This window comes from Dipodomys merriami, unplaced genomic scaffold (assembly GCF_024711535.1).
Source record: "Dipodomys merriami isolate MVZ:Mamm:240054 unplaced genomic scaffold, mDipMer1.0.p SCAF_2, whole genome shotgun sequence".
Lineage (NCBI taxonomy): Eukaryota > Metazoa > Chordata > Mammalia > Rodentia > Heteromyidae > Dipodomys > Dipodomys merriami.
Genome location: NW_027203381.1, coordinates 94,244,512 through 94,316,600, shown reverse-complemented (window position 1 = coordinate 94,316,600; position 72,089 = coordinate 94,244,512). Strand labels below are relative to the sequence as shown.

Here is a 72,089-nt window from a genome sequence, read left to right as displayed (position 1 = left end):
TTTCTGAACATTGTGTTTTAAATGTCCAATTTATGCTTTTCCTTTTAAATATCCCTCTTATCCTCAAAAATCTCTGGTGTTAGTATTAGTAGGAAAAATAGGAAAGGGGATCAGTTACATGCATTAATCAAAAACAGAAGAATTCTGCTTAGAGAGTTTGACAAATAAATTTGGCTCTTTTCTTTTTACCCTGGTGGATATTTAGGAAGGTGTATCTAAAGGTACGGACTGCTTTTAGATCTTGAGCGATATTGTTAATCCACATGTGGACTAAGGAGGAATCCATCTTTTCATATGAGTTTAAATGCTAGTCCACTACTTGGTGGAAGCAGAGACTGAGTTATTCACATGTGAATTCTTCTTGGTATGGTTGAAGTTACTGTTTGTCCCATAGACTGATAGTACTGGAGTTTACAAGGTTTTAGTCCTTTCAGCTCACATGTAAAGATGTAGCAAATGTTTTAGGCACAAATCTTATTTTGTATTTCTGGAAGAATTTCTAAGCCACTTGAAATCAATAGTTCCAAGTTGAATATTCTTATGAAACTTGTTTTCTTTTAGGTGGTTTGACATTTCAAATCAGTAATCATATTCCTGTAATGTTTGAAACAACTATGCTAAACTTGTGATGGAAACTGTATTTTCTTGCTTTTCAGAATATAATCCATATATATGTAATTGGTTGAGTATTGTTTGAGATCACTGACATGCTAGGTCAAGTCCCACTAGTTGAGATGGTCCAATATAATCTCATTTGGGAGGCTTGAATTGGTAGGATCTAAGCATTATTGGTTAGATTTTAACTCTTCAATGTTATTCTTTAACAAAAGCAACAACTGGCACAACTTCCTAAGCTGGGGTTTCAGCCTCTGTAGTTCATATTGCAGGTTTATTTTAGACAGTCATTGGTAAAGCATTACACTTGTAAGGATTTACATAAAATATTAACATGAAAAACACAGAAAAGGATAAGTGCCAAATTAGCATTTTCAAACAAACATTGCTATTTGCTGCCCCTTACTGGTAAGATAGTAAAGTTGCTAAATTAAAAATGTAGTTCCTTCCTTGACACTGAATCCTTGTGTGTGTATTTGTTTGTGTGTGTGTGCGTGCAAGTGTGCGTGTGTGGGCAAGTTCTGTGGCCTAAATTCAGGGCCTGGGCACTGTCCCTGAGATTTTTGCCCAAGGCTAGCTATTTTTCACTTAAGCCACTTAAGCTCCATGGGGATTAATTGAAGATGGGTCTCTAGGACTTTTCAGGCTAGCTTCTTTAAATTGTGATACTCAGGTCTCAGCCTCCTGAGTAGCTGAGTTAAGGCATGAGCCACTAGCACCTGGCCTGATACCCTATTTTAAAGGAAATAGCTCATTTACCAAATATAAGAATTGGGAAAGTTGATCATATGATAACTGAAAATCATATGAGAAGTATCACTTAATGAAGGAAATTTTCTAGTCTTTGACTGGGTAACTATAAAAGAAAAGTTACATAAAGAGGAAATACGAAAACAACCCCCTATGTATATGGTAGTCTGTGGCTTGGATGTTTAAAATTTATCATTGGTAATCAATATTGTAGTTACTTCCCTTGAAATGACAAGTTCATTTTATTCATCTGTGAAAAAGTATCTATCTGCCAAATGCCCTCATCTAAATGGCTTGTCTGCCATTTACTCTCAAAAACAATATTCCACAGCAATTCAAACCAGAGCCCAAGTGATTATTTCTCAAGACAGTCATTATGATTCCTCTTATTTTTTTTTTTTAAGTGTTTGGTGCACACTCTCCCCACCCCTCCAACACACAGAGAACATTAGGCCGAGGGGAACAAGTCTGAACTGGTGGAAAATGCTTCCGTGGGTGCATTAGTCTAAACCACACTGTTCTGACAGTTTCCAGAGCTGCAGGGCTGGGCCTCAGAATGCAGAAACAGCAGTTCTGTCTTGGCCTCTGTTAGTTAATGAGCCCAGAAAATCTGGTTAACAGGTAATTGTCATCTACCTTTCCTGCCATGTTAACTATCCATGGAAAATTTTATTGGGGCATAAATGGTCCAAATAACCAGGAACTCTAGATAACAATGTAACGTGGTTCCACTGGTATGATTTCCGTAAATAACATACGTCCTCAGACTGACTTCACATGACTCTCTCCCAGTAGGATACAGAAAGGAAATGATTTTTGGTTAAAAAGTAAACAAGATTACAGATAAGCAAACAATGCAGGAAATCCAGTCTTGTAGGCAAGAAAAGAATGAATTAGAAGGTAAGAAATAAAATGAAAAATCAAGAGAGAAATATGCAGAAAATGATTACTAGAATCAATGTGTGCAAAAGCTAACAAATCAAAAGCATCTGGCAGCAACAGTTCTAGCATTCCTCTCTCTATGGCACTTAGTATAGAACAGGGGATTTGAAGATAGCACCCTAACGGAATCTTGTAAGGCTGAAAAACCAAACAAAACAAACAGCAACGAAAACAAAACAAACCCAAAACAGCAAGAAAAAACTGCCTAAAACCAACAAAATCAGAAAACATTTTGGTCTTAGCAAGAAAGTAAATCAAGTGACAGTGCCAGATAGACATAAAGTAAATTACGTTCTGCTTTAGACAGGGGTAGGATTCTGTATTCTCTGAGATGCTAGAGAAAGTAATTCCTCTACTCTTTCCTTAATAATAAGCTACTGAAAATATAATTGTGTCCACTTTTTCTCAATTTGGCCAGCTTATTCAAATTTTATCCACTATATACTACTGAAAAATATAAAAGTCATCAATGATGCCCTGATTGATAAAACACAATACATTTATTTATTTTCATTCTGTTTTGCTATTTCATTTTCATAAAACCTCTTTTCAAAAGTCTTATCCTCAGCTGGGTGCTGGCAGCTGATGCCTGTAATCCTAGCTCCTCAAGAGGCTGAGAACTGAGGATCGCAGTTCAAAGCTAACCCTGGCAAGAAAGTCTTTAAGGCTGTTATCTCCATAAACCACTCGAAAACCTGAAGTGGCACTGTGGGCTCAAGTGGTAGAGTGCTAGCCTTGAGCTGAACAGCTGAGGGACAGCGCCCAGGCCCAGAGTTCAGGCCCCACAACCAGACCCCCCAAAAATAAAAATAATAATTAAAAATAAAAATAAAATAAAAATAGCATAGTTAATGACAGGTTAACATTTCAAGGCAAGAAATTGGGTGAATAGAAAGTTTTAAAATACAGAAGTGTTTATAAAGAAGAATAAACATAAGAGAGATGATAGATCCCCAACAACACTTAATATTTCCATCCAATGTCTTATTGGGCCTCAGAAAGAATGATGCCCTGAATCAACATCCTTCATCCTTGCTATTACTTCCCCTAAAATGCTCCTCTGTGACTGATAATACCTTTGAATTCTTACCTTTCTCATCTCTCCACCCACCCCACTCCACCCCCACCCCCATCCCATAGAGTTAGGAAGAGAAGGCTGAAGAGAGTTTTTTATACAAGCTAAAGTTACAGATGTCATCATATTTGAGTAAGTTCACCAAGGTCAAACAAATCCCACTAGGACTACAAATGATCATTGTGGAAATAGTAGAATATGCAGATTCATGCAATGATAATTTTTAGATTAAAAAAGGATCACTTCATTCACAATTGTATTCATTGTTTAAAAACTAACACCAAGTGTATTTCTGGAGGTAGTTGAGGAAGATAAAGTAGCAAAATTTAGACAGAAGTTATAGTGAAAATGATTTAGAAAATTCCAAGAGACGTAATCCTTAATAAAAAGTTAATAACAATTAAGTGACTTGAAAGATAATTAGATTTTGTACTCTATTTTCAACATCTAACATCTTTTATCTTTAACCATATACTATTTAATTTCTAAGTGTAATTCAGGAGTTAATGGTCAAATTTTTATCAATCCAAAATTTATAGATAAAAGCATAAACATTCAATATGGTTCAGTGTGAGCAATGACAATAGCTTCACTGTCAGTCCTTCAATTTCTGCACCCACATTGCTATCAAAATGCTGCAACATCAGCAGTTAGGTCAATATTGGTAGAGGAAGCTATGCTTGTTGCCTTAGGAGGCCTCTATCTCTAAATTTTCAATATTTACTTACATAAAACATTAAGAATTTTTTTAACCAAATAAAAATTTAAAAATACTTAGCAGAATAATTTTTAAATTAAATCATAATTAATGTTATCATTACAAAATTTTAAATTTCATATTCAGATAGAAAAGTTGGTAATCATGGAAAAAGCACAACCAACCAAATATTGAAATATTCTAAAAATAATTAATCATCTTATCTGATCCTAATCCTAGATGTACATCAATACTTTTAGTATTTCAATTCTCTTTCTTTTTTACTTTAAAATATTCTACTAACCTTTAAAAGTACAGTATTTTAGGTCAGTATCCAAATATTTTCTACATTTCAGGAATAAAGATCAGTAACAAAGATATTACTTATCTCTATTTTAGAACTATTAGCAAATTTATTATTCATAGTTTTTTCAAGGATTGGTAATAGAAAGAGGGAAACAAATTGGTACTTTCTAATCTAATTTTAAGCCAGCTTCAGTCTGGTATAAAAGTGGACCTTTTAAAGATGTTGGTGGTTAATTTTTGCATATGAATAGAATAAATTTTTTCTTTAGATAAAAATAATTGCCATAAAGCAATCTTGGTTCCAGGATCACAAGTTATTTGGGTTGTATGTGGTCTTATAACCGTTCCTGAAAAAAAAAAAATCATTTGATAAAAGGATTTGATTTGTACTGAAAATATAATTCACATAATCTCATATACTGGGATTATAGCTATTACTTTATTCATACTTTGGTATGAATGAAGTGCCAATACCAATGATGACAGTATATTGCTTTAGAAGACCCTTCATTGAAGTTTAGGACACAGGAGATAGGGGCTGGAAAGTATTGCTGATGGGGTTCTGTGAGAGGTTGGGCTTCTTTGATTTTCATGTTCCCTTGTAATGCTCCTTATTTTCCTGATAACAGGCCTCTGGCCAAATATATGTCCAGCGTTGGGAGTCCTTGAAGGCAGAGTCTGGCTGCGAGCTGTAGACCAGACATGAATGCACAGATGTATGCATTCGTGTTGATTGCATTCGTGTTAATAGCTGGGCGGCCGAGTTGACTGGGACTGAATTAGTTTCACTTTCAGTTGCTCACGTTCTAATGGTCCTCTGGCCTCAAATGCTCAATTTCACCTTCTTTAAAAATCTCTAACAAAAGACCAAGAATTCTACACCAAGCCGTTTATAACATGTGCCTGTCAAAGGTTTATGCTATTTCTGCATGTTTAATTCTCTGGGGCTTTTGTTGCCTGAGTTGTAATTAACAATATTTTCCTGGTCTTAACATCCCCTCTCCCTGTGATATTTTTCAGAACATGATTTGTCTCTTGTCACGCTTCATGCATATGTGGGAACCTTTCCTGCTAATTTTCCACATCGAACATTCTGCGGTTTAGTAATATTCCTGTACTTCGTATTCATTTGTTATGTTTCCATCATGTGTAAAGGGGCACTTTAACGCCTCAGATGTGAAGCTGAGGATAGTTTTACCTATCTATCTTGAGGACTTCAGGAGATCCTTAAAGCCAGAAACTGCCACCTACACTGCGTTTTTATATTGCTAGTGCCAAAGTTGAATGAAATATGACAGGTATTCAAAAATTGTTCATGTAAACAGAAGGCTTGAACCCAGGAGAAATTTATTCCAATGGTCAATTTTTTCCTAGACTAAAATGTCCTATTTATTGCTAGGTTATTGCATGGCAAATGCTTTTTATGTATGTACTTGTTATTCATCTTCTAACAACCTAGAAAACATCTTCATTTTACTATAATGGCCAAAAGAAATTCAGCACTCAAAGAATTTGGGTAACTTGCCCCATGGGAAAGTGTCATTGTAAGTGGTAACAATTAATTACATTTCAAAAATCTTATCCCAGCCATGTGTGGGTGGCTCATGCCTGTAATCCTAGCTATTCAGGAAAGTCTGTGAGACTCCAATTAACCACCAGAAAACTGGAAATGGCGCTCTGGCTTAAGTGGTAGAGCTATCGCCTTGAGCTGAGGAGCACAGGGACAGTGCCCAGGCCCAGAGTTCAAGCCCCATGACTGGGAAAAAAAATCTTACCTCGTGTAAATAAATTCAAGGGGTAAAAATTGAATTTCTCTCCATCCCAGCATGGTATTAGTTATGGAAGCAGGGATATTGAGATCAAATTGCCTGTTTATAATAAAAGGTTGTGAGTCTCATCAAAACACTCAGGAAGCTGAAGCAGGAGGATCTTGAGTTTTAAATTAGACTGGGTACATTAGTGACCTCCTTCTCTAATGATAATAATAATAAGAAAATAATAATGATAATAATATACTGATAAGTTTTATTCCTACATATAAGTCATCCAAGAAGTTAGTAAACAAAGAAGTCAGTAAATGAGACCCAAGATGACAACATCTGTTTTCATAATCCATTTCCCCAGAATGCCATAAACAAAGTAAAACTTCAGATGAAATAACACCCTCTTTTAGAAGTCTTTTATCATCTTGATGTGGTTATCTTTTACTGCATAACAAATCCCTCTAATAATTAGCCTTGTCAAACAACAATCCCCCTACATATGAATTCATCTGAATCCTAAGGCTCTTCTGTTTTTTTTTCTTGTAGGATTGGTTGAGATTAAGTGAGTTATATACATCTGTTGGGTAGGATGGTTTGGAAGTTGTCCAAGATTTTATACTCATGAATGGTACTTTCATGGGAAAGCTTAGAAGATAGAGGCCAACTGGAACTGTTAGCATTAGCTCCAACTTGTGACCTTCCTATCATAACAGTTGTAAGAAAGTCAAAATTCTTTTAAGACAAGACCCAAGAACCAGAAAATAGGAACTGCCAAATCTTTAGGCCTGATCTTGTGATTTGGCACAGTATGGCACCACATTACTATTTCTGCTAAATCAGTTGGTCAAAGCAGCCATAGAGTTCAGTATGTTTTAAAGCGAAGGGACCTAACACTCACCATTGGTTGAGAGGAATGTGAATGAGTCTTAGGTCATTATTAATCTACTACAAAACCAAATGATTAATTTTTCTCTTGAAGATGATATTCTTTTCTTACTCCATATATAGATATATATATTCTATCTACATATAATTTTATTAAGTGGTTGTACAAAAGGGGGTGCCATTTAACAGAGCAGTTTATGAATACATCTTGATCAATGTCATCCCTTTAAATATTCACATCCCCCTTAGCCCAACTCCTTCTCTTACTTGTCTTCAATTTGTGGTATACAATGATTTCTTGACTGCATTCTCCTCCTCTTCCTCTTTTGTCTATCCTCCTCCTCTTGTCCCCATCCCCTCCTCTTACATGTACTCATTTCCTAGTGTTGATTTTTTTGTCCTGTTTTACTTAGTCTTTCTAAAAAATTGTAGTATTTGAGCTCTGCATAGTGTCTATTATACTTCAGTTAATTCATTTGGAATCATTCTCTTAACACCCAGCATGTTTACTTATATCTTTAGAGGTACATTCTTTCTACTACAAATGAGGAAAACCATGCAACTTTTATTTCTCTGTGTCTGGCTAACTTTACTTACTATAATTTTTTCCAAGTCTTTCCATTTCCTTATGAATGGTAGGATATCATTCTTTCAATTATATAATATACAATGGAATTTTACTATATATGCATATATACAATTACATATACACTACATATACACGTATATATACATACACACACACATATACACACACATATATATAGTTAATCCCCAAATGAAGACACTTCTTTCATTCTTCCCTGTTTCAGATTATTAGACCTATAGTAATCTCATACTGTCTTACCTATGACTACTGCAGTGTATTATGTTTTGTTACCAATTTTAACATGTACATTAAGATAATTTTACATTTATGCCCAAATTCTTTATATACCAGTATGCATTAAATAATTCTGGCAAAATTTCATAATGCTTAAAGTTGTTCTACTCCTTCCTTCTTGGTCTCCAGTTGCTCAAGTACTTCTGGATGGCTCCTCTCTGAATAGATAGTATGTACCGTCATTACCAACTTATCTCCATGCACCAGAGTTTTTCTTCTCATTGAGCTAAAAAATATTTTGAAAGCCATATTTAATTTTTTATTTTACAGAAGTGAAAGCTATGATTCAGAATTTATATGAAACTCATTCAAATCATGTAAATTATAGTCAAGTAAGAATTAACATCCAGAGTTTACTGAGCTTCCATTTTATGACAGCCTGTGTATTTTGTGTTGGTAATTTTTTTTCAATAGGAATTTTATAAGGAAGCTGAAAAGGAGAAACTATTAAATTTACAATAGCAAACTGGAAAGTATTCAATTTCCTGAAGTTTAAAAGAAACAACAACAAACCTATTATGAATCAATGCTTATTTTTTGGCCAAATACAAATTTTATACATGTGTATCTTTTCTTTTTTCTTAAACTGAGTTTTCTTTTTTCTTCAAACTAACTTTATTACTCAGCCCTGTCTCTCTTTCCCCTTTATTTATTTTTTCTCACACTTTTTTTTATTGTGAAAATACTGTACAGAGGGGTTACAATTACTCGAGCAAGGTAATGAGTACATTTCTTATCAAGCCTTGTTTTCTCCTCGTTTGTTTTCCATTATCATCCCTTCCCATCTCCCCCTCCCCCTCCCCTCCAGCCACACGCCAAAGTTGTAAAGTTTGTTTTTCAACATAACGTCTTGTACATCTCATTGTTGCAATAGATCCACCTGTCTCCCTATTTAAACAATTTGTTTTTTCCCTTCCCCTCTCCAAATTATACCAACATCAAATACAGTGAAAACAGGGGCTAATACCGTGGGGGAGGGATATACAAAGCAACAAAGAAATCACCTTATAAATATGTTAGAAACAACAGCAAGAAAGAAAAAAACATTTGAGTCCTTATCTTGGGGTTCATTTCACCTAACACCAACTAATTGATCGTTTCTGCTTTTGCCATAATTATTTTACAATTTAAGAACAATAAAACAAAAATTAACAACCATCAATGAAGGAAGAAGTTGTTACTTTGCAAATTCAACAAAATCCATAAGCTTGCAGCAAGAACACCTATATAAATTACTTTTGTGGGACTGGGAAGGTGGCTCAGTGGCAGAGCGTTTGCCTTGCATGCATGAGGCCCTGGGTTCGATTCCTCAGCACCACATAAGCAAAAAGAAAAAAGCTGGAAGTGGAGCTGTGGCTCAAGTGGTAGAGTGCTAGCCTTGAGCTGAAGAGCTGAGGGACAGCGCCCAGGCCCACTGATTCCTGGCCAGTGTGGAGGCAGAAGATCATGTTGGGTGCATTTGGTGATGTAACTTCTTTATTTTACTAGAAGGACAAGGTACCTTCAAGAACCCAATCCTAGAGACCAACTTTCTCTAACCAGGCTCAACATCCTAACGTTCTCTAAATCTTTCAGTATAGGATCTCATGAATCTGTGAGTTTTTCATATTAAACCATAAATCTACCAAGAAAAAAACAAAAAGACACAAATTCCTAAAATCAGTAAGCAAATGAGGATACCACTCAGGTTCTACAAAAATTAACATGATTTTAAGGGAATATACTGAACAACTTTATGCTAACAAAGTAAAACATAATGAAATTTAACAATAAGTGCACTAAAATCAAAACAATGTTATAAAATTCTAAGAGAACATGAATGCCTGAATTATGAATTGTTTCCATTTGTTCTTGATTTGCTACACTCAAAATGTCTCAATTTCAAAACAAAACTTTTTATTTTATATTAGACTAACAGAATTTTTAAATACTTTGTTGGATGCTAAGTGCAGTTTTCTTTTTCTGCCTCCTATGGGTGGTTTTTGTTGGTAGACAATATTTATGCTAAAATATTATTTCTTTTCTTTAACCTTTTTTCCTAGTGGCAGCCATAATCTTTACTACTTGTTTTACTGTTAAGGATAGTTTTATTACTTTACCATTCAAATGTATTACTTAACATTGAGTGCCTCTTAAATTTTATTTTAATTTTTAAAAACTTTTTTTTTCTAATTGCTATCTTATCTTTGTCCTTTGTTATCGTCTTATATGATATATTCTCAGAGGATATTCAAATTATTATTTATTTATTTTTGGGTCCGTTCATGGGGCCTGAACTCTGGGCCTGGGCGCTGTCCCTCAGCTCTTCAGCTCAAGGCTAGCGCTCTACCACTTGAATTACAGCACTACTTCCAGCTTTTTTTTCTGCTGAGGAATCAAACCCAGGGCCTCATGCATGCACGGAAAGCGCTCTACCACTGAGCCACCTTCCCTGCCCTCAAATTTTATTTTTTAAATGTTCTTTTTGGCTTCTTTAGATCATTTGATTGGTCATCTCAATCAATTTTTTGTGTCTTTTGTTTTGTCAAATATCTAGGCTTTTTTTTTAACTAATTCACTGAGGTGATGGGAAAAGTTATTACAGATTGATCTGTGTTCTCCAAAAGATAAATTGATGGAAGTACTGCCCCCAGTATCAGTGAGTATGACACTATTTGCAAGTGCAGACGGTCCCAAATTTATGGTTATTCAACTTAATGATATTTTAGCATATTTTTTAGTTTTTGATGGTGTAGATTCATTAGGAGCTGTATTTGAAATTTTGAGGATTAATCTTTTCCTGGGTTAGCAATATGTACTATGATATTACTATCTTGTCATGCTGAGTAGTGTCATGTCCTTAATCAGCCCCTAGTATCCATACAACAAGTTACATGTACTTCTTGGCTTCTGGTATCTTTGAATTGATATAGGTTTCTCCCTATGTGCTGTGTATGTCCAGCACTCCCAATGTTTCCAAATGAGATCACATTTTCAGGAACTGGAGGTTTGAATTTCGACATATGAATCCATAACAGCTCCTTCATCCATCCTACTTTCAGAATGTCAGTACCTATTTTCTCTGTGTGATTGCCACTCCTAGGGCTTGCACTCAGTGCCTATGCACTGTTCCTCAGCAGTTTTGTTCAAGGCTAGTGCTTTTGAGCCACACCTCTACTTCTGGCTTTTTGGTGTTAATTGGAGATAAGAGTCTCATGTACTTTTCTGCTCAGACTGGCACAATCCTTATATATCAGCCTTCCGAGTAGCTAAGATTATAGGCATCAGCCACCAGCACTCAGTTAATATTTAGACTATTATTTACATTGTTATCATATTATTCCCTTCTAAACTTAAAAAAATACTCTTAAAGTATTTTTTAAAATGGACTTTGGCATTCATCCAAGATTGTCCTTTGCTTTAGATTGCCTGTTGCCGAGTCTCACTTACACAAGGTTTTCATTCAGGTATTTACTTCTTCAATATGAACAAGCATGCAAAGCATCACTACACACATAAATAAGGTTTCAACAGGAAAAAAGACAGACTAAATAAGCAGTAAGAAATGGAGGGTCTAGGAGGAAACAGAGACAATGTAGGAGCAAAAGAAACATTTTTTTAAGTATTGTAATAGTTACAGACAAATAAAATACTGCAATCATAAACCTAAAATGGGGATGCTTAAAATTATAATTTCCAAAACCAGTAAAACTGCCTTAGAAATGAAAAGCAAAATAAGATTAATAGAAGGGTAGAATATCAATGCAACAGTATAAGTATAAAAGAATGAATATTCTATTTATTTTGTTCAAGGTCTCTCTTCTTTAGCCTTTTTGCTTTTATTATAATCAAGAGTTGCTTTTTTCTAGGTTTAAACAAAAGTTGCTTTTTCCTCTACATTGTCTCTTTGCTTTATGTTATGTTTATTAAGAAGATTGAGAAAAGCACTACACTTCTTAACCTAACACATGAAATATGGAAAGACCAAGTAGTCCTATTTTTATTTATAAAGTGATGCCTTCAAGAGAAAGTGATTTTCAATACCGATTTCCAATTTATTGTGAGAGATTTTTGAGGTTGCTTTTAGTTATGCAAGATCTAAAAAAAATGCTGTTCAGGTATTTTTTTTCCTTGAGAAGAATTTTGAGTTATCTATAAGCTGAAGCTAAACAATGGCTTAAGCAAGGTATGGGATGTAGAATATAGCAAAGTTAGGACCTAGCCAGAAAAGTGGCACTACAGACATTCCAGGACAGCCAATATTTTGGACCTGCAGAGAAATAAGTTCAGATTTGAGCCAGAGAACAGAAAGTTAAAAGGATTATACTCAGAAAAAAAATATATTTTGACAAATATAAGCACTTGACAAGATTTATAAGCCTTTGCTATGTGTCTTGAAAAAATGAAACATAAATCTTAAAAGATAGAAATTTTAACTTTAAGAAAAGTTGAAAAATTGAATGAGAAGGTAAGTAATCATAGTATGCTATTTGGTTCAGAGGTAAACAGGAATTTATATATGATCATAAAAATGGAAACTTCTACTGATTTTAACTACATAAAAAATCATTTGGTGAAGGAAAGTCTGAGATGGTAATTGCAAAAACTAAACAATCATTTTAAGCATGTCTAAAATTGATCAATCAAAACTGGTAATCTAAACATTTTATTAGACATATGAAATTAATTATCAAGAGATATAGCTAAAACCCAGGTAATTCTGTTGGAGTGTTGAAGAATAAGGAGGGTATAGTAGGAATTATTGCCTTATGACTAATAATGACCATTTAATACCTTCATATGATTTCTTACACTATGTGCATATATTGTTTTGAGAGAAGTAACAAAATGAAAAACTACAAAAAAGAACACAAAAAGAAATGAAATTGAAATATGCTGGATATAATTTAAGAACATTTCTATGCATATTTTTCCTTAAATGTAGATAATTGATACTCCATATATCATTATAGAGAAAACAAGTCTATAAGGTATTTTAGCATTATCTTATTAATGCCAACTGACAGAAAGCCAATGTGACAGACACATTAATAATATTCACCTAAAGAGCTTAGGCTAAATGCCTAATAACCATGGCAAAGGATTTTAATGTTGTACTTATTTCCATGGCAATGTAGCCTAAGAACCACGTGTGTACATATGACTCAGTGAGGACACTAGATATTGTACTATATTTGAAGATTGGATTGTAAAAATCAACTTCATTTTGTGGTCCACACAAAAAAAAGACTAGTAACTATGAAGATCCTAGACATGAATATGATACTTACAATTTTTGTTATCTCACAGTGAACTGACAATGTTTTGTTGGCCAAAGCTGCAGCATGAAGAACCTACAAAAGAAGAGGTGAGCAAGTATTAAGGGCAAAATAAGGAAATTACATACATAGGAAAAGAAATTAAGAACAATCTATTCCCAATAGATTGTTACTTTGTTCTCTATTACCATTTCAGAGTGGAAAAGAACTACTCTTGTTTCAGTAAGTAATGAGATGGTAGGGGTTTCTCAGTAGGAAAAAGAATGTTTAAAAATCAGTTCTGAAATAATAAGCTTTTGTAAAAATAACTAGACGTCAAACAACTACCAGATGTGGAGTTTCAGTTCTCAACTGATACTGGTTTTCTGAAGTAAGACATTAAAGAATATATAGAAGTTATATTATAAAAATATTACTTGATACTGCATGGCACATGTCTTATTTTTCTTGACTAATAGATTTTGACACATTCTATAGGGTTTTAGCAATGAATTTCTGTTGGTTAGAAACATTAATAGGACACAATGGACAAATTTTACAACTACTGTAGACAACAGGTTATTTATAGATTAAAAGCATAAAGATTCTAATATAAAAAGTTTAAATTGACTTACCATTTTAAAAAGTGACTTTATAAATGTGGAACAAAATTTGTAAAAGTATTTAGAAGTAAATTTAAAGTATTTTTTTTTTTTTACCAATTACAATTCTTTAGTAGAAATTAAAGATTAAATATTTTAGCTGGGCACTGATGGCTCACACATGTAATCCTAGCTACTTTGGAGGCTGAAAATGGGACTATCATATTTCCAGGTCAGCCTGGGAGGAAAAGTTCACAAGATTCCTCCTTAACCAATAGCTAGAGATTGGAAGGATCATAGTTCCAGGCCAGTCTAGGTAAAAAAGTCCTTGACATTCCATTTCAGTGGAATGATGTTGGGTGTGGTTGTGCTGGCTTGTCATCACAGCTTAAACAGGAATAGTAAAGGAGTGGATTATGGTACAAATACACGCCAAAGCCAGGAATCACCCAGCTATTTGAAAGCTGATCTAGAACCCAAGCCTTGAGTTCAAGCCACAGTATGGGTACACACACACAAACATTTCCCAATACGCATGTGATTCTTCTTATGCTCAAAAAAATTGTAAGTCTATTATCATATTGTTATATTGATACCTATAGTGATTTCTTATTTTTTGCATCACAATTGACAAATCCTATTGTTTAATAAATTAAATCTCAAATTAGTATTTTATATTTTATATAGACAGATACGCAAAAGACATCTTTAAACTCTGGATATTGTCATTTTATTGCCTTTTTTTTTTTAACACAGAAGTCTAAAAATCCAGATGAAATTAGTGACAAATCTCAGTAGGAATCTAAAAGAATTGCTTAGATAAGACAAAGACACTGTATTACAAGGAGTCTAGATTAGAATGTATGCTCACTGAGGGCAGTGAATTTTGTTATGTGTCTCCATGGCTACAGTAACATAAAGCATATGTGAAACTACGTAATTGCACTTGATTGGATATTGCTCAAATTTATCCAAGGACTTAAAGACATGAGACTTTAAATTATCTGATGTCAGCATTTTACTAAGAGCTAGGAAAAACTATGGAATGTAAGTCATTTATTGAAGTAGATGGGAGTTATTTCACACACTTCATATGTGTCACATATCACCTTTCATTTCATTTTAGGTTTTCAGCTTTCATATTACTAGGTTAGCTATTCTGATATTGGGAGTATACTTGCATGGCATACTGTCCCTACAAGTAAAACATGTAACTTGGTTTACAGAGGAATGAGACCCAAACACTTAATTGGTTTACATCGTAATGAGACTCCTTAAGTTTGGTGATATTGCTGTTTAAGTAGAAATACTTACTTTTTTAGGACAACATATACACATTAATATATGATACACATGAACATATATTTGAATATATTGTATTCCTATGTATACATATTTCTTTCCTTTCTTCCTCTTTCTTTTCTGCAATTTTGATTATAGGAAAAGTAAAATTACTAAATACACTATCTTGCAAAACAGAAGTATTGCATATTTTCCCTCAAAACCGTATGCCATAAACTTTTCGTTATTCATTTTTTTGTTCTAAGTGGTCAGTATAAATAGATTTTCCAGTGGCAAAATGTGATCCAAACTAAACCGTTCTTTCATATTTATAAAAGTGGATATTTAAAATGTTTCCAATTATAGGTAGACTAAATATTATCTAAATATAGCTAATAGTTTATATGACCTATATTTAAATAACTAAAGTATTTCCTATATTTTTTGAGGGGCAGGCTATTCGTAGCATATTAGACATAAGGATTAAGAAGATATAAATTCAACTTTACATCTGTGTTAATTTTTTATGAAATGTATTTATCATTGGCTCACAAAAGAGTAAAATGTGCCTTCAAAAAGTTCTAAAACTTCAAAATTTATTTGTAAAAGTCAGAGACAAACTCTTAATAGCAACACATTTGTACTAAAGATACATGCGTGAACAAAAAAAAGCACAGGAATACAAAAATGAACATAATAATGTTTTAATTAATACAGTATTCTGGATACAAGTTGAATACCACTAGATAAGAACCATATTTGCCTCAGAAATCTATGATAGTATGGGTTGAGATAAACCAAGGTTTAGGATAGCCACTTCACTATTCACATTCTAATCAATGCCAACCAGAAGCTGAAGCAATTTATTTTAGCCTAAGATTTTCAGTAAGTTATAGAACTTATCTTCTTGTGAATAAATCAAATTAACATACCTTCAGGTGATCTGTTGTCATTTAATGGCAGTTGGGGCAAGTCAAACACAGAGCCCTTACAAAGACTAAGAACCAAGTAATTGTGCCTTTTGAGGTCACCTTAACTTTTATTTTGCTTATATGTATTTCCATTAACATTCACATACAAATTATTTCAGGCAAAGGTTTGAACATGGAACTCAGCCTGGAAATACTGCCAACTATACTTACTTTATAAGCAGCTAACACTTCAGAGCAATCCCAAGCTGAACTGGTTACAATAGTAAATGCAAAACTTTTTCTACAAAATTTTATGGTCCCTGAAAATTCTGGAGGGCCAAAGGCATTAACTGGAAATAGCATTTGTTTAGAAAAAGAAAAAAAAGAGTCTTAATCAAAGATAATGGATAAAGTAACTATATTGGTTCTCATACACAATCTTCCTAAATTTTCACCCTGTAAAAAATGATTACAATGTCCTTCAGCCTTGCTATATGCCCAGTATAGTACAAAAAAAAAAAAAGAAATTAAAAAAGTCAACAAAATTCAACATTTCAACAAGCTATGAACTATTTACTGTAAGCACATATTGAAATTCTGGAAGACATACTATTGTATCTTGAGAAAACACTATTAACAGGTAAGCTTGTGTCAAAGGCAGTTTATAAATGAAACAGTACAAATCTTATGTTTATGTATACAACTTATAAATCAGAAAAAGAAGTTGCTATTCTTCCAATAGTATAGCATCACACTAACACTATATAGTTAAGATTGAGAGTGTCTGTACACATATTCACTATACCTCTTTCTTGGTCATTCTCATTTGTTACCTAACATTGCCAATCAAGGTTCTATGTATTTGTTTCAGTTTGAGCAGGCTAAACCAATCACTTTCTTACTTAGCCTATAAGGCAAAGTTAATCCGTTCCAGGAAATGAGTTTCATAATCAGCAAAGAAACATTAACCCCACCACAAGATGGAAAGCTCATCCTAAGGACATGATATAAACCCTAACAAGACTATGCCCCTAGATATGGCCAATGTGGGAATAGTTAGAAGTCTGGAAAAATATGCTAGATATATAGAGATTAAATGATCATCAGAACAGTAAGAACTACTAGAAAGTCAAATGTGAATTACTGAAGGTTTCCTAGTGCAATATCAACCAACTTAATGGGTTACTGAACATTCTTCCACTACACATACTTACTGGTAGTGCAAATTAAAAAAATACAGTAACGATCAGTCTAAATCTTAGGGAATTTTGAAAAACTAGAATGATTACCTATCTAATCATATTTTTTATTCTGAAAATAGTGCTATAAACTCAATTATTTTCTTACTTCTTAGATATTCTATTATCTTAGATAATTTAAACATGGTTGCCTGCACAATAATTTTGGTTGTTTTGCTGCTGGGCTCCTCATGCATATGCTTAAAAATAACAGCACAACTCTAGGCATATACTGTGCTACTTTAACAAAAGTACGAGAAAAAATGTGAAACTTCAAATTTTGACAAGTGATTTTTTTTTTTGGTAGCAGGCTTCTTAAAAGCAACATCTAAAATCAGATGGCCTCATTAACAACTTGTTAGGAACTTATGTCTATAAAGACACTTAAGACAGGAAAATTGCTTTCAAAGAATTTTTCTTATCCACTTTGGTTTTTTAAAAAAAGATTGTGACAGAATAACCTCAAAAATAACTCCAAGTCATATAGGACATCACTATTACTGCTTTATCAAAGAAATATACCTTACAAGTATTTTAAACTTGGATGTTGTCAAATATTGTTTTTCAGCTAATATTCTAGTTTTAAGTTTTCAGATGTCACAATTCTGAACAATATAGCTTGGATCTCTAATGGAGAGGACATAACTGGGCGAAACTACGACCATAGTAACCTTAGTGAGCAGTGAGGCTCAGAGATCATTTGCTGAACATGGTTGACTGTTAACAGAACTGATTATTTGTTCACTCAAACAGGTGGTTCTAGACACTGCTACATTATCAATACAATAATCTTGCCAGATTTTTCAAGACACCTATTTACCATTTATGTTCAAAACCTGTACCATCAGAGGCAAAGCAGAGAAAAGTGAAAGCATAACTTGTTTCTATTTATCTAAATAAACTCATGGAAAAACAAATGTATAGGATATTTTTCTTATTTGATCTGTCAGCTAAAAAGTAACTATGAGGAAACTCAACCAAAAAATACCTGTTTCTAAATAGTAATCCTACAGTCCTTTTTCAATACCAAGACAAAAAAGTTTGCATATTCAAGATGATGCTTAAAATGAAAGTGATGGCTCAAAAATTTGTGTTTAAAATAAGAAACTAAAATCTCATCACTGTTAATTCCCCATGGCTTTTGGCACTGACATTATGATTTTAGTCTTTTGGTCACTAGAAGCTGCTAGTAAATACAGTAAGTCTTTAAAAGGGGGATGGGAGATGGAAGAGACAAGTAAGGAACTGAAGAATATTTATATGCACATACCAGAGTTTGGAATAAACAGTCATTTCTGCTAGGGTTTTGAGAGAGTAGAACAGTTTTCTCACCTTTTTCTGTTTAAAAGATCATCTGATTAGAAATAATGCCATTAGGCTACTGTGAATGGTGTTGCCTGGCAGCAGCTTCAGTTTTATAGGCTAGTCTTCAATACAGATAAGTAATCTCACAAGAAATAATCATACATGGTAATAGAGTTAAAAGTGGGCAGTTCTTCCATGCATAAACATTTCAGGAGAAAAACCATCAATTTTAAAGATAACTGTCAGGTTTCACGTGTCCTAGTACACTCTATACCTAAGTTTTGCTTTATACCATTGGTGACTAAAATTAACAGTAAGTTTTGCAATGAGATCTTTTCGTTTTCCTGCAACTATATACACAATGCAAAACTATTCTGCATCACATGATTTTAAATGAAATAAATATAAAAATGAACCACACAATCAACACATAACTTTAATACTCAACATTATTTATCTTGATCACAAAGGTGATAACCTCCTTGTCAACAATCTTGTGAGTTGAGAAGCTGATTTTCATTCTCATATCCATCAGGCAGATATGCTCTCCTCAGCTGGTCTGACTTAGGTATGGAGCCTCCATTCTTCACATGGCGAGACAGGAAAGCACGAACTGCTGGATGATCAGCTTTCTCAAGGGGGATGTTGGCTTCCAGGCACATTTTCACAAAGTCCTGGATAACACTGACTTTCTCTGTTTGTGCAGTACTGTTGCACTGAAGAGATGCAGTTAGGGGCCTCTGCTTCTTTCTCACATTCTGCTCTTCAAATTCTGCCTTTCTCTTGGTGTGAGTCTTTGACTTGAGGTGGTCACTAATGGCAGACTTGCGAACATGATTCAGAACCACATTGCAAGAAGTGCAGAAGAGTTTTCCTCCATCTTCATGAAGCTCACCTCCAAACTCAGTGACTCGATCCAGGGGTGTCACATACAAAGCAGTCTTAGATCTATTTCGAGCTGGTGGTGCTGTTACTACAAACCGTTCCATTTCTGACTCTTAGTAAAGTTCTTTAAAAAAAAAGATACATACATATATATTTATATTTCATTCTAGAAGTAGTTAAAATAATATTAAAGATTAAAGACTTCAGCCAGAAGCCTGTAACTCATGCCTATAGTCCTAAACTACTCAGGAAGCTGAGATCTCAGACTCAGGGTTAGAAGCCAGACAAAGCAGGAAAGTCCCTGATATTCTTATTTCCAATTAACTACCAAAAAAGCCAAAAGTGGAGCTGTGGCTCAAGTGGTAAGAGTGCTAGCTTTGACCAAAAAGAAGCTAGGGACAGTGCCTGTGCTCTCAGTTCAAGTCCTAACCTTGGCAAAAAAGAAAAGAAAGAAAAAGAGGACTAAATATTTTAAATAAATGCACTCAATTCTCTGTACCACAAAAAGAAAACAAAACACAAAAAAACCTTTAATTCAAATTGGTAAGATATTTGTCTATCAAATCTTATCTAAAACATTTAAGGGAAGACAAACCTAGAGTAAATTAGTAATAACTCGGTCCATTCTTTGACTTTTATGACATTCAAATAAATTAAAACAATCTTTCAGAAAAATATTACCACAGGTCGAGTATTAATTACATTAATATTATCCAATTTAGATGTGTTCTTGTTTAAAAGAGCTTCTTTCAGAGACAAGTTATAGACTAAGTCAATTTTGTAATATTACATGCACAAAAAAACAATCTTCTTTGTTAGTGACAAATGATTAGTTAAGTCTTAACTTTTTCTTGGGGTGATGTCTTTCTGCTAAACTAAACCAAGATTTAAGCTAATTCAAAGTAGAAAGTCTAATATGTTAGCAAAAGATTCTTAAGTATATTATGAAGAAGTGAATAAGTGCAATTACAAGCAATGTGAATATTCTATTTCATTGCATTAATCAATGGTAGAGGGTATCTGGGTAACATTTTAATATGTTTAAATTGTTCCTATCACTTTTTCTTTTCATGCACAGCTCTCATTTTGTCAGATTTGTAATGGCAGAAAAGTTATGATCCTTGCCTAATACTTAGTGAACTATCATTACATGTCTGTCTGTAAGTTAATAGTATGTTGGTAATACTTAAATTTCACTTTCTATTTGAAAGCATTCTGTGTTCAAATATTTGGATTTCAAATCTTGAACCAAGTATGTTTCTTTGAAACTCAAACACTTCTGCTAATGGGAAAGCATTGTAATTTGCAAAACTTTTTTTTTTTTGTCAGTCATGAGCCTGAACTCTGGGCCTGGGAGCTATGCCTCAGCTCTTCAGCTCAAGGCAAACACTCTACCACTTGCCACAGCGCCACTTCCGATTTTTTCTGCTTATGTGGTGCTGAGGAATCGAACCCAGGGCCTCACACTTGCAAGTCAAGCACTCTACCATTGAGCCACCTTCCCAGCCCCTGAAAAACTTTTTTTAAAAAGTCTGTTCGTGTAACTGCGAAGGGCAAGTAGCTATCCGGTTAAGGATGCTCCAGTTTACAGAGCCACATACCCCAAGAACAAAGGTGTTTTCACAAAGATATTTTAAACAAATGAGGAAGTTCAAAAGTTAAGACCCGGAACTTGCCAACAAAAGAGAAGCAGTAATTTACTACAGCAAATGGAATTCATCAGAAGTTTTGAAGCTTACATGTTTACCGGATTAGTTTCCAGTTTATGTTTTGTTTTTTTTTCTTCTTGATAACTTAAGTAGTCAAGATTCTTCAGTTTAAAAACAAGACGCACCAAATCAGGGCACTTCGACGCTAGTTCAAACCCGCAGATGCCTTCCAATCAATTTTTCAACAAGTGGTGGTGGGAAAGTAGTTTCTGGGCTTGCACCCTGTTCTCCCTGCGGTGCCGGGAAATCATGCCTTTACTGTAAAATAGGAAAAAACAAACGGAGAAGAAAATGGGGGAGGGGAGGGAGAGGGTGGTTGAAAATACCAACAGCCTCCACACAGGTGTCCACACCCCAAACCCCGTCGGCGCCTTCCTCCCGCCCCCCCCCCATCCCGTTTCTCCCCGACGGTCGGCGCGCCGAAGTGCCCTCGCGCGGGCCCCAGGCCCGGGGGAGGGGGCGGGTGGGGGAGAGGCGGGGCGCCGGGCGCCCGTGGCGTCTCGCCGCCTTCCTCCCGCGCCGGGATCGGCAAGGTGGCGCCCCACCGCTCCGACCCCGGCAGCTGGGCAGGGCCGCGTCTGGGTCTCCGGCTCTGGGCCCGAGAACTCGCCGAGTTGGCGGCGGTCTCTCGGGAGTCGGCGGCAGGCGGCTGGCGGCAGGCGCCAGGCGGAGGCGGCCACTGTCAGGCGCCCCGTCCCGTCCCCTCCCTCTTCCTCCCGCCGACAACGGCGTCCCGGCCCCGCCCCCGGCTCCCGCTCCGGGACTGAAGGCCCGGGGCCCACAACCCACACCAACGGCCAGGCCCACCCACGGCTACCCTAGCTCCTCGGTACCGTAGGATCGGGGCCGCTGTGAGGGAGACTAGACGAGGCCTGGCTGGAAAGGAAAGGGAGGGGAAGGAAAGGAGGAGCAAGGGGTTGAGGGAGGAGGACCAGACGCCGCCGCCGCCGTCGCCCGAACGAGCCCCACGGCGGCTGCCGTGTCCCCCGCCGCGCCCCGTCCTCCCGCACCGCCTATGGCAGAGCTCGTAGGCGGTCCTCAGCAACCGCCGAGCTACAGCGACCAACAGACGCGGGGTCTCACAAGCCGACGTCCGATTTGGCCAATAGCGTGAGGAGGGCGGGCGTGATTGTGATTGACAGCCAAACTTCTCCAACAAGAACAGGGGGCGTGGGTGGGCGGAGCCGGAAGTAGCGCCCAGCCGAGCTGCCCCTGTCCGGCTGGGGCGGGGGAAGGGGGAGGGAACTGAAGGAGGAGGAGGAGGAGGTTAGCCGAGGCAGCGACGGCGGCGGCGGCGGCGCAGGGGCTGGTACGCGCTGGGCGGCGAGAGCCTCATGGCGGAGGAAGAGAGCGACCAAGAGGCCGAGCGCCTCGGAGAAGAGCTCGTGGCCATTGTGGAGTCCCCGCCGGGCCCGGTCGGGCTCCGAGCTGTGGGCGACGGCAGGGGCTGCTCCGGCCGCGGCAGCTGCGGCGGCGGCGTCGGGATCAGCAGTCGGGATTACTGCCGACGCTTCTGTCAGGTGAGGCGCCCGTCGGCCGCCCCGACTTGTCACTGGGTCCTGGGCCTCTCGGCGTCTCCCGGCCTGGCGGTTCACGGTCCGGGCTGCGTCCGGCGCTCGACGCCCCGGCGGGGCGCGGGGCGTGCGGGGGAGCCCCCTGCCCCCTCGGGCTGCACCGATCTGCGGTGGGGAGGGAGGCGCGGAGCGGGACCCGGTGACTTGTGGACTTGGGGCTGCTGAGAAAAAGTGAGTTTGTGGAGGTTGGGGAGCTGGGGAGAGGAGTCAGCCGGCCGGCCAGCTGTGTCCGGAGGTGCCTCCCCTGCCCCGGCAGACACCCCCCGTTCTGCCCGGGGGTCCCGCCTTTCTCACTTCATTGGGAAGCGCCGGCAGCATTTTCTGCCACTCCTTCCCGCCCCCCGCCCCCCCTCTTTTTCGGGGATGGGAGGTGTGCCCTGTGGCTGCCGCCTCCTCTCCTGTCAGCGGCACCCCTCCCCCGCGGCCAGGGGCTCCTGTCATCCCCTCGCCGAATTCCGAGGTGCCGGTCCCTCCTTTGGCTTTGGCGCTGAACCGCAGTTAGTTCGTTCGTTATTTTTAAATCGGAGGTGGGGTGGTAGCAGCGAGTTTGATAGTCGTCTTTCCAGCCCCCTGGCTCGCAGTGTTTCCGAACTGCACCTCGGAAAGTCCTTTTCCTCAAACTATCGCCCCGGTTACATCACCCCGCCCATTCTTTAAAGTACCCTGTCGTCTTCCCAGGTAAATTTCAGTGTTGAGTGACGGTGAGTTACTTCCTGTATGCACCGCCTTTACTTTCAGGTGTCCTTCTAGCGTGGCCAAATGGAATACCGAGCTACCTGTTCAGGAGTCAAGTTTGTGTAAAGCTCTACACACATTTACAATTTCCGTTTCTTCATTCCCCACACTTGTTTTGAAAACCTTTTTGAACAAAAAGAAACTTTTTCATCCCACCCCTCTTAAAATTAATATCTTGGATATATAGGTTTTAAATCCTGGCTTCGCCTCTTTTTAGCAGCTTACAACGTTACTTAGCTAATCTTTGTGAGTTTTCTCCTGTCAACTAGGATAGCTTTTTTTTTTTCCCCTCACTTGGATAAATATATAAAGAGTTTATGTAACTTAGCTATTAATTTCATTCTGGTCACAAGTATGAAGCAAAGCTAACAACAAATGGGCACCGTGTTTGCTGACAGTTCGTTTTAAGCCTTTCAAACATGGAAGGAAAAATGATGAAGTTGATATTTTCAAGGCTGAAACTGCCTTGGTATAAACAGTGGATCAGGTTCTCTTAATGCTCTTCATTTACTTTCTCATATTAGTTTTTAATTTGATAATTGACATTTATTGAAGCCCTGTGTTATCAGAACTTTTAAGTTGTAGATTTAGAAACAGTTTTATTGGTATAGACTTGTATCTACAGGAATTTTAAGCTTCTGAAAATTAGTATACAATTAGTATTTTGAACATATTCAGGGGCAAAAATATTTTTGCATTTTTCTCTTTTGCCTTTTATTATCACTAACTTGACTTTGTATTACTTTTTTTTTTAAATACTGGAGTTGAACCTAGGATCTAGATTCTGTCACAAGCTTACACCTCCAGCCCATTTTTTATAAGATTTAAAAATTTACCTGATCTACTATTCCTTCATTACTGAATTTGAAATTTATTTGCATACTAGAACATTTCTGAGAGCTTTTAGCTATTATTTTGCTTCTTAAAATCAATTTTAAGAACAAATTTAGCCTGTGAAAACCTATGTTTGCACTCTGTGAGGCCTAAGCACACGGATGGTCAGTCAACAAAAAACCAAAACCAATGTGTGATTATTGGTAGTAAAATATTTTATGAACAAGTGAACTTGACTATTTTATAAAATTATACCTCCAGAATATCTAAGGAAATAAAACTGAACAAGAAGACCTATAGACTTTTGTACTATTAAGTTATGAGTGAGGGGCTCAGACTGTAAAGTGTCTGCCTAGCAAGTGCAAAACCAGAGTTTAAACTTAGGTACTGCAAAAAAGCACAACAAAAAAACCAAAATTGTAAATTGATTAGAGGTGTGGCTGAAGTGGTAGAATGCCAGTTGTGAATAGAAAAAGTTGAGAATTCAGAGCTTAGACTTAAAATCCTGGTCCCAACCTCTCCTTACCCCTCCCCCCCCACCAAAAAAAGTTATGAGTGAGTTGAATTATACAGCATACTTTTATAGAGCCAGCTTTTACCTCAATACATATTTTGCAATTATCAGTTGATCTGGTCTTTGGGTTCCTATTCTACTTCATCCTTCCAGGTAAGCTTTGCGATTTTTTTTTAAACATTTAAACTTTTAGATGGGTTCAAAGAATTATTTTTATTAGTTGGATTTTGTTTTCTACTTGTTAGAATACTAATACAGTAATTCTCTTTTGAGTAAGGGGAACAGTGAATTATATAACCTAATTCCAAATAATTGTTCCCTTTTTAAAGATTTGATTTCTTAATACTTATGAAGGGTTATATTATGTGATTCTCTTTCATTAGTAAATTGCTTAATCATGAGTATATAAAATGTATAATTTATACTTGGCTAGGAACTAAACAAATTACATATCTAGCCTAGTGGGATTGAGGAGAACCCAATTTATGCCTTCCTTGGAGGGAAGTAAGAATATTTCTTGTATAAGTGAATGAAAAGAGGAACACTTCTTTTGAGGAAAAGTTTTTGTATCTTTATTATTAAGGAAAAATAAAACTGAAGACATTATAAAGATGGGCCTTTCCTTGTTCCCTGCTATTAGACTCAAAAATTGCTCAAGTATAACTGGCCCCTGATGTGCACTGTATTTGCTTTACTAAGGTAAGCAGTGTAAAAGTAGCTTTTACTGAGAACCTATTAACTCCTAATCTGAAGGATGAAGTTACAAAGTTGAAAACAGGCCATGAATTTTATTTGAGGTAGATAAGCTGGGATTTGAATTTAGTCTTCAGTATCTACTCACTTCTAATAATTATAAATTTTGGAGGAGGGAGGCAAGTGGGTGCAAAGAAAAAGCTAATACATGTTAGGAATCAGGGATAAAGCATTTAAAAAGTACTCTTTCATTATGTTGTAGTGGTGAAAAGTAGGAAACAGATCATTACTGTCTTTCTGACTTGTTAGGTGCTGTGCACATTTCCCTAATTCCTGGAGTTACAATAAATTGAAAACTAAACAACTTAAGGTACTCTCTATTCTTTAGTGCCAGAGAGAACATCGTAAGTAATAAATATATCTAGAAATACTGTGATGGATTAATGAAAGTAGACTTTAAAATTATTTTGAACCACAGTAGACTTAACATCATTTCCATGAAGATGTCATGGATATAAAATGGGAGAGTGAACATAAAGTTCTTTGAATTGTACCTAGCCCATAGATAGGCTTAAACAGAAGCTATTAATACTCTGTCCTGCTCAATCCTCTTGAGGGTTTAAGAGGGGCATTAAAGATAATATGATCTGTTAATAGTTTATACTTTGTTTCCCACAGTAACTTAAAAGAAAGTTTAGAGGGTCTGGGAAGTGGCTCAGTGGTAGAGTGCGTGCCTCGCATGCATGAGGCCCTCGGTTTGATTCCTCAGTATCACATAAGCAGAAAAAGTTGGAAGTGACCCTGTGTCTTAAGTGGTAGAGTGCTAGCCTTGAGCCGAAGAGCTGAAAGACAGCGCCCAGGCCCAGAGTTCACAACCAACCCCCCCCCCCCAAAAAAAAAAAAAAAGTTTAGAAATGTAACCATTCTTAAATTGTTTGTAAACATATTGTTTATAATCAAATAGTCCTGATGAAACAATGATTTGGAAAACATTTTCTCTATAACAATATCAGGCAGTCCCAGGTTTTCCTGCAGAGGACACTTGGCAATACTAAAATATTTTTAATTGTTAAGATCAGCAGCCACTGGGGAAGAGGCCTGAAATATTGTTGAATCTCCTATAGGGCACTGATAGGTCTAATAATGAAGGATTGCCTGAGCTACAATAAAAATAGTACCTAGGTTGAGAAACCTTGGTGTACACTTTACTTTGGGATTCTTAGTATTTTATATGTGTAATGGCATTTGTGGCCAAAAACGGTTTTAATCATTCTCAAGTGATTTTTAAGCAACTATTATTAAAAGGTTTGCTTCACTGTTTTTTTTGTTTTTTAATAAGATATAGTCCATGTATCTTTTAGAGAAATTCCAACTTAATTGTTTAAGAAGAAACAATTCTTAGCCAGGTGCCGGTGTCTCATGCCTGTAATCCTAGCTACTCAGGAGGCTGAGATCTGAGGATTGTGGTTCAAAGCCAGCCTGGGCCGGAAAGTTCTTGAGACTCTTACCTTGAGACCACTAGAAAACCTGAAGTGGCGCTGTGGCAGAGTGGGAAAGCGCTTGCCTTGAGCTGAAAAGCACAGGGACAGCGCCCACTCCCAGAGTTCAAGTCTCACAACTAACCAAAAAAAAAAAAAAAGAATAAACAGTCCTTGGTCTTGACATATAAAATAATACATCAAGCTTTGTAAATAGTTTCTGACACTATGTAATATATTTTTATGGTTTTCTGTGGGGGCAGTACTAGGGTTTGAACTCTAGGTCCCAGGCTTGGTAGGCTCATGCTCTACTGCCTGGGCTATACTCCAGCCCCCCATTTGCTTTTCTTTTTAAATATAATTTTATTGTTACTACCTTGATATAAGGGTTACCATTTAGGAAGTCAGGTAATGAGTGCATTTCTTTTTTGGACAATGTCATCCTTTCCTTCACTTTCCCCCAGTCCTCCCCCCCAACCCCCCGCCACACGTACACCCCTAGCCTCCTTCTCTGTCCACAAGTTGCACAGTTCATATTCTACATAGTGTATTAAAAACAATTCTTGAAGCTGGGTTCCTGTTGTGCATGCTAGCTGCTCAGGACGCTAAGATCTGAGGATGGAGGTTTGAAGACAATGTTGTCAGGAAAGCCCATTACACTTTTTTTTGGGGGGGGGTATCCAGTCATGGGGCTTGAACTCTGGGCCTGGGCCCTGTCCCTCAGCTCTTTAGCTCGAGGCTAGCGCTCTACCACTTGAGCCACAGCGCCACTTCCAGCTTTTTTCTTTTTTGCTTATGTAGTGCTGAGGAATCGAACCCACGGCCTCAGGCATGCAAGGCAAGCACTCTACCACTGAGCCACTTTCACAGCCCTCTCTCTGTTTTTTTTTTTTTGGTCAGTTGTGGGGCCTGAACTTTGGGCCTGAGCGCTGTCCCTCAGCTCTTCAGCTCAAGACGCACTCTACCACTTGAGCCACAGAGCCACTTCCAGCTTTTTCTGCTTATGTGGTACTGGGGAACAAACCCAGGGCCTCATGCATGCAAGGCAAGCCACCTTCCCAGCCCCTACACTCTTATCTCTAATCACCAAAAATCCAGAAGTGGAGCTTTGTCTCAAGCAATAGAACACTAGCAATTAGCAAAGCAGCTCAAGTCCCAGGACCTGTACAAGAATACATAATACGGTTGTGTAGGCACATGCTCTCCTTTACCCCCTTTCTCCTTTACCCCCCCTATGCATGCATGAGGCCCTGGGTTCGATTCCTCAGTACCTGATAAGCAGAAAAAGCCAGAAATGGTGCTATGGCTCAAGTGGTAGAGCACTAGCCTTGAGCTGAAGAGCTGAGGGACAGCGCTCAGGCCCAAAGTTCAGGCCCTACAACCGACCAAAAAAAAAAAAAAAAGATAAGAGTGTAATGGGCTTTCCTGCCCACTTCCACTTAGGCACTTTTGCTGATTTACGGGCGATACAAATTTCTTGGATTTGTTTGCCTGGGCTGGCTTTGAACCTTGATTTCTCAGATCTCAGCCTCCTGAGCAACTAGAATTATACAGGTATGAACCCACTGGCTCCAGCACATTTTCCATGTTTTTGTGTACAGTTACAACTTTGATAATTGCAGGGAAGAAAAGGCATAGGATACATTATAGTTATTTTTAACATTCTCAACTTAGAAACAGTAGTGCATATGTTTATTATGTTTTTAAAATAAGATGGTATGGGTATTTGTTTAAAATACTTATACATGATAAAGCAAGTTTTCAGACACCATATTATTTATATTTAGTCTTGGGAAACTAAATGGATGCACATTTGGATTTTATTATTTGTCTACTTATCATTCTTTGATGGTAAGGTCCTTTGCAGAGGTCTCCCAGATAGAAGAATCTTAGTGATACTCAGATATGTGTATTCATTCTCATTAGAGTGTATGGAGGGGTAAAAACTAACAGCATTTGACCACAATTTATCAGTTTTTAGATACGTAAAAATAATGTGTACCTTTTGACTTAATCATTATTCTTACAGAATTTATTTCTTGGGAAATGTAAATTCGGACATAAAAGTGTTCATGACAGCACTAGTTATAATTAATAGCAGAAATAAAAAAATTCAATAGTAACCAGACCTTTTAAAATAGTGGGGTATTTTTAATCTTAATAAACTAAAATATTTTAGTCACAAAAATGATATTTTCAGTGACTATGTAATAACCTAGAAAGCTAAAATTCAACATCAAGCGAAAAAAATCATGCAATTTGACTATAGGAAAGTTCATTCTCACTGTAGTGACATTTGAGGTTTAGAAGGAGGAAGTGCTTTAAAGGATGATCATATGAGCTATATCAATAAAGAGGATTTTTTTGATAATCCATAAGAACTTTGCATTTCAAGTCTTTTAGTACTTGGTAGAAGTTATATTTGCATTTTCTTTGTGAGCAAGTCCACAGTAAGATTCTCTTAAGGATTTCAAAAACCGGAAGTGGCGCTGTAGCTCAAGTGGTAGAGCGCTCGCCTTGAGCTGAAGAGCTGAGGGACAGCGCCCAGGCCCAGAGTTCAAGCCCCACGACCGACAAAAAAAAATAAAAAATAAAAAATAAAAAAAAATAAAAAAGAATTTCAAAAACCTTGATGTAACAACAAATACAACTCAGTAATAACTCAAACACACTAAACTAATGAACCTTTCATATAAACCATTGTGGTATAAACAGCAGTACCTTATTTTGCTAATAATCATAGTTTGCCCATTTATTTCTATATTTTCTGTAGCTCTTTTCATAATACAGCAGCACTGAGTAGTTGAGATGGAAGAAACATAGTCCATGAGGTATTTCCTTGCACTTTAAGAAAAAAATATGTCAGTACCTGTCCTAGATTTTCATTTATTTGCAATAACCTTATAAGCACTATTTTTACCTTCATTTTCTAAATGATGCAGCTGAGATGCAGAGAGGTTAAACACTTACTCCCAAGACATATAATAAGAGAATGGAAATATATCAAGATGTTAATGGTTATATGTGGGCAATTCATGAGATGAATTTTTTTCTCAAATATTATAGATTTTACTACAGGAGTATGAATAGTTTATAATTATAACATATACAAATTAGGTAGAACAGAACTGTGAGGTTAGAGCTCATTTATCTTTTCTTAAATTTACCGCTTTGATTTCCTGTGTGTTAACCTATGTTTATAAACTTGGACTAGAAATGTAAATTACTTCTTTTTCTACTGACATCTAATCTGAAACAGTTGGGATAGGTCCAGCAAACTAGGTTTTTCAAAAGCCTTCTGATGTTTACTAGACTGTGGAAAACATTAGACTAACCAGCGATTTGGAAATTATTGATAAGTATTGAGATCTGAAAAATGTATTCTTCTAGATCTTGGCTTAGGAGTTTGAAATTTGTAGCTCAACATAGAACTGTGCCATTGTTAACATTCAATGCTGTTGTATGATTAAAATACTTAGCATTTTTTTGAATGTGGAGACAAGACCCCAAAGAATGTTATAATATCACATCCGGTTCTAATCTGCATATCTGGAATAAGTGGTAGTGTTGGTTGTTTTTGGGGTGCTGTGTTAAATTCAGGCTCTTTCAGCTTACACTCTATTACCGAGCTACATCCTCCCCTGCCCCAAGGAGGTTTTTTTTTCTTTCTTTTTTTAACTGTACTGTGGTTGAACTTGGTCTTGTACTTACTAGACAAGTGCACATAAGTGCCCTCCACTTCAGCCTTGCTCTTTCTTTTTTTTTTTTCTGGGGAGGGTCTCTGTTTTGGGCTGGGTGCCATGATCTTCCTACCCTAAGACTCACATGTAGCTGAGATCAGACATGTGTACCACCACTGTCAGGCATATGGATTTCACTAACTTGGTCCAAGCTGTTTTTGACCTGAGATCTTTCCAATAGTATACCTCCCAAGTATTGGGATTACAGTTGTTAGCCCACCATACCCATCATGATAGTTTTTAAGTTTAAACTAACAGGTTTTAATTTGGTATGTCAGCAGTTAAGGTACAGGGGAATAAATGTATCACATTTAATCAGTCTAATTTGATCAATTGAGCTGAGTGATACTCTGTAATTGATGAGATCACCTGAGCATGAAAGCTAAGGTGAGTGTGCCTTAGTTCAAGCCCCTTCAGAATCACATAGAGCTCCCCTGTGACCCAGCAATACTACTTTTAGGTGTTGACCCGAATGATCACAAACAAGAACATACTAAAGCTCCCAGCACAACTATGTTTATTGCAGCATTATTTACCATACTAAGATATGGAACCAACCCAGATGCCCCTCAGTAGATGAATGGATCAAGAAAATGTGGTATGTGTACACAATGGAATTCTATGCCTCCATCGGAAAGAATGACATTCCCCATTTGTTAGGAAATGGAAAGACTTGGAAAAAATTATATTAAGTGAAGTAAGCCAGACCCAAAGAAACATAGGTCTCATGGTTTCCCTTATTTGCAATAACTAGTATATGTCTGAGACAAGCAGAAAAGGTCAGATAAGATGATGTTAGGTGAAATGAATCCCAAGATAAGCACACAAGAGGTTTTTTCTTTCTTGCTATTGTTTCTAATATATTTATAAGGGCTTTTTGTTGTTGTTGTTGTTGTTTTGTCCCTCCCCCATGGTATAACCCCTGTTTTTACTGTATTTGATGTTGTTATAATTTGTGGAGGGGAAGGGAAAAAACAAACTGCTTTAATAGGGATACAGGAACCCATTGCAACAATGAGATATACAAGATGCTATGTCAAAAAATGAACTTTACAACTTTGGCGGGGGTTGGGGTTTGAGGAGTGTAGTTGTGGAGATGGGAGGGAAGGGATGGTGGGGAAAAACAAAGGAGGAGGCAACAATACTTGATAAGAAATGTACTCATTACCTTGCTCACATAATTGTAACCCCTCTGTATGGTATTTTCACAATAAAAAAACTTATTAAAAAAAAGAACTAGCACAGACAGAAAAATATTTCCACTTTTGAATCATCTCTCATTTTCAAGTTTATAAAGAGATTAAAGTCTACAAACCAGAGTTTAAAGATCCCAAATAACTTCCTTCTTAGAATAAACCTTCCATCAGAGCCAAAGGGCCTCTCTTGATATTCCCCTGACAGCTTGGGTCATCGTTCTGACTATAAAGGTCCTCTTTCACCACTGTTAAGGAAAATTTTTTATCCTTCACATTTTTATTTTCTTACTTTTCTAAAATTCAGGTTAGTAGGAGAAACATTACTAAATCCTGCCCAGTACTCAATAAATTTTGTATTTCCCTGAAATTAATGACAGGTGGGATAGGGACTAGTGTTGACTTACTACTTTTGCAGTAAAATTTTGTGTTATCAGATGGAGAATATATAACTAATTCTGTCTAGTAGTAAGCCCTTCTTCTTTTCTTGCCTGTATGGGTTTGAACTCTGGGCCTGGTGCTCTCTCGCCTTTCTTTCTCATGGTTTGTGCCCTACCACTTGAGCCATACCTCTACTATAGAGTTAACTGGTGATAAGGGTCTCAAAAATTTGTCTGTCCTGACTGTCTCAGAACCTCAAGTGTCAGATGTTAGTCTCTGAGTAGTAAGAATTAGAGACATGAGCCACAGGTGCTTGTTTTACTTAGCTTATTCATTGTGATGATAAATACCCCAGAAAACAACATAAAGGGAATAAAGACAACACTTGGCTCAGGATAACAGATTGTAGTCTATGATTGCCTGGCTCTATTGCTTTGGGTCTGAGATGAGGCAGAGCATTATAGTGTTTAAGGGAATGTACATATACAGTACAGTAGGAAAGGAGTGGACTTAGATATCACTAGGAGTGATATCTTCTAGTGGTCTTCATTTTACGAAGTCTCACCCCTGAAAATTTTTATCACTTCCCAGTAATGTCATCAAATTATGAATCTATCAATTGATTAATACATTAGTTTGATCAGATCCAGAAACTTAGACAACTAGGAACCAAGCTTTCAAAATACTTCTTGTAAACTATAGCATACAGAAAAGACTGGGCCCAGACAATTTTATTTACACCAGCCAAGATGTCAGTCAGTTGTGCCAACTGCTAGGATCCGTAACTAGTTATTAAATTTGGGTGGACAATCTCATCAAGTGGTCATTTGTGCCACTGTGTTGTCTGATTTTTGGGGAGAGTTAGTGTTTCTTCCTTTTGGGTAGTACATGAATTTACAAATTTCCATGGAGAGCAGCCCAAGGCACCAGGTCTTAATTGATGTTCCCTATTTCATTTTATTTTTTGACATTTAAAAAAATTAACAATTTTATTTTCCAATTCAAGGATATTGATTCATGATGGCCCAAGATCAAGACATTTTAAATAATGAATCAAGCGACTATATTTTTTAACATAATAGTATAAAACTTGTACATACTATAGAGTGATGTTTGGCTACATTTATAAATTATACAGTATTGAAACCAGGGCAAAAGTTTTATCTCTTCAAAGCAAACTTCCTTTCTGGCCTTCCCTCCGTCCCTCTGTCCCTTCCCTCTTCTCTCTCTCTCTCTCTCTCTCTCTCTCTCTCCCTCCTTCCATCCCCCTCCCCTCCTAATTTGTGATAATAGGGTTTGAACTCGGATTCTGGTCTGATTTGCTGACTCAGCTGGGGCTCTACTTATTTATGTTTATTTTTGTTAACTAGTTGAATAAAGGGGTTTTGGCCTGGGAAGGTGGCTCAGTGGTATAGCCCTTGCCTTGCATGCATGAGGCCCTGGGTTCAATTCCTCAGAACCACATAAGCAGAAAAAAGCTAGCTGGAAGTGGAGCTGACACTCAAGTGGTAGCGTGCTAGCCTTGAGCTGAAAAGCTGAGGGACAGCGCCCAGGCCGAGAGTTCAGGCCCCACAACCGACCAAAAAAAAAGGGGGAGGGTTCAATTCCAGAAGTCAGGTGATGAGTACAGAGCATTTTGGTTAATGTCATCCCATCCATCATTTTCTCCCATCTTTCCCTATCCCATCCTTACCCTTGTTACATACTTTGATATTCCCTACTTTATATTTCATCATTTAAAGATTTTTTAATTTTTATTTTGTGTTACCTTAGTACTCTTGTGCTGAAAATAAATGTGTAATCATAGCTGCTTCTGCTTCTTGTAAAGTGTCACCTGCAGTGTTAAAACTACAGGCAATGTCCTTAGCCTCTACTGTTCTGCCCTTGTTTTTGTGGTTTTTCTCTCTCCAACTTTGTATACTAAGAAATATTTAATCTTGTTACCTAGGCTGTTGTCAGGCTCCCCATTCTTAGGCCTATTGGAATACTGATAAAAGTACTTTTATTGTGCCCCATATTTATGTCACTTATTCACAGGTACCTGAGATGAAGTTGCCTTCTGTGTGTGTGTGTGTGTGCGTGCGCGTGAGCTCACACGGGTGTGCACGCGCATGTGAGTGCACGCAATGCTAGTATTCTACACTTGAGCCACAGTCCACTTCTGCCTTTTTTGAGTAGTTTATTGGAGATGAATCTCACTGACTTTACTGTTCAGGCTGGCTTTGAACTATGATTCTCAGATCTCCAGATTCTCAAATTACATGTGTGACCCATCAGTGCCCAGCTTGAAGTTGCTTTTAATATATCTGATGTTTATTCTTTAGTATCTAGTAAAAATAGTATCTCTTTGATCGTTGTTTCTTACCCTTACCTATCATTTACTGCACTTTTAATTGTTCTTGACTCTTTAGACTAATCTTAAGTTAGCCACTCCTTTCTTCCTTTCTCTCTGCTTTTTTCTTCCTTCAGTTCTCTTATAGTAGCTCCTGTAATGCTAGAATTAAAGCCAGTGAGTTCTGAGTTCATTAAAAAGAAAAAGAAAAAGTTCAAGCCAAGTGATGGTGGCTTCAGTTTAAAGCCATACTAGACGGCAGAATCCGTGAAACTTACTTGTGGCTTAAGTGGTAGAGCACTAGCCTTGAGTAGAAAAGCCAAGGAGTTTATATAAATAAATGGTTGTCAGTAGTGAAAAAGGTATCTTTATCTTTAACCATAATTATAAATTCATTAAATCAGATTATTTTAAATACTAATTCTACTCAAGATTATTGTTAGTAGATAAGAGAGATGTAACGGACTCACTGTATCTAGATTTCATCTTTTTTCCCCCCTTACAAATTGTCTCATGCCATTCTGTGGACATATGGAAAAGTGGGAAAGAATTAATATTAGTAATTGACTACATGCCTTTGCTAAAGAATATTGATTCATGGTCCTTAATATATAACTGAAGGTTCTGAACTTGGTCCAATTATGTCTGTATGTATGAATTATTTTTTGTTTGCAACTTGATGGTAACTTGAAAAATTTCCCTTTCAGATTTATAAGGTGATGTAAAATAAGTAAATTTTGATGTGTTTGCTAAGGTATACTAAAGATTCTATACTTCTATACTAAACTTCTATACTAAAGATTCCTAAATACTTTTGATTTTTACCCTACAGGTGGTTGAAGATTATGCTGGAAGATGGCAGGTCCCTTTGCCCCAGCTTCAAGTTCTTCAGACTGCACTTTGTTGTTTCACATCAGCCAGTGCATCATTCCCAGATGAATGTGAGCACGTACAATATGTCTTGAGTAGTCTTGCTGTGTAAGTATTCTTTACTTCTAAACACATCTGTTGATGTATCTTAATAGATTTTTAGGGGCTGGGAAGGTGGTTCAGTGGTAGAGCGCTTGCCTTGCATGCATGAGGCCCTGGGTTCAATTCCTCAGCATCACATAAGAAAAAAGAAAAAAGCTGGAAGTGGCGCAGTGGCTCAAGTGGTTGAGTGCTAGCCTTGAGCTGAAGAGATGAGGGACAGCGCCCAGGCCCAGATTTCAGGCCCCACAACCGGACCCTCCCCCCTCTCCACCCCCCCCAAAAAAAGAATAGATTTTTTATAAGTCAAGCAGAAAAGGTCAGTTAAGGTGATGATAGGGAAATGAACCCTAAGGTAGGTATTCAAATGTTTTTTTCTTTCATGCAGTTGTTTCTAACACATTTATAAGATTATTTCTTTGTTGCTTTGTATGTCCCTCCCCCACGGTATAATCCCTGCTTTCACTGTATTTGATGTTGTTATAATTTGTGGAGGGGAAGGGAAAAAACAAATCGTTTAAATAGGGATACAGGTGGACCCATTGCAACAATGAGATGTACAAGTCGTTATGTCAAAAATGAACTTTACAACTTTGGTTGGGAGGGTGGGGGGAGGATGGGATGGGAAGGAGAAACAAAGGAGGAGGCTACATTGCTTGATAAGAAATGTACTCATTATCTTGCCCATGTAATTGTAACCCCTCTGTACAGTATTTCACAATAAAAAAAAAATAATAGATTTTTAGCCAGGATACTAGTGGCTCACATCTATAATCCTAGCTACTCAGAAAGCTGAGATGTGAAGATTGTGATTTGAAACCAGTTTGGTCAGGGAAGTTTGTGAGACTATCTCTAATTAACCACCAAAAAAGCCAGAAGTGGAGCTGTGGCTCAAGTGGTAGAGTGCTAACTTTGAGCACTCTACTGGCAAAAAAGAGAAAAAAAAAGACATTTATTCTGTGGAAGAAATCATTCATAAAATCTTAAAATGAAAATTTCATTTATTCACCTGAGTTTCTAGTTTTAATTTTAAACGTTTAATAACAATTATAGTTAAAATAGAATTGTAGCAAGCAGATGCTCAGATCTCTGCAAGCACTTTGCTTTTTAATTCTGTAGAATATCCTGTCAAGCTTAATGCTATCCCAGTATTGAACGATTGAGGTCATGCTGGTTGGCAGAGAACTATGATGGTCTCTTAAAACAGGCCTATTTCTTTAAAAAAAATACTTGTAGAGAACTTCGAATTAAAATTACCTTTCTTGGCCTGGTGCTGTTGGCTCACTCATGTAATCCTTGCTATTCAGGAGGCAGAGGTCTAAGGATTGTGTCTCGAAGCCAGCTTGGGCAGGAAAGTCCATGAGACTTTCAGTTAACTACTTCAATTAACCCCCAGTGAACCAAAAGTAGTGCTGTGGCTGAAAGTGGTAGAGCACTAGCCTTGAGCAAAAAAGTATAAGAACAGCTGTCAGGCCCTGAGGTCAAGTTTCCTTGTACAATGTATAAGGAACCATGTTGGAAGTACAGAATAACCTCTCCAGGCATCAGACCTGCTGGTGTATTGCTTAGCCTCCAGAATTTATTTGTGAGTCAAGCAAAATTGTACTAATTATAAATTATCCAGTCTCAGTAACTGTGTTATAGTGATACTTGGGGTTATATTCTTTTGTGAGCTACCTACTTATATTTTAATCATTTTATAAGCATATTAATTGGAACTTTTCTTAATTTTCATGAGCTCTTTATATATTCGTGGTATTAAGCTCTTTTGTGATATAAGTTGCAGTATATATTTTACATTCATCTTTGCTTTGGGCCATAGTGGTTATACCTTCAATAAATTTCTGAAAATCAAGGATTTTTTTGAGAGGGTTGGTTGTGGGGCTTGAACTCTGGGCCTGGGCGCTATCCCTGAGCTCTTCAGCTCAAAGTGAGTGCTCACCCACTTCAGCCACAGTGCCATTTTCTGGTGGTTAATTGGAGATAAGATTCTCATGGACTTTCCTGCTTGGGCTGGCTTTGAACCGTGATCCTCAGATCTCAGCGTCCTAAGTAGTTAGGATTACAGGCATGAGCCATTGGTGCATGGCAAGGATTTTTAATTGCAGTTTAATATTTATGAATTTCCTTTATTGCTCCTAATTTTGAATCATAGTTCAAATTTGTTTTTCTATAACCAGGTTATATTGGAATTCTGTTAGATCTTTATGTTTTACTTTCTGGGATCTCTTTTAGATCATTATTTTGTGCTCTAGGGATATTATTAATTAAAATAAGGCTTATTTGAACACAAACACTGCAATATCTTGACAGCTGATCTGATAACTGGGACAACTACTGACTATGTGGCAGGTAGCATATATACTGTGGATACCTTGCATAAAAGGATGATCCATGTCTCCTTTGGACAGTGTACGATTAAACCACATTACTTAGAACAGCATATGATTTTGAACTTACAAACGGTCTAGTTCAAAAATTTCCCATGCAATATTTTTTTATTTAAGTTGACCAAAGAAAACAAAATCAGTCATGGGTGAGTAGTTTAATGAATATGCCTACATCCTTGCTGAACACTTTTTTAGGTTTTTTTCTTTATTGATATAGATACAAAGATTGTCATTAATATTCTCATTTATATTTGTATTATATTCCATTATATGGGTGTACTTGAAATTAATATACTTTTTCCTTGATGGCCAACACTTGGATTTCTAGATTTTGCTTTAAAAAATCTGATATTAAGGCTTGTATTCAAGTTTTTGAACTTACGTGTGTTTAGCTAGAGGATGGAATTCTTGTAATTGGAACTGCTAGGTCAAATGACATGTGTACAATCTTAAATTATTGTATTGCTCTTAAAAGAGGTAGTTCCATTTACAATCCCTTCAACAAGTCATAATGGCTTGTTTTGTACACTAAAAAGACATCAAAGAATACATAAACTATTGTTTTAAAAAGAAGGGGCTTTTCATCTTTATGGTTTTTACTTAAGTATGTGTGAGGTAGAGCAGTTTTCCATGCTTGAAAAAGATTCACTTCACTTTTCTGTGCAGTATTATATTATCATTTTTAATAGAAGTGACTTTTTTAGACTAAATAGTTAATGCCTACCTTTTAAAATTTCAGTCTTAACTAACAGTTTTTATTTTATTTTATTTTATTTATTTACTTTTTGGGTCTGGTTGTGGGGCCTGAACTCTGAGCCTGGGCGCTGTCCCTCAGCTCTTCAGCTCAAGGCTAGCGCTCTACCATTTGAGCTACAGCGCCACTTCCAGCTTTTTTCTTTTTGCTTATGTAGTGCTGAGGAATCGAACCCAGGGCCTCAAGCATGCAAGGCAAGTGCTCTACCACTGAGACAACTTCCCAGCCCTAACAATTTATTTTAAAGGTAAACCATTTATAAAAACACAATTTAAAGCCGGGCGCTGGTGGCTCATGCCTGTAATCCTAGCTACTCAGGAGGCTGAGATCTGAGGATCACGGTTCAAAGCCAGCCCGGGCAGGAGAGACCATGAGACTCCTATCTCCAATAAACCACCAGAAAACCGGAAGTGGCGCTGTAGCTCAAGTGGTAGAGCGCTTGCCTTGAGCTGAAGAGCTGAGGGACAGCGCCCAAGCCCAGAGTTCAAGCCCCACGACCGACCAAAAAAAAACAAAACAAAACAAAAAAAAAAACAAAAAAAAACAATTTAAGCCAGGCACCAGTGGCTCAGGTCTATAATCCTAGCTACTCAGCAGGATGAGATTTGAGAATTGTGGTTTAAAGCCAGCCCAGACAGACAAATCAAGAGACTTGTTTTTTTTTTTTTTTAGTTGGAGAATTAAACAGAAAGCAATGGTGGGAGTAGAGGCATGGCTTATGTGGTAGAGTGCCAGTCTGGATCTAAAAAGACCAGTCATAAGCCATGTATTCAAGTCCTAACACTACCAAAGGGAAAAGAAAAGAGGAGTGTGTTTATGGTGGTAACATATAAATTATTAAAAGCACAAGTATTTAAAGTATTTTCCAAATAATTTATTTAAAAAGGAGGTACCAGAAAATGAGTACTACTATGAAAGGGCTAATCAGGGTAAGTTTGGAGTTTGAAGAATTTTGTCCTTTATTAGATACATGCTTTCATAGTGATCCTCCTTCTGGTTTAGTGTAAATTTTATCCATCCTTTAACATTCTTGGGTTAAACTAGACTTTGTGACTAGCTTAGACAATCCTTCCATAATCATTCTATTATTCATCTGTTCATTGTAGGAGTTTCTTTGAGTTGCTGCTGTTCTTTGGAAGAGACGAGTTTTATGAAGAGCCTTTAAAGGATATTCTTGGATCGTTCCAGGTAAAATAGTTTAGAACTTCACATTTTTTTCTATGTCTAAAACTCTCCCCTGAAAAAGTTTACTGGGTATGTAAAAGTTTTGCTTATAAGTTTTTATGGCTGCTAAGGTTACAGTGTTTAAGGTCCTGTTTTTTCCAGCAGATAGTTAAATATCTTAAGGTTAATTTTTAACTGTATTTCCAAGCGGTTCATAGCCAAGATTTCAATTTCACATGTGCTAGACCAGAGCTGCTACCAGGCCTGTAGATACCTGAGTACATTCTGGCATATACAGTAGCTGCTGTAATTTAGAACTATCCAGGTAAGAAAGTATTTTTCTTGCATAGACTACAAGTAGACTGTGTACCATGTTAATTTTTTTCTGTGGTGATATCCAGATTTTCTCATCTCATAGTAACCTTCTAAAGCTAAGAGGCCTAGTTTTCATTTTGTATCTGGGTAAGAGAAAGGAGAATAAAACTAGTAGGTAAGAAGGACAAATTGTGCGTATGTAATGAACATTAGATCTTTTACCATTTACTTGGGGATCAACCCTGGCACTCTCTTGTTAACTTATTTTTCTTCAACAGATTCCTATAAAACTCCATTTTGATCAAAAAGTTATTAATAGTGTATCTGCTTTGACACACTTCTAGCTGTTTGCAAAGCTTTTACCTACATAGTAAAGTCTTTACTAGACATGTAACATAATGTAGACCCTCAAATAATGAACATTAGAGTAGACTAGTATAATTTTTATTTCTATAGAATAGTAATTAAATTATTATGGATTGAAAAAACCAGTGGAGGATGATCTGGGCAAGTGAGACAGTGGAAAAGATAGGAATTAGCCAGGTGTGGTGTGTTGACAAGGCTATAATCTTAGTACTTGGGATCCTAAGGCAAAAGGATACAAGTTTAATGCCATTCTGTGCTAGCTAATTTCCCCTTCCCCCCAAAAAAAGAAGCATTAAGGGAAACAAAAATACAGGATTTAGGTATATTTTTGTAGGAGAAAGTGACATGAGAAAAAGTCATAGGCAAGAAAATGCAAGATGAATTTGGGACATGTGGCCGAGACCAGCTGAAGATAAGGATTTTCTGATGTGTAATAGGTAAATGAATAAATGTGAGGTTAAGAAATGAGAATTTTGTGCTTTGGTAACTGCTGAAATGTTCCCGTTAATATATAGGGTCAGACAGCTTTACAGACACATAATCACTTCTTTAAAATGGCATCAGGGACTTGGGGTTTGGCTCAACTAGTTAATTGGCCCTGAATTCAAGCTAGAGAACAGTCATTAAACAAGCAAAAATTCAAAATCTTCCTTTTGGAGTAAAACAATAAGCCTGTCCCATAATTTATTCTGAAAGAGAAGCAAGGTATAAAGAGTCTAAAAGATAGTATGCATATATGCTCTAGATTATGTTGTGACTTTTATAGCGATCTAAATGCTTATTCACTTTAGTGGTATTGAATTGAATATCGTTCCAGAAAGTTGTCAGAGTATTCAAAAAAAGACTGAAAATATTTCTGGGCTTTTTTGTCCTCTTTCATTATGATTTTTTAAATAGACCACAGAGGTTTTTGTTTGTTTGTTTCTTTTGTCTTTTACTGGGACTAGAATTCAGGACCTCAAGATTTCACTTGGCTTTTTTACTCAAGGCTGGTGGTCTACCACCTGATCCATACCTCCACTTCCATCTTTTTTGGTGGTTAATTGGAGATAAGAGTCTCACAAACTTTTCATCCCAGGCTGGCTTTGGACCTGGATCCTCAGATCTCAGCCACCAAGTAGTTAGGATTACATAAGTGAACCTGTAATGAGATATTACTACTTTCATCTAGAGCTATCTCCCATAGGAGTGTTTCCATAATATCCACCCAAGAAATACACTCATGTTTGTGTGCACACACAAAAACGAAACTCTTCTTTAGAACTTATAAAGTTATTTTGTGAGACAAGGTCACTGGGTGACCTAGTTACTAGGTCACTAGGTGAAACTGGCTAACTAGAATGTACTTGCTAGTGCCCTTGCTCTCTGCTCTCTAAAATTTACTCATACAATTTTTTTTTCATATCCTGGTTCTTTTCCCAAAAATAGTTTTTCCATTAGGTAATACTTCATCCCTGCTTCAATGGGAACTTTTTCCTTAGGTTATACTTCATCCCTGCTTCAGTGGATTTTCTGAATCCTGTTATCTATATACTGTATAACCTTTGGCATTAAAACCTATTTGCATACGAATAGAGTTTTGTTCTCCCCTCAACTTAGGTTATAGTAATAATACTTTCTCCTTTATATCTTCCTATCTGTCTTATTATTTGGCTATCAGTTATTTTATTGACAATGATGATCAAGTTTAGTTTTTAATCCCTTTAAATTCCAAATCAAAAATGATTTTTCTCTCTTAGGAATGCCAGAATCACCTCAGCAGATATGGAAATGTGAATCTGGAACTAGTGACTCGAATCATTAGAGATGGTGGCCCGTGGGAAGATCCAGTGTTGCAAGCTGTTCTTAAAGCTCAGCCAGCTTCTCAGGAGATAGGTATATCAAAGACTGAATATCAAAACCGGGGTTTGTGAGAAGCAAACATAATTTTATTATCTAAGTAGAATAATAATTTTTAGTATTTATGATAATGAATAATGTATTTCAAGTAAAGAATGTTTAATTAGTTTTTCCAAGTTGGCCCAAAGTAATTTTTAATGCCAACTCAGGTACATACATTTATAATCATGGGATTTAAAGTATTAACATATTTATTGGATGTTGTTTACAGGGACTTTTATTTCAGTTGCTTTAAATAGGAAAGCCTTTAAAAAAAAACAAATCAGAAATGAATTTTCACAAAAGCACATGGAATCTAACTTATATAGGAGAAACCTTTCTGGGGTCATATGTGCTATCATTATGCAACAAAGCTCTTAGAAGCGATTTTGTGAGAGCTAACACTGAATTTTTTTGTCACCACTTCTATGGTATATACACTACCAAATATACATTCTGTAGTTAATTCAGTGCTTCTGTGAAGAGTACTTATATTTATTAAGTATATATTAAGAATATATTTATTATTTTTCACTTGAATGGCTACAGGATGACTGATGAGTGAGCTAATTATTTCAATTCTAGATCTTATGGAGCAGTATTTATCACTTTTGTCTCAGGTCCTTATTGCCTATTTTTTACAACATAACTCTTAAAACACAGATCATAGTGGACCATGTCACCAAAAATTTCTTTTTGAGATAGGAGGTGTTGGTGGTTGTTTCTATATAGTTAACCCTTTTGTTTTTCAAACTATAATATTTGATATCATATTGGATCACTAAAATTTAGAATGTAAGCTTAGCAGAAGTGAATTAGCAAGAAGTTTAGTCAGATCTTAATCTGGTGAAACATTCATATTCCAGAATAACTAGATTACCATTTGGCTTAGGTTAATAGATGGAGTGGGTTAGTGTGGAGATTGATTGGACAAGTTGTTGATTCTCAGACTTAAGAGCAAACAAGCCCTACTGTGGGTATAGGGCTATGATGCTGAGAAGAGGAGACTACATGGAAAGTGAGACAACACTATAAGAAAAGGATCAGGATATAAGTAATAGTGGTATGGAGAACCGAAAGGATACAAAAGAAAGCTCTGATGTGTGAATCTTGGACAGAACTTAAAGAAAAAGAACAAGACAGTTGGAATCTAAGAGAACAAGTTGGATTACTAGGAGGAATTATGAGGAGTCAAATGTAAGAAAGTCAAAGTTCACAGCTGGAAAAAACTGAAAAATATGGCTTGAGAAGATAGAGGGTAGAAGTAAGACAAAGCTTCAAAAGATGTGCAAAGAGGGAAAAAAAGGATGTTTAAAGTTTTGGGGTAGTTTTAAAGCTTTTCTAAGTAGGTGCTAGAACAAATTTCTGGTTGGTTTGAGGGTTGATGGCCCTTTCGGTTGAGAATCATTGAAATTAAAATAATGAATATACCTTTCTTAACTTCACTAGCTTACCTCTTTTTGGGAAAAGCTATTCTACAGTCTCATTAATATGAATGATTCTAACTAGTGCTCATTAGGGTAAAGATGAGAATGAAGTTTAATTTTTGTAATAACTTCAAGTGATTATCATACATTTGTTTAAGCAATTGTTTAAGCCAGAATAATACATTACTTATAATCAACTTGGTTGTTTAACATATATAATTTTAAAATTTGAATTAAAAATAATAAAATATAGGCTCCAGAATTGGCTTTGTCACGTGCAAATTTTTGTCTTTAGAAGAGTTATTTAACATCTTGGAGGCTCAGTTTTTGATCTCTACAATTCCTGTCATATATTGTTGTTCTAAATAAACTTGGAGTGTTAAGGATATTTTTATGCTTTGAAATTCTCTGAATATATAAATTACTAATTATACTTGGTAATACAATAACACATATTAATAAGCAATCCAATTTGGCATTATTTTGGATTACTTTAAAAGTAATGAAATACAACATATCTAGCTTGTCATTGGTTTATATTTGTTTATAATTAATCTGAATTAGTGTGGTTTCAGTGTGCTAATTTAAGATTCAGTCTTCTAATCATATACTAATGAAAATTTTGAGCTGTGAGAAATAAATTGTATAATCTTAAAGAAGAAAAACAGACTGTGCTATTTGAAACATACTTTTAATATATTAATAAACTAAAAGAATTTTTTTCTTTTCAAGATATTTATTATTTTCCCATGTAATTGTAACCCCTCTGTACAGCATTTTCACAATAAAAAAATAAAATATATATACACATGCAAAAAAATTTTATTATTTTTATTTTTTAAATACTTTTTGTTTTTTAAACTGAGGAGTCATTAACATATCTTAAGCACTGTTTTGGTGTCATCTTCCCAGCCCCACAACTGAATATGCTAAGGAAAATGTTATTGAATTCAATAATGTGTTAATCACCTTAAAATACCTTATTTCAGTGGTAAAGCTTCAAACAACAAGGTTTGAATCTTTTTCAAAAGTACTAATCTGTTTTCTTTTTCAGTAAACAAATATTTAAGTTCTGAGAATCCACTGTTCTTTGAACTACGTGCCAGATACCTAATTGCTTGTGAACGCATACCTGAAGCAATGGCTCTTATTAAATCGTGTATAAATCACCCAGAAATGAACAAAGACTTGTACTTCCATCAAGCCCTCTTCACATGTCTGTTTATGTCACCTGTAGAAGATCAACTATTCCGGGAGGTAGTGAGACTATTTTTGCCTATTATCATTTTAACCCTATCTGAAACAAACATTGTCCAATTCCTTTTGTGGTAATAGTAAGGATTTCAGTATCATGTTATCTAAATTACCTAGAACCATTCTTTAAATATCCTGAAATAAGGCAGAATCTGATTTTACCAAATGATAAAATTTAGAAAATATGAGTATTAGTCTAGTATTGTGACAAAAGTCAAATACAAAATAAGATTTTGCCTATTAAAGTACTAAGAAGTATAATGGTTTTGTTTATTTTGTTTCTTTGAGATGTAAGAATTATCTTTTCCTAATACCCATGCCCATTAATGATATTACATATACTCAGGGTAAAAAAGTGTTTGTAGACATAGATAATATGTAGTAGAACAAACATAAATATAATTCTGCACAGTACATCATCATCATTGTAGAAGAAAACTAAAAACTCATGAATGTGCTCTAAGAAATTTTTTAAAAATTTTTAATTTTTTGCAACTAGATTTTTAGTCATTTTAAATTATAATGATTTTCACTTTATTCTCACAGCATTTAATGAAAACTGACTGCAAGAATGGAATTGATATCATCTGTAACACTGAGAAAGAAGGCAAGACTATGTTAGCCTTGCAACTCTGTGAATCCTTTCTTATTCCGCAGCTCCAGAATGGGGATATGTATTATATATGGTAAGTTTACACAATACAGAAGTGAAATGGTAAAATGGGAAACAGAAAGAATACTTGATTAATAGAGGTTGGACTTTAGGTATTTTTTAAAAATGCATGTAAAAATGTTAGGCTGTTTTAAAAAAAACTGATATGGCATTGTAAAAAGAACTAGGTATTTGTAAAACTCCCATGCCACAATTGATAGATTAAATCTTTAAGGTATTTGTTATAATCAAACAATTATGTTTGAATTTGAATTTAAGTTTCACTTGGAGCATGTTGTTTTATATATATATATAGTAAAATTACTGTACAGAGGGGTTACAGTTACATGAGGAAGATAATGAGTACATTTCCTATTGAGTGCTGTTACTTCCTCTTTTGTTTTTCCCCTACCATCCCTCCCCCGCCACTTCCCCAACTCTTCCTCCCCCACCCCAAGTTGTAAAGTTCATTTTCAACTTAGTGAGTTTTTTTTTAATTAAACTATTTACAAGCTAGGATATTTGAAATTGCAGTTTAGCTTGCAATCATGTTATTTAAAATGTAAATGGTTTTTAATACTATAAGTGAAATCCAAGAGTGTAATTATTCTGATTCCTTTCCTTCAGGACACACACGCGCACGTGCACACACACACACGTACAAACAACCAACAAAAAAATGACCACTTTCTCATCTTATGAAAGCAAAGGAAAAAAATACAAGAATTTGTACTTTATAGAAGGAATCTTAAAAATAGTGTTGGACACAGATAGCCTCTAAGTATAGATGTATGTGGCTCTTGAGCTGTTGTTCTGGCATTTCCTTCTTTGTCTTAGTTTTCTGTTTCTTTTTTTTTTTTTTTTTTTTGACCAGTCCTGGGGCTTGAACTAAATATTGTCCCTGACCTTCATTTGCTCAAGGCTAGCACTCTAACATTTGGGCCACAGCGCTATTTCCAGCTTTTTCTGATTAGCTTATTGGAGATAAGAGTCTTAGGATCCTGGTGCTGGTGGCTCATGCCTACAATCCTTGCTGCTAAGGGGGCTGAGATTTAAGGATCACGGTTCAAAGCCAGTTCTGGCAGGAAAGTCCATGAGACTTTTATCTCCAATTAATCACTGGAAATGGAGCTGTGGCTGAAAGTAGAAAATTGGAAGTAGAGCTATGGCTAAAAGTAGTAGAGCACTTGAGTGAAAAAGCTCAGGGACACCACTCAGGCCCTGAGTTTAAAACATATAACTGCCCCCCCCCCCAAAAAAAAAAAAAAGCTTTATGGTATTTCCTGCCAGCCCTGATTTTGAACCTCGATCTTCAGATCCCAGCCTCCTGAGCAGCTAGGGATTATAGGTATGAGCCTCTGGCTCATTCTTTTTCTTTTTTAATTTCATTTTTTATTATTATATAAACGTGATGCCCAAAGGGGTTACAGTTATGTAAGTTAGGTAAAGAGTACATTTCTTTGTGGACAGTATCACCCCTTGCCTTGTGCTCTCCCACCACCACCCACAAGTTGTTTAGTTCATTTTCAACATAGTGTCTAATGTCTAATATCACTGCTGCATTTGTTCACCCTTTGTCCCTCTACTTCTGTGTTGCCCTTACCCTCCTAAAGACAGATAAATGAACAAGACAAAGAGAAAAGAAAACAAAAACAGCAACAAAGAGGTTAAAATCTCTTGATTTGACTTCCTAGAGTTCATTTTGATAAATATTATTGTATTTGATCATGTGCATATAGGCATTGTCTTTCTGTTCTCCTAAGAGTATCCTCCTTCATTCTAACTGTGTGTAAAATGCCTAGTCTTATATAATTTATCTTGGCCTTGTGTATTTTATGTATAGCTTCTGCATATGAGAGAAAACGTGCTGTTTGTCTCTCTGAGTTTGGCTTATCTCACTTAACATGTTTTTTTTCTAGATCCACCCATTTCTCTGCAAATGACATACCTTTCTAATGGTTGTGTCAAATTCCTTTGTGTATAGGCACCACATTTTTTTTTTTTTTTTGATCCACTCATCGATTATAGGGCTTCTGGGCTGCTTTAATAGCTTGGCTCTTTTGAAAAGAGCATCAAGTGTCTTTATGGTATCCTGGCTTGTGATGTTCTACAAAAGTCTTAGTTTTGATGGCTTCCTGAATGCTAGCACCATTTTCTTCTAAAAGTTTTTAAAATTTTAATTGAAGAACAGAAATCAGCTACAAAGTGTATTTTGACTGTGTTTTTTTTTTTTTTTTTTTTTTTGGTGGGTCCTGGGGGCTTGAACTCTGGGTCTGGGCACTGTCCCTGAGCTCTTCATCTCAAGGCAAGTGCTCTACCACTTGAGTCACAGCACCACTTCTGGATTTCTGTTGGTTAATTGGAGATAAGAATCTCATGGACTTTTTTTTTTCCTGAGCTGGCTTTGAACTGCAATCTTCAGATCTCAGCCTCCTGAGTATCTAGGATTACAGGTGTGAGAATGTATTGGTAGTTAATGTAGTAGGGTACTGTTCTTTCTAAAAATCTGAGCAAAAGAAAATATAAGCTTTATTGGACTTTTGGACTTCGAAATCAAGTTTTTAGAGTGGCTTTTCTTGCTTATATTCTTTCAAAATCCAACATACAAGTAAATCTGAAATCCTATTTTGTAAATTTATTCATAATGGAATTTTATAATGGTATTCTGAGATTTCTGCTTTTCTTGCTAGAAAGCTGAAATACATGATAGTCTCACTTGACAAACTTCCTAAAATCTTGGGAAATGTTTTCTGTTCTTTACAGAAGCAGAAGGGAAGAAAGGCCTTTGTCTTTAAAAAATTGTTACCTGAACAGTCTCAAGTTATTTTTTTGGACAAGTTAGAAAGTATTCTTTAGACATTTCTAATATGTCAAATATTCATTTACAAAATATGTCCTATCATTTCTAATTATTGTATTAAAACCTTTTGCAGAGATATGTCTTATGAAATACATTTGATCTGTTTTTCTTCGTATCCCTTTTAGAAAATGAGGGTATTTAATTTAAAATATTTCTCAGCATCCTTTATCTCATTCCAGTGTATAGCATTTAGGAATACAGGAGTTATCAAATCATAAGGAGGAGGATATAGCTCTAGTAAAACAGTTGATTAGCACGTGTGCATGCCTGGGTTCAATTCCCCTCCCCCCCATGCCCACACATACACACATATACACATACACGTTTAAAAACTGAAAAAATTATAAAAAAATGTTGAACAGTAATAATCTCAACTTTTATTTATAAAAATTAGATTAACAAGATAAAAGTCAAATAGCTAGTACAAAATGGGATGGAAAGTTACACAGACAGTTTTAAACTAATATAATCTATATCTAACTACTGTAGGGAAGTTGGTATTGAAAGGTTATCATATACAGTCAATCTTCAGCTATTTTCCAAAAATTAGCTTTTGTCATCATTTGGCTTCAGTCTTTCCTGCTACACACCAGTAGGTACAACAGCAGTTCCCAAGCTTCATGTTGTAGAGTTGAATACCCTCAGGGACACTGACCTGACTAAGGTCAGTTCCTCCTATCTAAATTAACATACTAAAGGATAAGGAAGGGTCAGGGGCAACCAGAAGACACAGCTACTAGGTTCCACCAAGATGCATTAGGGTTATTCCTGGAAAAAGGTGGCTCACTATGAACTGCATATTACTACTCCAGATAGTGTATGCTCTATTGAAATTAAGGTCTCCAGCTGGACACATGGCTTAAAATACTAGAGCTTTACTTGTCTTTCTAACCCAAAGCTATGAGTTTTATGAGTTCAAACCAGAGTACTGTCTCTACTCTCTCCCAAACACACACAGGAGTATATAAATAAATAAAGTCTCTCTTCTCAATCCTGATCATGCCACTATTTCTACTATATAATAGGTCAATAAAATTTAACAGTTGAGAAACATCTTATAAAATGTATACAAAGGAAGCATATGATGAGTATGAAATCAGTAATGAGGATAAGGTCTATTCTGAAAACTTCCATATTTTTGAAAACTTCCTTATAGATTCTCGTTGATAGATCTTTGAAGAAAGGGCTCATCTTAGAAATGAAAAAGTATGGTCCACATAAAGCAATTAGCATAAACAAAAGTGAGAGTAAAAGGAAACACTCTTTTTGTGTGGGGGCTGTCTGTGTGTGTGTAAGCACATATGTACCAGTATTGTGGCTTGAACTGTGTATCATCTCTTACTCTTGCTTGCTCAAGGTGGCTGCTCTAGAAATTGAGCAATGCTTCCAGTCTGACTTTTATTTTTATTTGGTCATGGGGCTTGAACTCAGGAACTGGGCCCTGTCCCTGAGTTTTTTTGCTGAAGACTAGTGTTCTACCATTTTGAGCCACAGCTCCACTTCCAGTTTTCTGGTGGTTAATTGGAGATAAGGGTCTCATAAAAGTTCTTGCCTGGGCTGGCTTTGAACTGGTATCCTTAGATCTTAGGCTTCTGTGTAGCTAGGATTACAGGCATGAGCCACCAGTGCCTGGCTGGCTTTTTGTTTTGTTTTTGTTAGTAGTGCTGGTATTAGGGCTTGAACTCAGTACTTCAAACTTTCACTTGGTTTTTTTCCTCAAGGTTGGCACTTTACCACTTGAACTATTACCCCCTTCCCCACTTTTGGCTTTTTGGTGGTTAATTGGAAATAAGTCTCACAGTCATTTTTGGCTAGTCTTCAAATCATGATCCTCAGATCTCAGCATCCTGATTTTCTGAGATTACAAGTATGAGCTACCAGTGCCTGGCTAGTCTAGCTTTTTATTGATTAACTACAAAGCCTGTTACAGTTTTCTGCCTGGGCTGGCTTCAAACCTCATATCTCCATAACTCAGCCTTCTGAGTACTAGAATTCCTACAGACTTGAGGCACCAGAGCTTGGTTGGACTGTCACTGATAGTGTGAGGACACCAACCTAAAAGAGAAGTTTCAGATACTGATTCTTCCCATCCTATAATATTGAATAAGTGAAATGATGAAGGAAACCAGAAAGAAATCAGGTTAGCATCCACTGTAGAAGTATAATGAAATTAAGGGGCCTATGGTGACACTGAGAAAGAATGACATGGCTGAGAGCATGTTTTTATGTTTTTAAAACCAGGACTGTGGAAAATACACACGACTATTTAGAGTTGCTGGTTGAGCTAGAAAAACATCATCAGTTTTTCCACAGTATGGTTGGTTCTAATGGACTAATAAGATGAAATTAAATTGAAATGACTAAGTATAAAAATCTGTAAAGAATTCAGAGCCCAGAAATTTGCAAGGAAGGTGTATGTTCTAATGGAGTATATGTACAAAAAAAATGGTGACAGACTGAAACATACAGATCAAGTATGAAATAGACATAGATGGAGTTTAGTTTTACTTTTCTTCTGTTGCTTGTTTTCTGTGTAAGCTCTTGCATTGTGTGCACTTTCATGATAATAGTCATACTGTGCTTAAATTTTTAATCATTTTTAACTTAATGGTTTTGAACATGAAATAATTTATTTATGGAGCCATTAGAAAGGAGGCTTGCTTGCTTACACTGGCTGTTTTTGTTTTATGTATAATCTTTTAGATTGTATGCACTTTCATGATGGTAGTCTATGCTTAAATTTTTGTTTTAAATTTCTTAATGATTTTGGACACAAAGTAAAATTTATTAGTGGAGGTGATTAGAAAGTGGGCAGAATAGTGAAAACTCACAAGTTCAGGCCAGGGGATCTATTTGTTAAGCAACCATGACTGAGAATGTTTTTAGTACACAGACATTTTGGATGAACTACTTCTCAGCCATGTCTTCAAATTCATCCACATAAAGCTAGGTAAAGTCCCATTTCTTTGAGATGTAGACTCTATTAACTAAGAAACCTGAACTTCAACCCTATATAACTTTAATCAGTTATAAATACTAATTTGCATAACGATGATATCAAGATATGTTATATTTCAGATTTATTCTTTGCATCCAGATCCACTGTTATTAGCCTTGTTCATCCAGTAACCTTTGCCATATAATAGGACCTGATTTACTTATAAAATATATTAAATAGTATATAGCTTGCCTGTTTAGAAGTACTATAGGTTAACAGGAAGCATCAACTAAAGCATTCAACTTCAGAATCAATACTAGAATGTACTTGACTTGTATTAGTTTTGATATCTATATTGAAAAGTCTATAACATTTTCTAAATTTGAACATAGAAAATGAAAGATAGTTTCAAAGTTCTACTATTATATTAATATATTAGAATTTGATATACATAGATGTTTTAGATATATCATGGGATTCATTTATTTTAAAATTTTAATTTCTGATATTTCTTTTTTCCCAACTTCTATTAACCTCATATAGGTAGCAAAAGGTAATACAAACTTATATCTACATACATATATATGTGTATCTCCACTTCGTATATAATCAGGAAAAAAAACTGTATTTAAATAAACTGTATTTTTGATATTTCTCTTTTTTTTTCTATTTACAGGGAGTTGATTTTCATATGGAGTAAACTACAGCTTAAATCTAATCCTTCAAAACAAGTTTTTGTAGATCAATGCTACCAGCTTTTAAGAACAGCAACTAATGTGAGAGTCATATTTCCATTCATGAAAATCATTAAAGATGAGGTAAATAGGATATATTTATCCCTTGAGTTTTAAATTAAACTAAATGATAGTTTACTATAACCTGAATATCTTAAAAAATTGATTTGATCACAAAATTCAAGATAAGGAGGATTTTTTTTGATCATCTTCTTCATGTATTAGATCCTCCTCTCTACCAGTTCCAAACTCCCAACACAAGACAAGGGTATATAGGAAAAATAACTGAACTACAGAAAAAAATATATAACTTAAAAATTAGTAAGGGAATGATTGCTACCAGAAGAACTATTATTTCTTTTCTACTGACTAAATATTTTATCACCTTTAACATTATTCTACATTTTGTTTGTAGAATCTTAATTATTTTGCAAATGAATGTTATATATCTATAGGAAATACTTGTTCACTGTTACTGAAAAAGTTAGTTGATAATTTTAACTGTTGTTCATGTCAAAAGGAATAATGATTTCTGAGATGCTTTAAAACTTGAGAACAACTTTTGTATTTGAAGTAATTATAAAAACTCATTAGCTATTTTTGAAATTTGACCTGGTTTTTATTGGTCTACTTAGGAAAGAAGTATAACTTACATATGAAATTCACATGGATAAGATACTAGCAGAATTAAATACTAGCAGGATCAAATACTAGCAGGATTAAAGAAGAGAAATAAAGCCATTGTACACTTGTAACACCATCAAATACACTCTTTTAGCAGGTTAATTTAAATATATGAGAAATCAATTATGTATACGTCAATCTTTTTCTTATGATTTTTCCCTAGAAACTTTAACAAAGACTGAATAAAAAAATGAGAAAGCAAAGCTTGGCACCAGTAGCTCATACCTGTAATCCTAGCTACTCAGGAGGCTGAGATCTAAAGAGTGCAGTTCAAATCCAGCCCAGGCAGGAAAGTTCAAGAGATTCCTATCGCCAATTAACCACCAGAAAACTGGAAGTGGAACTGTGGCTCAAAGTGGTAGAACAGTAGCCTACAGTGCCCAGGCCCTGAATTCAAGTCCCCCATAACTAACAAGAAAAGAAAAATGAGAAGGATAAAACCACCTTACAGGGCTGGGAATGTGGCCTAGTGGTAGAGAGTTTGCCTAGCATGCATGAAGGCCTGGGTTTGATTCCTCAGTACTACATAAACAGAAAAAGCCAGAAGTGGTGCTGTGGCTCTAGTGGTAGAGTACTAGCCTTGAGCAAAAGAAGCTGAGGGACATTGCCTAGGCCCTGAACCCAAGCCCCAGGACTGGCAAAAAAAACCAAAAACACCAAAAAAACCCCAAAACAAACCTAACCCAAAACAAAACACTCTACAATTTTTATAACTCCATTTAATTGAATTTTTATGATTTTGGTTATTAATAATGTAATTTTATTGAAAGTTACGATTTTCTGATTATTTTAAACATGTGAAGAGGAAACTATTAAATAATGTACTTTTTCTTAAATATTTGTGCATTTATCACAGCAGTTGTCACATCACTCATTGATGTATGATTTTATAGTGATCATATGAAGCAGCATTGTATTAAAGATTTTATTTTTATTTATTTATTTTTTTTATGGTCGGTTGTGGGGCTTGAACTCTGGGCCTGGGCACTGTCCCTCAGCTCTTCAGCTCAAGGCTAGTGTTCTACTACTTTAGCCACAACACCACTTATGGTTTTTTCTGCTTATATGGTACTGAGGAATAAGACCCAGTGTCTTGTGCATACAAGACAAGCACTCTACCACTGAGCCATCTTCCCAGCCCCTAAGGATTTTTTTTTCCTTTTTCTAATTTTCTAACTGTATTCATAGAAGTCATCAAATAAAAGGAAAACCACCAGGTATCAGTGGTTCATACCTGTTACCGTAGTTACTTAGGGAGGCCAAAATTCAGAGGACTGAGGTTTGAAGCTAGTTTAAGCAGAAAAAAACATGGGTCTTCATATCTAAAATAACCAGCTAAAAAATCGAGGCTGGAGGTATGGAACTGTGGATCAAGTGATAGAGCACCAGCCAATCAAGCAAGCAAGCTGAACAAGCATGAGACCTTAAATTTAATCCATGGTACTGACAGAAAAACCAGACAAGATCACAAAGTATTTCTTAACCTTTGATGTATGTCAGAATCACCTACCAAACTTTATTTTTTAAAATAAATGTATGTTCACATACCCAAATATATGATATTCTCATTTGAAGCAAGACTTGAGGGAAAAAAGTTAACACAATGTTTAACATTTTGATTATTACAGAGCTTTCTTATTTTCATATATTTGGTCAACCTATGAACATAATACATGAGGAAAAACTAAAAAGATGAAATGAGTATTTGAATATGTAATGCTAATAGTTTACAGTCAGCTAAATAGCCCTTTATCTGATGTATTGATAATGTACATGCATTAGTGTTATGAAAACCTGTAGTTACAATACTGTGTAAGTTCAAGAGATAATACAGATAGCATTATCTGGAGAGGCTTTATAGATGAAGAGGCTTTAAGCCAGGTTTTAAATAATAATATGAAGATAATACTGAAATTTATAAGGAGTTTACAGTTTACAAGGCCTTTTTTTTTCCTACAACGGTCTAGTGGCATGGTCAGGTAAATTGGATGGGAGATAAAACAAATGTGAGACTGGGAAGGATGGGTCATGGTTGCCAGAGATCCGAAAGAAACTTAAAACACATTTTGCAGCTGCAGTTCATTAATCCATGAAAATATTTAAATAATTTGAGGTAAGGAAGTAGTCTGTTCCCTTTTTTAGTGATCTTACAATTTTAAACCCAAGCATGTGAATGAATACATTATAATTTTCAGAGTCAAGATAAAGGATGTAGCTGGAACTTTGCAGAAAGATGAAGAAGGAATTCTTTTTGAACCAGTAGATTTGGAATTTGTAATACATAGAAAATGACTGTAATAGACACAATTTGAATTCAGAAAGGATTCTAAGGCAGAGATGATAGATTGATAGGGACAAAATAAAGACAGATAACTGATTCATTCTGTGAGTATTTATTTGGAATGTTTATTTTTATTTTGTACCAACTTTTACACTAATTATAGGAAATACAAAAATGAAACATTGCAGCCAAATATTTAGGAATTCAAAGTGAAAGAATGGGAGCATACACTGATAGTTATAAAAGGAAGAGTCTTTTAGAGAAATGTATATTATCTTTGATGGGAGTAAAAGAATTTAACTCAGATCAGGGGTCATAACACAAGTAGAGGAAGCTGCAGAATAGAAACATCTGACAAATAATAGATCAGTAAGAAAGTAATTGGATAAAATGGTAGTAACATATCCAAAGCTAAGGCCTGCAATACTGTAAGCAATTAAGCAGGGTTGGTTATACAGTATAGAAAAATGCTAAGGGGCATGATACAGTATTCCTCTCTGTAATTTGTAACCATGCACAGAGAGCATAATAGATAAATATATAATCTTTTTGACATCAGTGAAAGCTTGTGCCATTAAAAAAAAGCTTGTATAATTTTCAGTAATTTCCAATAGGTTCATTTTTCTGGTACTTTATTAGATTTTATGTTTAGATTACAATTGACCTCTTTGTGTGTGCGATATTTTCCCTTTTATTTGAATAAATAATATTACTTCGCAGGGGATAGGGATAAAGTAAGGGTAATTGGCCTAATATGTCTAGGTTTGATCCCTGGCATTAAAATAATATTACTTAATAAAGTAACAGTATATCATTGTAAGTTTTATAGTCTTTAAAAAATAATTTCGTTATTACTTAACATGGAAAATTGATTTTGTCTGTTTAAAATGACCTGTTAACCCTTCCACCAAACAATGGGAGTAGTGTCCTAAATAATGAAGTAAGCATGGACTTTTAGGAAATGGTAATTATGTTTTATGATGCTCAGGAAGCATTTTGTATTGTTGCTATGTCTTGTCACACTTGGAAATAAGTAGAAGCTCAAATGCTAGCTATTCCAGATGATTCTTATTTTCAAAAGAAAGACATATAAATAAAAGAGTTAAGCAAAGCTCCTAGAAAATTGTACATTGGAATGCTATGTACTTAAAGCTTGCCTTTCAAGGTTTCATCTAAAAAATATAAAGCAGTTCAGTTATTTTTATAGAGATATTAATAATATTTTTCCTTTTACAGGTTGAAGAAGAAGGCTTGCAAATTTGTGTTGAAATATGTGGGTGTGCTCTACAACTTGACCTTCATGATGATCCTAAAACTAAATGTCTAATTTATAAAACAATTGCACATTTTTTGCCAAATGATTTAGAGATCCTCAGGATTTGTGCACTGTCAATATTTTTCCTTGAGCGCTCCTTAGAAGCTTACCATACTGTTGAAGAACTCTATAAACGTCCAGATGAAGAATATAATGAAGGCACAAGTTGTGTGCAAAATCGTGTTCGTTTTGAATTACTTCCAATTTTGAAAAAGGGATTGTTTTTTGATCCTGAATTTTGGAACTTTGTCATGATTAAGAAAAACTGTGTGGCATTACTGAATGATAAATCAGCAGTCACATTTCTAAATGAAAGTACACTGGAAAATTCTACAGGTATTCTAAAAAGGACAGTGGAACATCAAGGTTTAGGTGAAGGGCTTGACTCTCTTAGAGAACAGAGCACTGGAGAGATTGAGCCTGATGATATATCTGGAGTGCTGCCTAAAGATCATATTAATATAAAGAAAAACCTTACAGCTCTTAATACTTCCAAAGTAGATCATAATGTCCCAAGGCATCGGTGTATGTTATGTAACAAGGAATTTCTTGGTGGTCACATTGTAAGGCATGCCCAGGCTCATCAGAAAAAAGGCAGTTTTTCATGTGTAATATGTGGTAGGAAATTTAGAAACAGAGGACTTATGCAAAAACATTTAAAGAATCATGTTAAGAAAATACAGAGACAGCAAATTACTGCAGCTCATGATCAGGAAATTACTGCTTTGGAAGAAATAAATGGTTCCAGTTCTTCCATTACATTTGAGAATGGGAATTTGAATAAGGATATGGAAATAGAGACTCTGTCTACTTCCAGTGATGGAAACAAAGCAGTCATCTCTGAACACGTGGCTGAGTTAATTCAAATTCCCACAGATGTACCAAAAGATGTAACTGAAAATATTATTGAAAATGGTAGTCCTAATTCTTTAAATAACCTCTCAGAATCTTTACCTCAATGTGAGAATGACTATGAGGATGAAGAAAATGAAATTGATTATGAAGAAGATGATTATGACCTGAACCCAGAAACTTCAGTACTTCATAAAATCAATGGAACTGTGTGCCATCCGAAAGATGTGTATGCTACAGATCAAGAAGGAAACTTTAAGTGTCCTGCTCTTGGCTGTGTCAGAATCTTTAAAAGAATTGGATTTCTAAATACACATGCAAGGACTACACATCCAACAGATTTAAATGTACGACAAACAGTAATGAAGTGGAGCAAAGGAAAATGCAAATTTTGCCAAAGGCAATTTGAAGATTCCCAACATTTCATAGATCACCTTAATAGACACAGCTATCCAAATGTGTACTTTTGTTTGCATTTTAATTGCAATGAGTCCTTTAAGCTGCCATTCCAGTTGGCCCAACATACAAAAAGTCACAGGATATTTCAAGCTCAGTGTAGTTTTCCAGAATGCCATGAGCTTTTTGAAGATCTTCCTTTGCTCTATGAACATGAAGCTCAGCACTATTTAAGTAAAACACCAGAATCATCTGTACAACCAAGTGAAGCAATTACTTTGGATATTTGTACAGACTCAAATTCTATTCATCAGGAAAAAGACTCATCTAGTAAAGATAAACCAACTATTAGTCTACCAGTTTCTACTAGCAAATCAAGGAAATATTCTACAGAACCAAAGACATGTATAGATAACATGGAAAAGAAAACAGACAGTTTAGTTCAGAATGGAAATGAACATTCTGATTACAATGTTTCAAATACAAGCTTGACAGACCAAAAGATGCCTGACATACAGCCAAATTCTGAAAACAATGACTTAATAAATGGACATAGTGAAATAGAGCAAGCAGATCCTGCTTTGAAAACTGATACAAGCAGAATCAGGACAGAAAATGGTTCTGTTTTACCCAATGTTGTACCACAAGACCACAATCCTCTGCCAGTATCTCAGGCATCATCCAAACCAAATCCTACAAGTGAACATACTTCGTATGGCTTAATTTTAACAAAGCCGTATGTCAGACCACTGCCTCCCAGTTACCTTGATGAACGGTACCTTAGTATGCCAAAACGCAGAAAATTTCTGAATGATAGAGTAGATGCCTGTTCTGATTCAGATAGTATTTATAAAAAATCAGCAAAAAGATTAAGATGTGGCAAATGCCTGACCACCTACTGTAATGCAGAAGCGCTTGAGGCTCACCTTGCACAAGAGAAATGTCAGACACTCTTTGGATTTGATTCAGATGATGAAAGTAAGTCTTATATGTTCTGAGTTTATATCTGTAAAAACAGAAAATAGATTTTCCTGGGATTAAAAAAATTAGCATCTGTATAGCACTACTTTACACCTTCATATTATTCACTAGGAGGCAATATTCCTATTTCTGCTTTTATAAATACTGAAATTCATAATTAATTTGCATATACATAGCCTATGAATTTGTGGAAGCCAAAACCTAAGCACATTTAAGTTTTTCATATTTTCTGCCACTCTACAGAGCCTTTGCCACATTAATAAAAGTTCTAGAGTCAATGTTCTGTGAGTGTGTCAGTCCTGGGGCTTGAACTCTAGGCATAGGCTCTGTCCTTGAGCTTCTTTTGCCCAAGCCTAGCACTTTCCTGCCTGGGCTGGCTTAGACCACAGCCCTCAGATCTCAGCCTCTTGAGTAGCTAGCATTACAGGTGTGAGCCATTAGTGCCTTGCTAGAATCAAATTTTTATGGAGTTTTTTTAAACTGTATGTCAGAATATAAACCAACTGAAACTGAGTCTCTGTTACAAAGATAAAACTAAAGGAATTAGAAAAGAATTCAATAAACAAAAGAAGCTAAAGAAGATCTTTTCTACTAATAATTTTTGTGAGAAAGTGTAAATTGGAATCAGACTAGAATTCCAGTTGAACATACACAATATTTGCATTAACATGTGTATTTTATTTTACAGGTGCCTGATAAAAATGTCTCAACAAGATCTGTCGATCAAGTAGTAGTGTTTTTTTTTCTGTTTTGTTTTTTGTAAAGAAAGTACTACAAGAAATTACATCATCAGTTTGCTGTTTCCCTGATGGCCTTAATTTTAGAGTGATCTTGGATTACTAAAGATAAAGCACATTTTCTAGAATGAACTTGAAGAGGAGATGTGCTGGCTTAGACTCCAAAAGGGTTATTATAAAACTTCCAAAGTACCAGTTATTCAAAATAACCACAATTGTTTTTAAGTTTATGGTGATTAATACCAGCATGTTGTTTTGCTTCTGTGAAAGTATGTTCTGGCAAATAGAAAAACCAGCTATGGCCTTATGAAAAGTAAAAGTTAACTCATGAAATAAGAGGTGGAGTGGAAAGCTGGTTTACAATAATAAACAATGTAAAGTATTATGCAAATGGAATTTGTTTTCTTATCATGAACAATCAGATTATCCTCCCTGCTGGTCAAACATGTTTTAAGGAATCATTGCTGTTTGGTTTGTGGTATAATTTAGAAACTGATATGCAGAAACAAAACTTAACACCATATTCTCTTATGTTAAAGATGGTAACTTGTTTCTAAATGATAAATTAGTGAATAGCATGCCAGCATTGAAAATTTAAAAGCAGACAAAAACCAGTGCTTTGCTTAAGTTCCTGAAAGAAACTTACAACTTCAGCTTTTTAATGCAAATTAATTATCCGTTGTCAATTACAAAATAATTATACAGTGTCAATTAGGAAAGTACTACCATTAAATTTGGGGAGATATGAAAGAATCTTAGGACCATTTAAGCTCTACTGTTGAAGGCAAACACTGAATTGCAAATGAAAATGGTGAAAGCACACTGGGATATTTCTATTTGTATGTAGTGTAGGACATAATTTGATAATTCATAATAAGGTCCTTTAGACATTAGCGTGAGTTATCTACTTATAGTCCTATGAAAATAATTGGCTTCAAATATGTCAGATAAGAATCAGGTTCAGAATTCATTCATTTTATTCAGCTAAGAAAGTTAATTCCAAAGTAAGCCATACTAATGTATTTTATTCATTAGTGATGGATTTGGTCTGAATAGTAATTTTTATATATAAGGAAGTATTTACGCCAAAATTTGCACAGCAGGAACACATTAAGATATATTAATGCATTGTTTTCCTTGGTAACCAGTAATTTTCCTAAGGATGGTTTTAACATAATAGATTAAAACAATGAATGTTTTATAATTTTTTTAAACATCCTCTTGATGTTTCTTCCTATTTGTCCAGTTAAAAGGAGGATGTTTATCGGCATCCTTTTATCTAATAGTATGTTGATCTCAGTCAGGGATAAAAAGGAGAAAATTGTAAAGGCAAATTCCTTAAAATAGACCTTCTAATCTATAAATTTAACCAAATATTTCAGTTATTCCAATGGATAAAGTTTTGTTCAAAGCAGATAATCTTTCTAGACCCTACTATTATAAATTTTAGGAATATTAGAGCTTCATAAATGAAGTAATGGGAAGTCAGACATTTCTTCCATGGTGGCATCCACATTTCATTAGTTTCTATGTCATTGTGTATCAGACAGTTTAAAATGTTTCTCATTTTTATTATCATGGGCATTCACTACTATGCAATGAGGATCATAAATCCATTCCAGTCAAATTATATTTGTTTTCTTATGTAGCCTACATTAGGCTGTGAAACCTACGTGTGGTTAACAAATACAATTCATAATCTAGTTTTTAAATCTGTTCTTCAAAATCAACTAAAATAAGTGTTTTCCATACTTCCTCGTACTAAAAATGTAATTAATGACTTTTCAGTTGACTCTACAAGTACATCTTGTAATAAAAAGTCTGGAAATTGGTTGATTTGGACAATGAAGTTTTTTTAAATGTAATTTTTGCTTTGTACACCGTCTAAAACCTTAACATTTTGTCACATTTTAACTTACTATTTACATGAATCTCTGTCCACAAACTTACTTGTTTTGAAGTTGAGGTTTGTATCTCTAATTTTTGTGTGGCTGGGAGAAAATTTTCAGAAAGACACATTAAATTAGTTTACATATTGTCAAGAAAAGTCATATAAAATTCCTTTTTGTGTCATGATTTTAACTTGTTTATTAAGTAATTCTCAAATACTGGCTACTGAAAGAATGTGAATGTTTTCTTGCCTATCTTCTAAAATATAAACCTTGGTGGGTGCAAAAACTTCCAGCAGTCCTCATTTGGGATATAGAAGAAAAGGATGCTCTTCAGATTTTTTTCTTTGTTTTTCTTCCTTTCTGTTGTGAGGATATGTTTATCTCTTACATGGACCAAGTTTCAAATCTTTGTTTTAAAATAAAAATTTCATTAAAAAATTAATATTCTGCTATGTATCAGTGAAATCAAGCAAACAGAAAATCTGACTTTTTGCTGCTTAAATATTGTAGACAATGTTGAAAAGGGGATCTCCATGGACAAAGACACTGGTACTTTGGGCTTTAGCCATATTCATTTTTTAAAAAAATTATACAATGCATATATAATTTATATAACTGAACTTGTGATTCCTTTCAAATAACACTGAAGGTTTGGCCATACTCCTTTCATGTTTGGATTAATACTGTTGTATGAATGAAAACTTAAAAGGGATGATAGTGTTTTTTTTTTTCTTTAATTTATTTTATACTGTAAAACATCTTTTCAGAATGAGTAAATGCTGCATATGCATTTTGGAATTGTTAATATGTGAAAGATATTACAGATTCAGCAAGAAAGGAAATTTGTGCTTCCTTGTTGAACATTAAATTATTTACTTTGCATTTTATAAAAATACAAATTAAAACTGAGCCATTGAACTGCAATAAATCAACAATAGCGTCTCATTTCAAGAAAATTTTGTACTGTACATAGATTTGTTCAATAAAACATTGTCCTTGTTGATAATGCAAGTGTTCAGTTTTATGTAGTGCACTGTTTTCAAAGGAATTAGGCTTATTTAGGTACATGTTGAATAAATTTCTTGTTCCACCTCATAAAAGAAATGGGTATTTTAGTTAATGTCATTACCATATTCAGATTACCAAATGATCTTTTTAACACTAGAAAAATCTAGCATCAGTAAACATTTTACACAGAACTACAAAGGAAACAGTGGATAGACTTGTCTGTATTTGATACACCTCAAAGATAAAAGTGCTTCTGGTGGAACTTGAAAAAACAAGAAGTGATGCCATTTAAAAATATTAGATATGTGTAGGTTAGGATGTCCAGGTGTTAAATCATAGCAACTCTGAGGCTGAGCAGGAGGACTGCTTGAGCAGGAGTTCAAGGCTAGCCTGGGCAACCTGTAGGTAGACCTCACTTTTAAAAACAGGAAAAGAGGATGCAGTCAGTACCATGCCTGAGACCCTAGTGGCAAATTCCAAACTTAAAGTAAATCATGATGAATATTTCTAATACAAGTACTCAAATAGGGGAATGTTTTAAGTCAATTAACAGTTTGTTCCTGAAAGTAATGTGCTTGAACATAACACTCCTCTTTATTCACTGACAAAGGAAAATCCTCTATACTATTTAGCAACTGAAAAACTTTGTAACCAAAAGAAAAAAAAAATGAAGCTTTAGGTAGCACTACTAAGTGAAACAATGAGATAAAAGTGATTTGCACATACTACAAACATGCTTTAGAAATACAGTTACTGAAGCATTCAAGCAAGATCTAAAATGATTATTGGTCATAGATAAGATGTGATCCATTTTTAGAAAAGTTAATATTAAACTGTGTAGGCAAGCTACTGGAATTTAGGTAACTTGCCATTTTCCTTGTCTTGAATTCTGGTAGGGATGCTAATGAGTGCAATTTTCATGTTACTGTAACAAGAGTATTTGACACCGGATCATGTATTTTAAAAGGTTTATTTGGCTTACAATTCTCTGGTGGCTGCAAAGTCCAAACTGCATGTTGTCACCCCCTGGCTGCATTACTACATGGTGGAAAAGGACCCACTGTCCAAGCAAGGAATCAAAGGAGGGAAGTGGCCTGGCTTTTATAACACCAACCTAATCCTTTGATAAACTACCCAGCCTGATGATTTGATAATTTCTTAATGGATCTACTATGTCATCATATTGGAGACTAAGCTCCTAGCACATGAATGGGGGTAGGGGCACATAAACTATATCCATACCAAGGTTTTACACTAATTTCAAGAAGCAATGGATAACAAAGAAGTTCACATATATCATCAAGATTTTAAAATCAATATACTATTACATCAATTTTTTAAAAAGACTTATTGCATATTGATGAGTAATGCACACTGGCAAGGGAATATTAATTTTTAAGACCCCCACTGAAGACTAATTCCAGTCAGACAGCAAATCATTATTCATCAATTTAAAAACTGATGGATATACATCAGTATGTATATAAACACATGTTTGTGTAAATGTGTGTATATGTGTAAAAATTATCACAAGTACCATGGCTGGGAAATTCTGTTTTAGATCAGTCTTACCTACAGCTCTAACCACAAAGCAAATTTTCTCTGATCAAGCTGCTTCAGCTTCCTAGTGTCTTTCCTATGTGTCAAGAACCTATTTTGCTTCTTCCTAGAATACTCTTCCTGATTTATATTCTTTCTTGGTTCACATTCTCACTTTTTTCTGACCTTTCATTTTGAAAAGCCCTTGCTTTTCTTGATTTAATTTTCTTGCCCCATTTTCTTGATTTAACTTTTGTTGCAACATGTTCATTAAGATGTCCATGAAAATATATGTGCTAATGGACTTACATTGGTCCCTGCTAAAAAGAACAATGACAACTGTGTGTGTAATACACACACATACACACCTACACATTGCTTCATTTTATATATATAATATATTTATATGTAATATATTAATATATAGTATGTTAATATGGTATGTAATATAATTCATAATATATAACAATAATATATAATATAATATATATACATATATATAAAATGAAGCAATGTATGGGTGCCAGTGCCTCATGTCTATAATTTTAGTTACTTTGGAGACTAAGATTGTGGGGATTGTAGTCCAAGTTCAGCTGGGCAGAGAAAAGTTCAGAAGACCATTTCTCAACAAAAAGCTGGATGTAATGGCCAGCTACTTAGGAGCCTAACACAGCATACCTAGGCAGAAAGCAAGACTCTGTCTCAAAACTAATTAGCAAAAGCTGGGCACTGTATTCTAGCTATAGGACCTGAGATCTGAGGTTCACAGTGCGAACACATCTTGGGCAGAAAGGTCTGTGAGACTCATCTCCAATAAACCACTCAAAAACAGGAAGTGGAGCTGTAGCCCAAAATGGTAGAGTCCTAGCCTTGAGCAAAAGAGCTCAGGGACAGTGACCATGCCCTAAATTCAAGTCTTAAAATGGACCAAAAAAAAAGGAAAAAAGGTGTAGCTCAGGGGTGTCTGCTTAGGTGAGACCCTAAATTCACACCCCACACCTGCCAAAAAAAAAAAAAGTAAAGAAGAAAGAAGATAAAGTTAGGCATTATTTACATGTATTCCCATACCTATAAATACTTAATATTATCTCTTTACTTGCAAAATTCCTAAAAGCTTCTCGAGGGACAGTAAGTACCATTTATCAGAATCTTTAATACCTACCATAATAAGTATTCATTATACTTAATATAAATGAATTAGAATCTGTGTATAAATGGCATTCTACATAACATCCATTGATAATTTAATCATATTTTGAAGGCCTTAGAGACTTTATCTACAGTATATTTTATAACTGGTATTTAGCTGGCAGATTTTAAAATGCTAAATTTGTTCATCTGGATCTACAGGTACATTTCATTTATTAAATGTGAACATGCAGGAGCCCTTCACCTGCTCTTCAGATGTGCCCCAGGTCACACCCTTTCCAACCTACAACTTTATGGACCATTACTCACTATCAGTAATTTCTTTCATCCTTCAAGAATGTTCTACTTCCCTAAAACCCTATCAAAACAAATTCAAGGTCTGGGAATGTGGCTTAGTGGTAGAGTGATAGAGTGCTCACATTCACAGAGCCCTGGGTTCGATTCCTCAATACCACATACACAGAAAAAGCCAGAAGTGACACTGTGGCTCAAGTGATAGAGTGCTAGCCTCGAGCAAAAAGAAGCTCAAGGACAGTGCCCAGGCCCTGAGCTCAAGCCAAGGATGGGCACAAAAAAAAAAAAAAAAATCAAGACCTGAAACTTAGAACTCTTTCTACAAGGGACTTCTCTATCTTTCCAGAACACAAGGTCCTTCTTCACTAAGCAATTCTCCTTTTCTGTAACTTCATATTCCTTTGCAAAGAATTTCCTTTCCATCTTCTGGTTCTCTCTCAAAGGGGCAATACTGCTGTTACCTTTGAGTCTTCTGTATCACATCTGTGGCCACATCCCTTGGGAATGTTTATGTTTAATACAATATGGAAATAACACTGGCATGCTAGAAGCCTCTCTATTCCTCCTTGCCTTCTCCACAATCATACTACTCTTGGTAATTAAGAATCATTACTATTCATTTTATTGTAATTTCTCATTTCCTTATTTCTTAAGTATAAATGATAATACAACATTATCTTAAGCTATCAAGGCTGTTGTATTACTGGCCTTGCACACATATAGTACAAAAGAAATTATCATGCTTCCTTCCTGTGCCCACGATCTTGGGCTGAGGGTTGGTTACATAAATAGCTTTCTGATTAACTCCCTTAATTTTACTTGCATATCCAGAGACCTATTTTTCAGAAAGTGTAATTACAAACTCAGGACTGTATCTCAGTAAAGGCTAACCTTATTTCATGGCATATCCCACTGCAACCCTCCTTTTCTCTACAATCTTAAACCTCTGCTCTTTCAATTATAGGATCACCTTTTACTGAAAACTGTAATCAAATTCTTTACCTAAATCCTTCTGTGAAGATGGGATAAGGCTACAAATCTGACTTCCATCTCTTCAATTATTACAATTACATGGGCAAGGTCATGAGTGCATTTCTTATCAAGCTTTGATTAAAATACTGTACTTTTTATATCTACCTAACCACGTGAATGAAATCGATTCCACAGAGGATGTTTCTTCCTGTCATTTCTTAACTTGTCCTCCTCATCTTCTCCAGTTTATTCATGGGGTTATAATCTTCATTGCCAACTGTTAATTTGTGAACAAGGGGCTAACCACACCTTTGATTCCAAATGCCAGTTAGCATTTGAAACTCTGTCAAAAGCTTGGTCTATTTGCCTTATCACCCAGAAAAAAAAATTAAAGACTCCTCCTCCGAGATTATATCAACATTATCTTCCATATTCACCAACCAGCAGTATTTTTTCCTTGAAGATCAACAGCCTTCTTTTACATACTTGCATACATCTGCACCTTACTTATCATGCGAATCACCAAAAGTACTGAGCAATCAGTACTCCGTTTCCTGGTAAAGCTTTTCACACCCCTTACAGGCAGAAGCCCTAAGACCTCATAAGTATCATATTTTAAATGTGATTCTCATTTTAGCAGAGCACGAATTTCTTTCTCGTGTATGTGGATTGCTGTCACAGGAATAGCAACGTTAATATGACTCCTACCCTGGATCGGGATCCCCCACGAATACATGAGGCGGGAATTTCTACTAGAAAAGTGTGGGATTAAAAAAAAAAAAGGTTTAGGAATTAAAACCACAGTCCCAGTGACTGGCGTTCTAATATCCTGGCAATTGGGTTTCCATAACTCCCCAACCCCAACCCGTGAACGGTGCCGCCCTTGCCCAAGGCTGAATGGCAAAGAATGCCAGAGACGGGAGGCGTCTGATCCAAGGCCGGCAGCGAAGCACGGGGGGAGACGATCTCTTTGTCAACTTTCCGCCGCATAAGCTTAAGCAAGAAGTTATTTTAATGAAGGTAACTTAAGAACACCAAACTACCAGCTCACCTAACTCAGGAGGTGGCCACCAAGGACCTTTTCAAGCGCTCCCGGGAGCCGGGCCGGTGGGCGGGGAAGAGTCGCAGCCATTGGCCCGCCCTGCGGCATCATGGGAGTCCTTCCGCGGTCCAGTACTTCCGGCTTCCGTGAACTTGCGCAGTACTCGCAGGGAGCTCTTGGGAAGGAAGGACTGCTGCTGCCTCTGCTACTGAATTCGGAGGTTCTTCGTGTACGCAGCTCCCCGGTGGAGCGTCGAAGCTCTGTGTGTAAATGCAGCACACACTTTAACTGAGATACTTTGCTTCAAGATTTCCCCGGAACCATAAGTCGGCAGCACCGGGTTTCCTCAGGGACCTCCTTTAACGACTCCTTCCGCCTAAGAGCCTGGAATACTCAGGAGCTCCTTTGGCCGGGGGCGAACGACTGGAAGGGCACTTCCGGTGCCTGTTGCCTAGGCGCCGGCCCGGCGGGCCTTCCGGACGACCTTATTGGTGTCGTCCTCTCGCCCCCCCCTCCTCCCCGGGGGTCGAGATGTCGGGGCTCAGCCGCTTAGAGACGGAGGGCTGTCGCAGCCTGCTGGGCCTACTGGACAACGAGGAGATCCAGGCCCTGTGCGACACCGTCACCAACCGCCTGGTGCAGCCTGCGGACCGCCAAGGTAAGGGCTGACTTCGCTCGGCGGGCGGCGCCCCGCCCGGCCCTGCCCGAGCCCCAAGCTGAGGGTGGGGGTGGATGTGGCATCGGGTATCCGGAGTGCGGGCTCCCACTGGGTCCCCTGCCCCGCTTGGGCGGAATCCCGGGCCGTGCCAGTCACCGCGGCCGCTGGGCGGTTCTGGAATCCCGGCGCCGCCCCGGGCCGCCCGGGCGCCCGGGGGAGGTGGGGAGCCGGCCTGGGCGCGGGTTCCAGGTTTTCTTCATTAGGCGGCAGGGGGGAAGTTCGCTGGTTCGAAGATTCCGAGAGCGTCAGTCTTTTTTTTTTTTTTTTTTTGCGATTTCCATTCAACCCCGTTTTCTTCCCCTAATACTCTGTGTGGATCGGGTGCAGAGGAAGAAGGCTAACGACTCGGACTCAGCTTGCGGTTCAAGTCCCCGCTCCGTAGCCCTACGGGTTCACACATCTCTCTTAAGTTTCTATTTCCCGATACTAATTTCCGCCCCACTGACCTGCTCAGAAAGAGACTCCCCCACGTGACACCTCCGAACTGACTCTCAGCCCCAGTTCTCACGGTCCATCTAATGTGATCCATGTGACTGCCCCAAAAATTTTGTTTCAGTTCCGCTGCTCGTGCGCTGCTGCTGCCGCCTTTCCCACTAGGAGTAGCCGGGCAGGCCTGTCGCCCAACACAGCCTTGAGCCCAGATCGCTTACTCGCCCCTCATTTCTTTTTTTTTTTTTTTATACGTTTTTTATTGTAAAGATACTGTACAGAGGGGCTACAGTTACATATGTGAGCAAGGTAATGAGTACATTTCTTATCAAAAATTGTTGCCTCCTCCTTTGTTTTTCCCCTACCATCTCTTACCTCCCACCTCCACGACTACACCTTCCTCCCCCCACCCCCCCGCCTAAATTGTAAAGTTCATTTTTCAACAGTGTCTTGTGCATCTCATTGTTACAATGGGTCCACCTGTATCCCTATTTAAACATTTTGTTTTTTCCCTTCCCCTCCCCAAATTAGAGAAATGTATATACAAGATGCAGGGCACCGACATCAAATACAGGGAAAACAGGGGTTATGCCCTGGGGGAGGAACATACAAAGAAATAAAAAATCACGTGGTACATTAGTAGTATGTTAGAAACAATAGTAAGAAAGAAAAAAAAATATTTGTATCCCTATCCTGGGGTTCATTTTGCATCATCTTATCTGTTCATATGTACATAGCTTTTGACCTTTTCTGCTTGTCCTAAACGTATACTAGTTATTGCAAATAAGGGAAACCATGGGACCTATGTTTCTTTGGGCCTGTCTTCACATAATATAATTTTTCCAAGTCTCTCCATTTCCTAACAAATGGGACGATGCAATTTTTTTCTGATGGAGGGTTAGAATTCCATTGTATGTATGTGTGTGTGTGTATATATATATATATATATGCCACATTTTCTTGATCCATTCATCTAATGAGGTCACCCCTTATTTTTGCAAGCTGCTGGCTCGGCTGTTTTCAAGCTTGGGTGGGTGGGGGAACTCACAGACACTTTTGGATCAGTCTCCTAGCTAAAAACTGCAACACACGCACACACACACACACACACACACACACACACACACACACACACACACATTTTTTCCTGCTGGGCGCTATTGGCTCAGGCAGGTAATCCTAGACAGACACACACACACACACACTTTTTTCTGCTGGGCGCTATTGGCTCAGGCCTGTAATCCTAGGTACTCTGGCGGCTAAGATGGTGAATGCCACTGTTTGAAGCCAGCTGGTACAGGAAAGTCCTTGAGACTCTCCTATTAACCACCAGAAAACCGGAAGTGGTGCTGTGGCTCAAAATGGTAGCTTGCTAGCCTTGAGCAAAAAAGAGCTCAGGGAACAGTGCCCAGGCCCTCCCTGAGTGTAAGCCCGACGACCGACCGAAAAGCACATATTTTTTGGAGGCCAAGATTTTTCCAAGATGATTTTGTTGTTGTTTCAGAAATTGGTTAATTTCAGAATGGAATACACATTATGGGGTGAGTAGATTTCAAGTCATTTGGAACATTTAATGATGAACATTAATGGGAGCCATTCCTATAAACTTTGGGTTGGGAGGGATAGGGAAGAATGTTAAAATGTTTCTATCAAGATGCTTTGTACTTATAAACTGATTTGTTGAATAGCAACTACACTTTTGTACACCTACTTATAAAAATATAATTTAAAAAGAAACTCAGATTGAAAATCATTTTAGGCTAATATAGTTCTTAAGCATATCTGTGTTTTCCATGGTAATTGCCCTTCTTAAGATCATGGCTAATGTAAATTTAAAATTATAATAGATAAAAATGCTGGATTTTTTTTTTTTTTGGTCTGTCGTGGGGCTTGAGCTCTGGGCTTGGGTGCTGTCCCTGTGCTCTTCAGCTCAAGGCCTGCACTCAGAGTCACAGTGCCACTTCCGGTTTTTTTGGTGCTTAATTGGAGATTAGAGTCTCAGGGACGGGCCTTTCTGGGCTGGCTTTGAACCTCGATCTTCAGATCTCGGTGTCCTGAGTAGCTAGGATTACAGGTGTGAGCCATTGGTGCCCTGCTAAAATGCTGGATTTAAGTAGAAGTGAATAAGCAAATAAAGAGAAAAATATTTCCCAATAAAAATTTGTTTAAAAAATTTAAGGGGAGATTTCTCAGAAAAAAAAATAGGCATATAAAAACAAAACCTCTTTAAAAAGCAATAAAGTACAAACCAAAATACTAGGTGTCTTTTTCTTGGTACCATTCACATGTTGGCCATCACATAGCTCTTTTTTTTTTTTTTTTTTTTGTCGGTTCGGGGGCTTGAACTCTGGGCCTGAGTGCTGTCCTCAGCTCTTCAGCTCTAGGCTAGCACTTTACTACTTGAGCCACAATGCCACTTCCGGTTTTCCAAGTGGGTTTTTTGGGAGATCAAAGTCTCATGGAGCTTCCTGACCAGGCTGGCTTTGAACCTCTGTCCTCAGATCTCAGCCTCCTAAATAGCTAGGATTATAAGGCGTGAGCCACTGATGCCTGGCACCATCACATAACTTTTTTGACAACTAATGGATGGGATATAAATTAGAGCTACCAACCTGAAAAACAAGCTTGACATTACCTCGTATAGTGACAGATCTGACGTATAATGGTAGACTAGGGCTAGACAATTGTGTTAGTTTTGCTTTGCTATGACTGAAATGCCTAAGAGAACAACTTAGAAAAAGAAAGCCTTATTTTATCTTATGGTTTCTGAGGGTTCAGTCTCGATGCTGGGGCAGACGATCATGACTGCAGAAGCTCAGGGAGAAGGTGTTTTCTCCTTATGATGGAATCAGTGGGAGCATAAGAATAAGTTTTAAAGCTGGAAGGAACACATTTCCAATGACCTACTTCTCCCATTAGTCACCACCTCTCTGTTTCTAGTAGAATTTACAGCTGGAGGACCACAGCTAACTAACTGAACCTGTGGGAATCTTTGCATAGGCAAACCTCAACAAGGATTTTATTTAAAAAAATATTCTGAATGACTAGTTTTGGAGAAGGCACAAAATTCTGCATTACTCATAAGCTCTTAAGGGATGCTTCTCTTACTGATTCCTTTGTGTACTGGGAAATACATATGAGACTGTTCTAACTAGCAATAATAAGTCTATAAATAAGTAGGTACCTTGGAGTTCTATAGTTCTATAACTATAGTATGACTGAAAATGAATTAACTAGAGCTACATATATCCAATACTTTAGTCTCAAACAAAAGCTAATTACAGAAGACAGTACGTACACACACACACTCTCTCTCTCTCTCTCTCTCTCTCTCTCTCTCTCTCTCTCTCTCTCTCTCTCTCTCTCTCTCACGGGTAGAATTTATATATCATTTGTTTTTCTTGGTGCCAGTCCTGGGGCTCAAACTCACAGCCTGGTTGCTATCCCTGAACATTTTTTTTGCTCAAGACTAGCATGCTACTTACTACCTGAAACCCAGCTCTACTACCATCATTTAATTAATTGAAGATAAGAGTCTCTA

The 72,089-nt window shown here is 36.4% G+C and overlaps 3 protein-coding genes across 7 annotated transcripts in view; 2 read left to right on the top strand and 1 right to left on the bottom strand.

Annotated features, from left to right (window-relative positions):
- Positions 1-15,724: 15,724 nt before the first annotated feature.
- Cggbp1 (CGG triplet repeat binding protein 1) lies at positions 15,725-22,098 on the bottom strand. Of its 3 annotated transcripts, none has more exons than XM_070030443.1 (3): positions 21,918-22,098; positions 21,123-21,342; positions 15,725-19,499 (listed from the first exon to the last, which is right to left on the bottom strand). In XM_070030443.1, exon 3 carries the CDS (start codon positions 19,477-19,479, stop codon positions 18,976-18,978), a length of 504 nt encoding a protein of 167 aa, XP_069886544.1. In that variant the 5' UTR covers positions 19,480-19,499; positions 21,123-21,342; positions 21,918-22,098; the 3' UTR covers positions 15,725-18,975. The 3 variants fall into 3 exon arrangements, with proteins under 3 accessions (XP_069886544.1, XP_069886545.1, XP_069886543.1); XM_070030444.1 differs by having other exon boundaries at positions 21,210-21,342; XM_070030442.1 differs by having other exon boundaries at positions 21,115-21,342; positions 21,918-22,096.
- Positions 22,099-22,366: 268 nt separating this feature from the next.
- Znf654 (zinc finger protein 654) lies at positions 22,367-61,337 on the top strand. Of its 2 annotated transcripts, none has more exons than XM_070030438.1 (9): positions 22,367-22,604; positions 35,391-35,536; positions 39,778-39,859; positions 42,256-42,391; positions 44,876-45,078; positions 45,622-45,761; positions 52,202-52,301; positions 56,461-58,765; positions 59,457-61,337. In XM_070030438.1, exons 1-9 carry the CDS (start codon positions 22,419-22,421, stop codon positions 59,462-59,464), a joined length of 3,306 nt encoding a protein of 1,101 aa, XP_069886539.1. In that variant the 5' UTR covers positions 22,367-22,418; the 3' UTR covers positions 59,465-61,337. The 2 variants fall into 2 exon arrangements, with proteins under 2 accessions (XP_069886539.1, XP_069886538.1); XM_070030437.1 differs by having other exon boundaries at positions 52,202-52,343.
- Positions 61,338-67,837: 6,500 nt separating this feature from the next.
- The window catches only part of CUNH3orf38 (chromosome unknown C3orf38 homolog), an 8,537-nt gene continuing 4,285 nt past the window's right edge, over positions 67,838-72,089 (top strand). For both annotated transcript variants that reach the window (XM_070030441.1, XM_070030440.1), the window contains exon 1: positions 67,838-68,059. In XM_070030441.1, coding sequence (XP_069886542.1) covers positions 67,933-68,059 — 127 coding nt within the window. In that variant the 5' untranslated portion in view covers positions 67,838-67,932. The remainder of the gene's footprint in view (positions 68,060-72,089) is intronic.

Bases quoted from the DNA above. Each gene is read 5' to 3' on its own strand.
- Cggbp1 (XM_070030443.1), bottom strand. From the start codon at position 19,479: ATGGAACGGTTTGTAGTAACAGCACCACCAGCTCGAAATAGATCTAAG.
- Znf654 (XM_070030437.1), top strand. From the start codon at position 22,419: ATGGCGGAGGAAGAGAGCGACCAAGAGGCCGAGCGCCTCGGAGAAGAG. The intron at 42,392-44,875 runs GTATATCAAAGA...TTTCTTTTTCAG, and splicing joins GCCAGCTTCTCAGGAGATAG to TAAACAAATATTTAAGTTCT. The intron at 45,079-45,621 runs GTAGTGAGACTA...TTATTCTCACAG, and splicing joins AAGATCAACTATTCCGGGAG to CATTTAATGAAAACTGACTG.